General features: G+C 46.0%; 2 long non-coding RNA genes across 3 annotated transcripts; one reads left to right on the forward strand and one right to left on the reverse strand.

The window, feature by feature from the left end:
- Window positions 1–5,707: 5,707 nt before the first annotated feature.
- LOC309660679 lies at window positions 5,708–32,471 on the reverse strand. 2 transcript variants are annotated; one of them, XR_014263535.1, is made up of 3 exons: window positions 32,050–32,471; window positions 16,520–29,744; window positions 5,708–9,997 (listed from the first exon to the last, which is right to left on the reverse strand). It is a non-coding gene; the product is annotated as an uncharacterized lncRNA (long non-coding RNA). The 2 variants fall into 2 exon arrangements; XR_014263536.1 differs by lacking the exon at window positions 32,050–32,471 and adding an exon at window positions 31,515–31,922.
- On the forward strand, window positions 30,337–59,420 carry LOC309660692. The gene is made up of 2 exons (XR_014263549.1): window positions 30,337–31,368; window positions 53,624–59,420. It is a non-coding gene; the product is annotated as an uncharacterized lncRNA (long non-coding RNA).
- Window positions 59,421–72,089: the final 12,669 nt, after the last annotated feature.

Here is a 72,089-nt window from a genome sequence, read left to right on the forward strand (position 1 = left end):
GGTGGCTGGGACCTGGGATGTCCATCCTCTCTGCCTTTCCCAGGCCGTTTCCATCACCTGTGGTTCTTTGCATCCACCACTTCCAAATCTGCACCTTCAAGTCCCAACTCAAATGCTACCCCGTCCTCTGTGCCTTCTCAGGATCCCCAGCTAGAAGGCACTGCTTCCTCTTTGGAATTTGGGAGCTTCATCAGAACTGTCCCTGCCTCTTCCGCACCCCCAAACACTCCCAGCCCTCATATTATTTGTCCGTGTACTGACCATTCCCACCCTTCAGGGTGAAAGGTGATCCAAGCATCTCAGTACCTCTTCCCTCCTGACATCCTCCAAGACCATAACGCAACAATGGTCATATGGTGCTTGCTCAAGAAGTGCATGCTGCTGAGATGGTAGCTTTAAAAAGAAGGCTGCACCCTCCCTGGGCCCCAGGAGCCCTGTGCTGTGGGAGGTGTGGCGTCGTGGGTGAGGCATGGGACAGCCTCTGGAGTGACCCGGAGCTGCACTTATCTGACTCTGCGCCTACTTGGCAGCTGCCTCCAGAGCTGCCCTCCAGAAATGCCTGTGACTTGATGGCAAAGCGCTGATAAGGGAGGGCCGAGGCTGCTTTGTTCACCTGTCCCCTCAGACAATCACGCCCATAATCTCCGCCCTGAGTCACTGGGGCGGGGGCACCCTCCCACCTGTGCTTTTCTGACCTCTCCCCACGTGCATTAAAAGAAGCAGGAGCCAAAATATCTACCTAGCTGCCAGGGAGAACTCAGCGGGGCTGTGGGAACGCGGTTAGCTGCTTCTCTGCAAGATCTGGGGTTATGTGCCTTTCCCCTCCAGGCAGAATCTCCTCCCTCCCAAAGGGGTGACATGAGTCACGTGGACCCGTCTCTCTCTGCTGATTTAGAAAGCCCTCAACTCCTTCACGTCTTGAAACCAGGGCAAGTCATCAAATGACTTTGTGAGGCATTTATTGCCCATCTCTATGTGCCCAGTGGTGTTTCAGAGTTTACTAGCACATCGGCGTGCAAGCCTCAACTCCAAGTGCATCTCAAAGGTCCCCTGCTCTGGGCAGAGCCAGCCCAGCTGGCCATCGCTTCCCTCACTCTGCCTACACTTTCCCACCGCCAGCCAGGTTTGGTCTCAAGCTGTTCCCTCCTCCCGGAATCTCCTTCCACCCACATTGTCTTATTCATTTCTACTTATGCTTGTAAGGCCTCGCCCTAGGTAAGCAGTCAGCAGGAGACTGTAACTGTCCCCGTACCCCACATCAGAATTCCTGCCCCCTCACCTCCTAGATCTCATCGAAAATTTCATTGCCCCTTAGAAAGCATCACCTGGTGTCTGCAGCCAATTCTCCCTCCCTCATGCACAGAAGACGTGTCAGTGCTGTGAAGAGATAGACAAATACCCAGAGGACAAGAGACCTGGGTTCTGGTCCAGGTTGAACCTGGAGAAGGATGGATGACCTTGAGTCTAGAGTCTTCCTCTTCAGCCTCTCATGTGTGAAGAACTTGCCCAGAGCAGGGTTCCCTGTCCTGGCTTTACCTCGCCCTGTCTCCTGGGGCACTTGTCCAAAATACAGATTGCTGGGTTCCCTCCCCAGACTGATGAAATTATACTCTCAGAGGGTACAGCCTAGAGTTTATATTTTTAGAAAGCTTCCCAGGCAACTTGGATGCAGCCCATCTGGTGCCTGCCTCAGGACTGACCTAGAGGACCCCTAACATGCTACAACCCAATGCCTTCTTGAATGATCTTTATTTTTCTTAATTTGATGCTCCCTGGAATAAACTACATCAAAACCACCCCCGTGAGAACAAGTCTCGTGCTTGAATGGGAAAACCCTGGGTCATGACTCTGCTTTCATGTCTCTCTAGGGGCTACTAGTTTTTGTAGAAATTTCAGGTAGTTGAAAACACATAACCACCACCAACCCACCTGTCTTAGCTCAGGCTGCCATAACAAAATACCACAGACTGGCTGGCTTAAACAACACACATTTATTTCTCACAGTTCTGGAGACCGGGAAGTCTGAGATCAAGGTGTCAGCAGATTCAACTCCTGATGTGGAATCTCTTCCTGACTTGCAGACAGCTGCCTTCTTACTGTGTTCTCCCACGGGAGAGGGGGTGGAGGGAGAGCGCTCTGGTGTCTCTTCCTCTTCTTATAAGGTCACCAGCCCTATCAGAGTAGGGACCCACCCATATAACCTCATTTAGCTTTTATCACCTCCTCACAAGCTTATCTCCAAATATTGTCACATTGGGGGTTAAAGCTTTAACATATGAATTTGGGGGTACATAAACACTTATCCATAATACCATCTATGCCTGATGCTCTAGAGAAAGCCAGGCTGACCTAACGAGGCAAATTCGTGTCTAGATAAATTCCGTGACCTATTTTTCCCAGTAAGTTCTTGAGAACTAGCTGCTGCTCCCTCCATTGCATGGGTAATTAGCACCCACAGTTTACAAAGACCATGGTTGCTCTCTCCTTTGTGGTGGTGTGGGTTCCATTTGGCCTGTCCTGTGCCCTCCTGGGATGCTTCTGGGAAAGTTTCAAGGTTTTTGGTTTCTGCCAACTCTGTGAACAACTCCATTTCCTCTTAACAGCAGTGTCTTTTCTATCGAAGTCAGCTAACATGGACTTCTGCTATCTGTCACTGAGAACTTTGATACATTCGTCATGTAAGGAATGACTGAAGGAGTTGTCGGTATTTGGTCTGAAGCAGGGAGGCCTCAGAGAGTTGCTGTTTATCTGCAGATAGCTGAAGGGCTGTCACGTGGAAGAGAAACAGACTGCCCCTATGTGGCTTCGGAAGGCAAGACTGACCAAGGAGGAAAGCTCTGGGGAGAAATATTTCAACTCAACACAAGGCAATATCAGTGAAAGTCCTCAGTCACAAGTGGTAGAAGCCCACGTTCTTTATATTTTCTAGGTACAAGTCACTTATAAGATATATGATTTGCGAAAATTTTCTCCCATTCTTTTGGTTGTCTTTTCACTTCCTTGATGGTGTTTTTTGAAGTACACGATGTTTTTAATGTTGATGAAGTCCAAGTTACCCATTTTTTCTTCTGTTGTATGTGTGTTGTGTCATATTTAAGAAACCATTACCTAAGCCAAGCTCAAGAAGATTGACCCTTATGTTTTCTTCTCAGAGTTTTACAGTTTTAGCTTTACATTCAAGTCTTTGATCCATTTTGAGTTATTTTTGTGTATGATATGAGGAATGGGTTCAACTTTATCCATTCCCATGTGGCTATCTAGTTGTCCTAGCATAATTTGTTGAAAATATTGTTCTTTCCTCATGGAATTGTTTTAGCACATGTGTCAAAAATCAACTGGCCATAAATATGAAGGTTTATTTCTGGACTCTGAATTCTATTCCATTGATCTATATGTCCTTACACCAGTACCACCCTGTCTTGATTACTGCAGTTTCATAGAAAGCTCTGAAATTGGAAATGTGAGTCCTTCAATGCTGTTGTTCTTTTTCAAGATTGTCTTGACTTTTCTGAGTCCCTCAAATTTCCATATGAATTTTAGGATCAGCTTATCAATTTCTGCAAAGAATCCAGCTAGAATTTTGATGGAGTGCATTGACTCTTTAGATCAGTTTGGGTAATATTGTCATCCCCAAAATATTATGTCTTCTGATCCATGAACATGAGATATCTTTCCATTTATTTAGATCTTAATCTCCTTCAACAAGGTTTTTTGTTTTTTAAAATTTTATTTATTTATTTATTTATGGCTGTGTTGGGTCTTCGTTTCTGTGCGAGGGCTTTCTCTAGTTGTGGCAAGTGGGGGCCACTCTTCATCGCGGTGTGCGGGCCTCTCATTATTGCGGCCTCTCTTGTTGAGGAGCACAGGCTCCAGATGCACAGGCTAAATAGTTGTGGCTCACGGGCCTAGTTGCTCCGCGGCATGTGGGATCTTCCCAGACCAGGGCTCGAACCCGTGTCCCCTGCATTGGCAAGCAGATTCTCAACCACTGCGCCACCAGGGAAGCCCAAGGTTTTTTTAAAAAATAATTTTCAAAGTATAAGTTTCGCATTTATTTTGCTAAATTTACTCCTAAGTATCCTATTATTCTTGATGATATTGTAAATTGTTTTTAAAATTTCCTTTTGCTGAACTCAGGCATTAGTTCTAAATGTTTTTAGTGGATTAAAAACATTGTCTTCTTAGGACTTTCCTGGTGGCACAGTAGTTAAGAATCTGCCTGCCAGTGCAAGGGACATGGGTTCGAGCCCTGGTCCGGGAAGATCCCATGTGCCACAGAGCAACTAAGCCCGTGCATCACAACTACTGAGCCTGCGCTCTAGAGCCCGCGAGCCACAACTGCTGAAGCCTGCGTGCCCTAGAGCCCGTGCTCTGCAACAAGAGAAGCCACCACAATGAGAAGACCGTGCACTGCAACGAAGAGTATCCCCCGCTTGCCGCAACTAGAGAAAGCCCACGAGACAACGAAGACCCAACACAGCCAAAAAGATAAATAATTATTAAAAAAAACAAACAAAACATTATTTTCTCTATATAAAATCATGTCATCTGGAAATAGAGATAGTTTTACTTCTTCATCTCCAATCTCAATGTCTTTTATTTTGTTTTCTTGTCTAATTGCCCTGGCTGGAACATGAGCCATCCCGTAAGAGCCATAAGATTTGAAAGCTGAATAGAAGTGGCAAGAGCAGATATCCTTGTCTTCCTGATCTTAGGGGGAAAGTAATTGTTCTTTCCACATCAAGTGTGATATTAGCAGTGGGTTTTTTATAGGTACCTTTTGTGAGGTTTAGGAAGTTCCCTTCTATTCCTAGTTTGTGGAGTGTTTGATCCTGAATGGTGGGTGATGTTTTTGTTAAATGATTTTTCTGCATCTACTGAGATGATCATGCATTTTTTGTTCTTTATTCTATTGATTTGATATATTACATTAATAGTTTTCTGGACTTTAAGCAAACCTTGCATTCCTGGGATAAGTCCCACTTAGTCATGGCATATAATCCTTTATATATGTTGCTGGATTTGATCTGCTAGTATTTTATTGAAGATTTCTGTGTCTACATTCACAACAGATAATGGTCTGTAGGTTTCTTTTCTTGCAGTGTCTTCGTCTGGTTTTGGTATCAGAGTAATACTGTCCTAACAGAATTAGTGGGGATGTATTTTCTTTTTGTGTTAGTTTCCTAAGGATGCCATAATGAATTACCACAAACTGGTGGCTTAAAATGACATAAAGTTATTCCCTCACAATTCTGGAAGCCAGAAGTCTGAAGTCAAGGTGTCAACAGGGTTGGTTCTTTCTGGAGGCTCTGAGGGAAAATCAATTCCATGACTCTCTCCTGGCTTTTGGCAACTCTTGCTGTTCCTTGGTTCCAATCTCTGCCCCTGTCTTTGCATGGCCTTCCCCTCTGTGTGTCTCTGTATATTCCCTTTTTCTATCTCCTATAAGGATTTAGGGACCACCTTAAATCCAGGATGATCTCATCTCAAGATCTTTATCTTAATTGTGTCTGCAAAGACCCTATTTCCAAATAAAGTCACATCTACCAGTACTGGGAATTAGTACTTGGACATGCTTTTGGGGGGCTATTACTCACCAGTCCCATGAACTGCCAATCCTTGCAAGGTCACTTACTCTCTCATCTGCTCATTCCTTCAAGAGTTACCCCAAAGATCACAGGAGGAAATGGGGATATAGTAACCAGAAGAGTGATGGCTTTCAAAGCAGAAGGTAACACTGTCAGCAAAAGCAGGTGTTAAAAAGCAGAGGTGGGTCAGGGATTGCTGCAGCTGTGTTTGGCAGGATTGTGGGGGGAGCGGGTGGGAACAGTGGGAAAGAGGCCCAGAGAAGCAGCCACCCAGAGAACTCAGACTCTGACCATCGTTGGTCGTCTTAAGGCACGTGAGGGTGGGTTTGGGTGATCTCAACATGCAGGACCCCATATTCATGACTTCAACAGCCTCCAAAACTAGCCTGAAGGTCTATGACTTCAGGTAGAGATCATCTTGAGCTGATCCTGCAGCCAGAAGACGTGGGCTGACCATGAACCTCATATACCTTCCTGGGGGAGACCTCTGTAGCTGACTCCTCAGAACCAGTCTAGCTCCCCAATCCAGGCTCGTGCCGAAGCCAATTCTGAACATCCTACTCCTTCATCTGGCAAGAAAATCTCTGTGGCAAACCGGTTCCCAAGCTTCACTTCTTTCATGCAAATTTTGCTGCAAAATCCTATCGTAACAAACAGCCCTGGGACTGCTCCTTGGAGCTCAGTGACTATGGGTGGGGTGCATTGTCTCACTTTCAGAAGTCATCGTGGTGGCGGTGGTGATGGGGGAGTATTATTGCTCCGAAACCCGTGGCCAGGGTCCTGTCAAGGGGTCCACGTGGGGAGTGGAGAGCAGAATGTGGGGAAGGGAATCACAGTGGCTGCACCGCGGGGCCTCTGAGATTCTGAGTGAAAGAGGTGTCACCCCACCCCCACTGGACCTTATCCACGGCCTCTCCCCTCTAGAGAGCAAAGGCTGGGGGCAAAGAGGAAAACAGATTCACATCGTAAAAGCTGCTGGGTCTTCAGCCAAGGAACAGCAAGTCCCAAACAAATTTACACAAGGCTGTTTGCAGGGAAGCATGTCACAGAAGCGTAACAATAAACAGCCGCGTTGGGCCAGCCACGCCGCTTCTGCCACGGAACAGCAGGCCCAGGAGCCGATCTCCCTTTGGTGGAACATTTAGACACACAAGAAGAGCACACACTGGTGGGGCCTTCCTCCCTGCAGCACCATCTGGGTGAAAAGGAGGTTAACATGTGCAGATTTGGAAGCAGATTTGGCTCTCCTAAACCTCAGTTCCCCCAGATTCAAAATGAACAGCATAGTATCCTCTGCCTCCCCACCCTCTTCTTCCTGTGGTGTCCTTTATCTCATTGAATTCAGTCTGGGGCCCTCACTGAAACAGGTAGAGAGCACCGCTTCCCACTCCCCTGCACCCAGCAACATCGGGAGAGCAGTTCCTGGGGTAACTCCCACTTGCCCAAAACAGCTTGTGCTTTGCCCTGGGAAGAATCAAGAGCCACAGTGGACTAGAGCCAAGGGACTTCTAGCTCCAGCTCTGCCACTAACATACTTGGTGGCTTGGGCGATGTCATTTAGCATCTCTGGACCTGAACTTTCTCTCTGTAACATAATCCAGGGTTAAATGATATTTGTTCATTGCAAAGCACAATGAGCTCCTTAGAGATCTAGTTCAGGGCTCCAAAAGCTACAGCCCACTGGCCCATCTTGTTTACAGCCTGTTTTTGTAAATAAAGCTGTACTGGGACCCGACCACACCCATTCATTTGCATATTGTCTATGGCTGCTTTCACACTACATGGCAGAGTTGGGTAATTGAGACAGACACCAACTGTGTGTATGGCCCACAAGCCTAAAATATTTACTATTTGACCCTTTATAGAAAGAGTTTTCCAACCACTGTTTTAGGCCAACACTGTCATTATACCGGCAAGGAAACGGAGGCATGGACAGGGCAAGCAATTTGCTAAAACTCATAGAGCAAGTCAGGGCAGAGGCCAGGAAAGCCCAGCTGTCCTGATTCACATCAGCCAAAAGTTCTTACCGGGCCCAAAGCTCTCTATCCGATTCTAAATATTGGGTGGAAGCTGTGTTGGGGGACAGAGTAGGCGGTTCCAGGGAAGTGAGTTCTGTGTGACTGGTGAGACGTGGGTCAGCGCGGGGCTGCTGAGCCTGAGGGCAGAGTCAGGTGGCCCTCCTAAAAGGCAGCGGCGTTTCAGGTGGGAATCAGATGAGAGCTGGCCTCTGGGGACATTTTAACCACAGGTCACAGATCTTGGTAAACTTTAGTTGGCCATTGAACTACGGGGAGACATTTTTTCTTGCCTCTTTCCTCACTGGCTTCTTCCTCCTTCTAGCATTTATTAATCTGACTGGTTAACCATTGACCCCAAATGCAGCCTCCTCTTGTTTCAAGCCTTGTTCTCCCTGTTGGCTTCAGAAAAGAAGCCAAACAAACCTACTTTTCTTCTCTTTCTTTTCACAGCCAGAGTCAAGTGATAAAGAGGGTGGGGTCAGGGGTGCCATGTTTGCTGTAAAAGACACACCCCCAAAACCTGGGCCCCAGGATGGGAGGGGGCCCTTCTGATGCAGACCAGTCATGCTCAGAAGGAAATTCAGCAGGGGCAACAGGCACAAGGCAAAAGCAACTTAATTTAATTAGTGTGGGGCGCATTTTAGAGAAGAGACTTATAAAGCGTTAATTTATCGTACATTGAACAAAGTATCCTATTTCCTGCTTCTAAACATGATTGTTGTTTTGCTTTAACTCCCCCCAGTTAAAGGGGAATGGTTTAGGGCAGGAGAACCATAACTACAGAAGAAGAAATAGAGACAGTCGCTGCTGCAGGGTCTGTGGCAATAAGGGAAGAGCCTGGGAACAGAAGGGCCTCAGAGCCTGGCATCAGCCCTGTTACCACTTTCCTGAGAAATCTTAGAATCCTCTAGAATGCAAGCTCCATGAAGGCAGGGATTTTATTTTTTCACTGCTGTGCTCCCAGCACCTAGAATAGTGTCTGGCATGAAGCAGGTGCTCAAATACTTGTTGAATGAATGAATGAATGAATGAATGCAAGATTATGGTCTGATCACCGGCCGCAGTCTTTCCCCAGGTGATGGAGGCTCCCCAGTGGTTCATTCAGAAGCTGCTCCACAACTGGGAAAGAAGCCACCAGGGCAAACTTCATGAAGGACAAGAAGACAGACTCTCTCCTGAGCCATTAAGACAAGCTCCAGAGAAACATCACACCCAAGGGTCGTATTTCCACCAAGTACCCAGTGACACCCAGACAGTGACCAACACAGCCTTTTCATTGTGATTCCACCTCTCATTTAAGGGGACTGTATATCTATAGGCAGTTACACTTTATTCTAATAACACCTACTAGTCAGTGAGCACCATTTTGTGTCAGGCATTTTATATATATTTTCTCACTATCTCACAATAAGCCTGCTAGGTAGGTATTATTATCCCCATTTTACAGATAAGAAAACAAGAGGTTAGTGAATTTGCCCAAGGTCACACAGCAGCATTTGGATCAGTCATAGGCTTGTCTGACCCCAGAGACAGTGTTCTTCCCACCGACCACACATTCAGCTCCTACCTAGCTCTGTGACCTTGGATACAAGCACATGGCAAAGCTCTGACCATCTTTCTGGGCCTCAGTGTCTGTTTTCTCAAATCCAAGGAGCCAAGCAATGTTATGTAGGAATGTTTTCCACAAGTGGGTCTGTGAACAGGTGACCTCATTCCTTAGTGGGCCACAACGTAATTTTGCTTTTGGAAGTTGAAATAACAGCACACTTTTTGAGGGTGGCTCAAAATGTTTCCTCCCCACTCAGTCTGGGGACATTTGGGGCCACCCTGCTAAGTCCTGGCCCTGCTTCCTTTTCTAAAGTAAAAACAAGCCCAGTCAGTCTCCCAGGACCAGCCTTGTTCCTCCTTTACAAGGGTCCCATCTTCTTTTCCATTTGTTCTGCGGAAGAGTGAGAATAAGCAGGTCCCTCCCGGGGGGCTGGACACAGGGCAGTGCTCTGACGTGGGGCCCCTGTGTTTGGTGAACACTTGTCTTCAGGCAGCCTCTCTGGCACCTGCACATGTGTTTCCTTCTGCAGCCGAACTGGTGGGGAGGGGGGAGAAGATGGAGGTGGTGGGGGGAGCTTCTGAAGGGTGTAAACCCAGGAGTCCTAATTCACTTGTTGCCCAACTGAGGAGATGGAGGGAATTCAGATCCTTAGATTAGAAGGAACATTAATGATAATCACATACCTGGTCTTCAAGCTTTTACTAGCTGCTGAATCCAGTGTGTAAAACAACTAAAAGACCATCTTTCCAGTTAAATCTAGAGAAGTGGGGCTGACAGCTCTCTTCTCCCATCACCTCAACCTGCCCTGCTTACAGGGGGACTCCAGGGGTCTCCGCAGAGCACTGTTGGAAATGAAAAATAATAAAAATTAAATAATTATAAAATATAAAAATAAAAATAATTTAATCTGACCAGAAGCCCCCAATTTTTCACCCAAAGTCCACTAAGGTGAGCCATTTACCAAGCTTGACCCCCTGGCTGATGGCAACACTGGAGCTCACATTCAGGACTGAGCCACTGTATTGATAAGCCAGTGAGAGGGTCAGGAAAGGGTCAAAGGTTGTTCTGGTAGGACACTACAAACTGGATGTGATTACCTGAGAGCCAGGCATTTCACCTGAGCCACACTGAGAACAGGTCACACTGAGAGCAAGGCCAGGAGTGATGTTCCCGCTTTGCTCTACTCTGGGGCTTTTGAACCTCCAAATCCATGCTCTTATCACAACCTCTTATTCTCCCAGTGCCTCACTCTTTGACCTTTCTTGCACCTGTTATGAAACCTCATCCAGATGTCCAGGTCCTTGGTCCCCCCATTTTCTCTAAGTCTATAGCTCTCTCCCAGTTTATTTCTTGTCCTATCCACCCTAGTGCCTGGATCCATCACTCTAAGCAATCTCTAGCCAGCACCCCAACCCTTCACTCTCAGGAGTACTGATCTGTATGCTCATCGATGACTCAGTGCTCTGCACCTCCAGAATTCAGTGTTCTGTCTCCTCAGTTCCTATCCTGTAACCAGGTGCTGCATGGGACTGGCTGGTGGGTGAAAATAGCAAGCCCAAGTTCCCCACATCTAAAGACAGGGATCAGTAACCAGGCACAGCTTGGTTATTCTCCAGCTTGACCTCACATTAGAGTCACTTGGAGAACTTTGAATCCATTGAGAAGCCTGAGCTCCACCGCAGGCCCAGTGAAATCAGAGTCCATGGGGGTAGGGAGCCCAGTACTGGTATTTTTTTTTTGACTTTTTCTTCAACATTAGCACTGGTATTTTTTAAATAAACTTTTAAATTTAATTATAATATACATCAGAAAAATTATATAAAAATCTTGGCAAATTTTCACAAAGTGAATACCCACACATTACTGCCACCTACCTTGAAGGGAAAAAGCACTGCCAGCAGCCTTAAACTTTCTGTACATTCCTTCAGCCCCGCCTCCCCAGGTGAGTAAGACTCTCCCGATTTCTAACACGGTATATTTGTTCTGACTATTTTTGATATTTGTAGAAGCAGAATTGTAGAGTATGAACTCTTTGTGTCTGACTTCTTTGATTCAATATTTTATTTGTAAGACTCACCTGTTGTTTTGGGTAGTTGCTATTTATTTTCATTGCTGTATAGTATTCCATTGTCTGGCTATCCACACAATATACATAACTATTCTACTCTTGATAAACATGTGCATTGTTTGTAGTGTTTAGCTCTTACAAGTAGTGCTGCTACGAACATTCTTGTGCATGTTTCTTGGCACATATGTGCATGCCTTTCTGCTGAGTCTATATGTAGAAGTGGAATTGCTCAGATACACGCATACATTCAGCTTCTGTGGATAATGGCAAACAGTTTTTAAAATAGTTGTACCACATTGGTGTTTTGCAAAAGCTCCTCATGTGATGCTAATGGGTGGCTGAGGTTGAGAACCCTGCCCGAGCCTTACTAAGGGTAGCCAACCATCACCCTGGAACCCCTCTCTTGTCTAAAGACTGGCAAGGGGAAGGGGGTGGGGAATCAATGGCCTCATTCCAGGAGACAGACTCCTTCTCTGCACTGTGGGGAAAGAAGGGGGCTACATCAAACTCTAAGGCCAAGTGAGACGGGGTCTCCACAAGCATCTCTCTTAGAGATTGGGGTGTCTTCAGGCAAGGGGACAGATATCTCATTGTGAGCCTACAGACAGTGCCCACTTCCTTTCTGGCCTTACCAGACTGGCTGATACCAACAGGGATTAGAAAAGACTGTGGAGTCTAAGCCTGCAAAGAGAAACAGGCACCCTTCCCGCCCACCCCCGTATCCTGCAGCCTTCTGAGTGTGAGTCTATATATTCCTGCTGCTCCCAATGAGCAAACGCAGAACGGGGAAAGGACAATAGTCACGGGGCTGCCCAGCAGTTGCCCAGTGAGGGAGGCCCCCTCACAAAGAGGGAACTGGGGAGGGAGGCTACCAGCAGGGCCCTGGTCCGAGGGTATGCTCTGTACCTGGAGGGACCAACATGGGGCTGAAAATAGCAGTCACTCTTCCCACAGAGACGACCGTATTGGTGGAGGCCACCAGCAGCTCAAAGAACCAGAGCGAGGCCAGGGATACCTCCTTACCATACCTGAGGCCAGAAACACAAAATGACCTTCACCTCCTTGGGCTCTCCTTCCTGCACCAATTCATAAACAGAGAGGCCTGGAATAGGAAGAGGAGGCTGGAAAGAACTGGCCTTGCCCCTTCCCCACATAAATCCTTCCAGGAGAGCCTGCACTGGGGGAAGGTAAACCTCTGAACCAGATGAGGGATTGATAAATGAAAGGAAGTTCAACTGAATTATTATTTTTTTAGATAAAATTCTTGTAACATAAAATTCACCACATTAGCCATTTGAAAGTGTACAATTCAATGGCTTTTAGTATCAATACATTCACTTGACTGAGATTTAATTAACTGAAAATGATGAAGCCTGTCCAAGGTACCATTAAGAGCTAGGATGAAAAGCAGGGATTTTCCCCTCACTGATTAGAGGGGTATGAAGGAAAATTTTGTGAGAATTCTGTAAACTTTAACACTGAGCATCTCCACTCCTCTATCCTACGGGCAAGTCAAAACTCAGCATACGCCCCAGAGTGAATGCATATCTTACCCCTCTACTCACCCCCTGGGGTGGAGGGGAAGATACCAGTTGATGCATTCGATCAGCCAAGCCCAAGTCCTGATCATCTTCCAGATTCCTTCCCCCAGACCTCTTGTCAGTCACAAAGTCTGTACATTCAACTGCTGAAATATCTCCCTGGTTCATCCTCTCTCTTTAGCCGTTGCTGCTGCAGCCTTTGCTGCGAGCGTGGCTGTGCCTCCCTGGACTGTGGCAGTAGCCGCCTCTCTGGCTTTCCTCCCTCCACGGCGCCCTCCAGATCTTCACAGGCTCTGCCCTGAGAGCTTTATACACCTGGCACCCAGGTGTCAGCATCAGGGTCACATTCACAGCAAGGCATTGCCTGACCACCAGCTGCTTGCCAGGCGTGCGCCACCATAGTTTAATGTTTTCGTTCTACTTCTTTCATCTTTTCCACCCTGCTTATCACTATCTGGAGCAATCTTGCTGCTTTAGCTGTTTACTGGTTTATTCTCAGTCTCCATTCTTCAACCCTAGAATATAAACTCTATTTGAGCAGAGACCTCACCTGCCTTGCTCTCCACCTCATCCCCTGCATCTGGAGCTGCCCTGCCCAGTACGATAGCCACGGGCCACGTGTGTGTGTGTTGAGCTTTTGAAATGTAGCTAGTGCAAGTTTGAGATGTGCTATTAAAAGTGTAAAATGTGTACCAATTTTGAAGATTTAGAATAGGATAACCTAAAATATCTCAACATTTTTTATATTGATTGCCTGTTGAAAAGACTTTGGAACTATTGGGTTAAATAAAATATGTTATTATAAAATTAGTTCCACTTGTTACTTTTTCCTGTTTTAAATATGGCTACTAGAAAACTTAAAATGACATACATGGCTTCCATTACATTTCTACTGGACATCACCGCCCTTGACCATTACTGGCTCAATGAAAGGTAGATTCTCAGTGAACACTTGTTGAATGAAGGAAGGTAGCCAAAGTGGTCTAAGAGCAAATCTCATCTTGTAACCACCTGCTAAAAACTCTTTTTTGATTCCCCATTTTCAGCTAGGCCAAATTTCTGTTTCATGACCCAGCATATGAGGCTGTCACAATCAGGTCCTGCATCTCCCACTGGTTTTATTACCTGCTCTTCCCCAACCAGGATAGAGTGTCTCTTTGCACATGGGTCTCCCTCTATTTTGCTGCGCCTCCTTCAGCGTGTCTACCGGTAAGCTCCCAGGCAGTTTTCAAGATGCAGTTCAGTGTCTTCCTTTCAGAAAATCCTTCCCTACTCTACAGGCAGCATCGCCTCATCTTCTGGCAGAGCGACCGGTCCACTATGAGGCTCCTTATTCCTGTGTACCAGATCCATTCAGGTCCCTGTCTCCTGTGCATCCTCACCATAGATCAGAGCTCCCCAAGGGCAAGCAGGGCCATGTCCTCGTCATCATTTATTCTGCAAACCTGGCATAATCTGCAGGGTGACTGGGTTCAGCTGCTGTGTGTGGTTCCCAATGGGGTCTGGAATTACAGTCAGATGGAGGCCAGGACTGGGGTCATCTGAAGACTCGACTGGGCTGGGCACCAAAGAAGGCTTCTTCATTCACACGCTTGGTGCCTCAAATGGAGTGGCTGAAGGAACTGAACCTGCCTAGGTGGCCCCTCCATGTGGTTAATTTAGGAGTCCTCACAGCACGACAGTCTCAGGATAGAGAACTTCTTATGTGTGGTGGCTTTCCTCACAGCAAATGTTCCCAGACACCCAGGGCACAACTGCAAGGCTTCCTATGACCTGCCTCAAGTCAAGCAACATCATTTCTGCTGCGTGTGATTGCCCCAAAGTGAGTCATGGGGAATTCAAGAAGAGGGGACTTCTTAAGGATGTGGATGTGGGAGGGGGAGATTCATTTGGAGGCACCTTTGAGGACCAACCACCACTAGTCTAATCTGAAACTTAAACCAGGAAAGGCAAGTGAAACTCAGATACCTTAAGTATCTCTGGGAACAACACAGGGCAAAAATAAATAATGTAAATACATGTGTTTAAATCAAGTACTTTCAACAGGGCTTTGGGCCTCACCTGTGTTATCATATTCTACACCATTCAAGTCATCAGGGTAAACCTCTAACACTTTGGGACAAATTAATATTTGTGAGTCTTTACAAAAGACAAGGCACAAGAGTTTGAGAGAGTGGCCAAAGTCATCTAGAGAAATCTATAGGAAACATTTGCTTAATGGTGGGGCAGCACTTAACAGTACAGAGTACAAGAATGTTCAACACTGTTATGTACAATAGCAAAAAATTAGGAAAGAACCTTGATATCCGATGTAACCGGCAGCCCATTATGCAAGCATTAAACACTGTCTAACGAATTTTAATGGCAAAGTGCATAACAAACTGTTAGGTGAGAAAAGAATCAATGTGCAAAACTGTGCATAAATATTATTCCGGTTATGTTCAAACATGCAAATGCATAGAAAAAAGACTAGAAAGGTATATATCAAAATTTCAATAATTAAGCAGAATCATGGGAAATGTTTTAAATTTTTCTTCTTTGTGCTTTTTGTATTCTGCAAGTTTCATACAATGAGCACATACTATTTTTATAATCAGAAAATAAAATTAAGAATGAGATGAAACGCCACTGAGAAGCTGGGGCTGCATCATGGCCCCAAGGTCCCCCAAAAGCCTTTTCTCCCAGGGCTTCCAGGGATCAATATAATTATGCCTGGTAATCATATCAATATAATTATCCCTGAGGCCTTATCAGATATTACCTTAGACCAACATTGTCTGGTCTCACATAAGTTTCTTAACCTCTCTAGACTTTGGTTATCTACTCTATAAAATTAAGGGTTTGGACAAGAAGATTAAATCTGTAGAACTGCAGAATTTACAAGCAGTTTCCCTTGTCTTACTCGATTCTCACAATAGCCTGATGTTAGAAGCAAGCTCAGTCTTATCATTGCCATTTGACCCATAAGAAAATAAAGGCTCAGCAAGGTAAGGTCACTAGTCCAGGGTCACATAGATGATAATAAATTAGGGGTCAGGATTCGAAATCAGGTCTTCAGGCTTTATACCTGGGCCCCTAACTACGAAGTCAGGGTTCCTTTCCTATATGAGCTGTAACGTCCCATCCTGTGATAAAATTCCAGCCAAACTTTCCATCTTCTGAGGCCACATGTACTAAGACTAATCTCTCCTTCATTTCCAGATCCAGGGATCGTCCAGGCCGCTCTGATGTCTCCTCTGAGTCACACACATCTCTAATTCCATCTGCTCTTCCTCAAATGGCATCGTTTGGGGGCCATGCAGCATTTCGAAATCTTAGCATTTCAGAACTGGAAAAGATCTCTAAAGGTCATCTGGCCTGAGCGGCTCCTGTCAGCCTTTTACAGACACCTTCTCATCTGAAAGCTATGTCCCTCAGCAATGCTCCCGAGGGGGTGCCCAGGGCCGGGACAGGCTGATAAATGCGCCCTTTCCCCGACTGAGCCGCCCGACATCTGCCAGGTTACCTTGATTCACAGAGGGAATGTGCAGTCTGCAAGGCAGAGTGACTCAGCCTTTTAACAGGGACATGGCACACAATGGAAAGATCTGAGAGTTCCAAAGGGAAAGAAAATCAGAAAGGCCAAGACAACTCCCACACAGACAGAGCCAGTTTAGAACAAATCCCAAGGGCCAAGAAGAAACCCAGGGGGGGAAAAAGAAATCTCTCTCCTGAGAGAGCTCTATTGTACGTGCTCTGGGTCAAAAGAGGCTCACTGTGCGAAAGGGCTCCGCCACCTGCTGGGACTCTCCAGAATGAGTTCTTTTTCTTCTGTCCGGGTTCAGCAAACTTCCGGCCTCCTCCGTCTAGGGCAGTGAGCCTGTGTGGCACCGGTCAGCCAGGGCGCTGGGGCTTGACAGTGTGGTGGCAGCTTGCCGAGCACTGGCACAAAGTTACTTAGTAAATACCACAGCTTTGATAATTTCTTGCTTCGTTAGTCTCTTGGGATTCTTTCCATCTGCATAAGAGAAAGAAGTTGCCCTTCCCTCTGCCCACAGACTCAGATGCTTTTATTTGGTGGACTTAATGGAAACAGATATCTATTTCTAATACCAACCCATTGGATAATATATTTTTAAACAGGTGGCAAGCACAATTTTTATAAAAGGAAAAAGTCCTCCCAACTCCCTCAACCTCATTGAGAGCTTTGTTAATATAGACATTCAAAAAGCTTTCTTCAGGTTGAAACAGAAACTTTTTATGGCTGGAGTCTCTTTTGACCAAAACGGCTTATACATGTGAAAAACTATTCCGCATAAAAATCTTACAATCGTTTTCCCCTCCAAATAACATCCTTTTGTCTGAATAAACATTCCTTCACTATGTCCAGTTTCAGGGAGATCACAGACTCTGAGGTCATATGCCTTTGTTTCTGGGATTCCGTGAAATCATGTCATATAAGGGAAGGGATTCCCATTAGATATCTGTATCAGAGAACCGTAAGGTCAGACCCCAGAAGTCCTTTCTCTCCACCCCACCTGATGTCAGAGTCCCTGTAAGGCTGGCAGGTACCAACTGTGTGTCAGGCTGGTGCATGCTAAGAATTTGGACGGCATTCTCATTTAATTATCACAACAGTCAAATGAAAGATGTGTAATCTCCATTTTCAAATGATGAAACAAAGTTAAGAGAGGTCAAGAAATGTGTCCAAGGTCACAGAGCTAGTTAATAAGAGAGCAGGGCAGAAAGGCTCCTGAGTCCCTCTCCTTCAGACGGTCACCCAACCGCTGCTCAAATCCCCCACTGGTCAGAAACTCATCTCCCTAGACAACCCAGTCCAGTTTGAGGCTGTTTAGATTGTTTCTGAGATTTCTTCCTTGTTCTGAGCTGAGGTCTGTCTCCTTGTAACATCCAACCACAAGGGTGATTTTATACCTCGGGCGCAGCAGGAGCCAGACTTGTCATTGAGGATGTTACCTAGAGGACATTCTAGAAGGTGTAAAATGGTGACTGCTTACTAGGGAGTATTATTTCCAAGCTGCGGGTCAGAAGAAGTTGAGGGTGGTTTCATACCAAGCCCTCACGCTGCCAAGGATATGGAACGCCGGGTTCTGAGACGCTTTTGGGGTGGTTAACACAGGAGAGGGAAGCAGACAGTAGATCACAATCCTCACACCACACTCATTCACAGGAAGACAGTCACCTCAGGAGGGACACACATGCTCTGATTAGACATAAGCTCAGGATCCCGCCTTGATTTGTCTGCAGGCCATTTCCTGGTTTTTGGATGGCGGTGACCTGGAAATACAGGCCACAGAGGCCTGGTTCTTGAAAGGTCACATGGAGGCCTCGCCAAGCTCCCCAGATACTTATACACTCTGCCTGCCCAGCCCTTTGTATATCCTCTTTACCACGTCATCTCATCATGGGCTGTTTGCATTAGTCTCTCCTCTAGACTGTGACCCTGTAGGGCAAGGGTAGCGAACTATGGCTCACAGGCAAAATCTGTCCCACCACCTGTTTTTGTAAACAAAGCTTTGTTGGAACGCAGTCGCTCTCATTCATTTTTGTGTTCTATGGCTGTTTTTCTCCGTAATTGCAGAGTTGAGCAGTTGTAACAGACTGTATGGACCGCAAAGCCTAAAATATTTACTATCTGTCCCTTTACAGGCAAAGTTTGCTGACCTCTGTTCCAGAGAGCAAGGACAGGGTGTCCTTCATCTCTGTATCTCCGAACTTAGAGCCATAGTTTCTTCATACGTAAAATAGCAATGATACCTTTGTCACGGAGATGTAGTGAAATACACAGGAGATGTCATATTTGGGGGCAACATACGTAAAACACCTAGCACAGTGCCTGGCATAGGACGGATACTCAATAAGTATTTAGTGAATAAGTGAATGAAATGGAAGGTCAATACACCCAAAATGAAATGACGGATGTGAAAGCACTTCACAAAACATAAAATGCTCTCCAAGGGCATGGTGGGTCCTTATCATCGCTGTCAATACAGAAATGTCTGGAGCAAAGTTTGCCCTTCCCTCGGGTTTCCCAGATCCTGATTGTATGAGTAAAATCTCACAGACAGTCTTAATTTAGGCTGATTCATATTCCAGTTTTTACGTGGTTCCTCTCCATGCGTCCCTTTGACCTCTCCCTCTAGGTACTGATCCTTAGCTTAGAGCTTGAGCTCCTTAAATAAGAGCTACACAATATGGACTGCTGTGGTGGTTTTGTGCTGGACCAGTCTAGCTGAGCTCAAATGACATTCCCCAGACTTCTCTTCTTTGTATGACCCTCTTTCCAGTTGGCCACAGAGAAACTGACGTGAGGTTTGGAAGGCAGAGGGAGGGAACAATCATTTCAGCTGAAGGTCCGTGCTACTGCAGCTCATGCATGTGCTTGTCACTGAACCTGTTCCCTCCCCTCCTTGGCGTGGAGAAGGACCCCATTCTGTAGCCTCTCCAGTTCCTGCTGAGTCCTGGGTCGGGCATGTGTGCAACTCCATGGCAGACGGCACAGGCTCCTTCCGTAGACCACCCACACTGTCAGGCTTGGATGTGATGAGAGATAGGCATGGGTCCCGGGTTGTCCTTGTTCCCTCCCACTTCAGATCCAGCTGGTCCTCCTGACTGACTAACCCTGCAGCAACTTCGCAACCACCAGGAGACACAGAGGTAAGAGTCTCCCCCAGAATTCTTCACCAGTTGTCCTGGTTAGTAACTTTTCTCTTCTGGACCTTTACTTCCTCAGCTTCTCTTGCAATAGTGTCAAGTCTAATCCCTATAAGAAATCCTTTACTTTGGGTCATCAAGAGTAGCTCTGTTTCTCTGATCAAACCATGAGGAAGAGAATCGCAAGGATGGGTTCTCTGAGTTGGTTCTGGAATTGTCTTATGGAATGGATTCTCTGTTTTCTGGAAAGGGTTCTCTGGTCTGATTATATTTAAAGTATTAATGATCCTGATGCCAGTGATAAAGAGGACACTGGTAGTCCACAGTAGGCAGTGGAAAAATAGCTACTTAAATGATCACCTGTAACACCTATAATTAAGTGTCCAGAGAAGGCAAGGCTTTGGACGACCAAGTAGTTGCTGTCATAGAACATTTTAGTGAAAACCCAGCGGGGAGAAGGATTGCTAGGTAGCTCCAAAGTGTGCTGGAGAACTTACAGGAAGAATATTAGGATCTTAAGGGCTTTTAAGTCTCCAACTCAAGGTCTGGCTAAGGAAAACCAGTAGCTCCTATGGCTAAGGGACCAAGATTTCTCAAAATCAAACCCAAAGTCTAATCTTGGGGTGAATAATGCAAATTGAAATCATGACCTCACAGGGTCTCTTATGTTAAAGTTAGGACATTGGCTGGGGAGAAAGGGACCCTGAGTATTGGGATAGAGACATACGGGCAGATTCATTGTTCGTTTTAGGAATAGACATACACAGCAACTAGTAGACTCTCCACATTGTTTCCCTTATCCATGGAGTAAGGGTCATTAAGGTAAGAAAAGTCAAGTGGAAGCCAATAGAATCACTTCTACTTACAAGAGATTAAAGAAATACCACAATCCTGTAGGTATGGCAGAAATTAGTGCCACCATCATGGACTTGAAAGATGCAGAGATCCCACTACATCCCCATCCAACTAGCTTGTCTGGCCTGATAAATTGATCTTGGAGAATAACAATGGATTATCATAAACTTAATTGGTGTAACTACAACTGAAACTCCTTTGCCAGGTGTGGTTTTTCTGCTGAAGAAAGTCAACACAACCTCTGGCAGCTGTTGATCTGGCAAACGCTTTTTTTCTCTATTCCTCTTGATAAAGACCACCAGGAGCAGTTTGCTTTAAGCAAGCAAGGCTAGCAATACGCCTTCACCGTCCTGCCTAAGGGCTATATTAACTCCCCAGTCTACTGTCATAATCTAAATCCCAGGGACCTTAATATCCTCTCCATTCCATGGGAAATCATACAGGCCTACTATGCTGATTGGTCCTGGAGGGCAGGAAATGGCAGCTACTCTGAATACCTTGGTAAGAAAAATGTAAGCAGATGGAGGAGAATGAATCCCTCAAAAAATCAGGAGCCAGATCTTTCGGTGAAATTTCTAAGAGTCCAGTGATGAGGACATGTTGAGATGTTCTGTCCAAAGTGAAAGAGAAATTGCAACATCTGGCCTCTCTTACCTCCAGGGAAATGTCAGAATGCCCAGTGAACCTCTGGATTTTGGAGGTAGCTGTACTTCATTTGGTCATGCTGCTTCAACTCATTTATTGAGTAACTGAAAGGCTGCTAATTTTGAGTTGGATCCAGAAAATGAGAAGACTTTGCAACAGATCCAGCCTGCCACACAAGGTCCTCTGCCATCTGAATGGAACATAAGAGTCAGTAGATCCATGTGTACTAGAAGTGTCTTGTGGCAGACAGGGAGCTTTACGGAATCTTTAGCAGGTCCCCCATACATAAGTAATAGCATAAACCTTTAGGATTTGAGTGCAAACTTGTACCATGCTCTGCAAGTAATTATTCTCCCTTTAGGGAAGTTTCTATATTGCTATTGCTATTGGGCCTTCTGTGGGCCAGCAAATTACCATGAGACCTGAGCTGGCCGTTATGAATTGAGTTTTGTACTTGTGAGTTCCAGATTGTCCCATGTTCTCTTTCACTTCATGTCCAGTGTTTCTTCCCAACTCCTTTCCTGCTGACCTACAGTAACTTCAGGCCACCATCAAGTGCAGAGTTTTCCGTAGTCATTATCAGCGTGGCTTTGTGGTCCCTGGTGGGTGAATTTTCTCTGATCCTCCAAGTGTCCCCTTTCAGATCATCACTTTTCCAGCTTCCACAACAATTGTGGAGGTCAAATTCCTGTAACAGATTCTTTATTCTATACACTTATAGTGGTTCTGCTTTCCTCATCAAACCCAAATGAGTATAACTGCCTGTTACGTACATGTTTGTGTTTACTTTCAGAACAGCTTTGCCTGGCAGATTTAATCCCCCGAGTTTTACTGATAAAGAGGCTGAGAACCAAACAGTTTGCCAAGGATCTCATTCTACGAACACTGGAATCGGATCCCACCCATGTCCATCTAATTCCAGAGCTGCCATCTTTGGGGCTTGGGAGGAGCCTAAAGTCTTTGTCAAAATGCTACCGGGTCCATCCTTTGGGTGTCTGGTCTAAGTTGTTTCCAAAGGCATCTTGGTCAACCCAGCCAGTAAGACTTTGGAATCTGCTCATTTAAGTGCTCTTCTTTCTCTGTGCCCTGTTTGGGTTAATATTAAATATTAAAACATGTTTAAAGTATGAAATATTTCAAATATGCAGAAAAGTCCAGAAAATAATATAGCAGACATTCTTGTACTCAGCCTCCAAAATTGCCATACTCGCTTCAGCGTGATTTTATTTCCTATCTTAAAAAACAGAAAAACAAAAAAATATGTTGCAGCATTGTTTACCAATAGCCACCAACATAGGAACGGATAAATAAATGTGATGTTCAAGTGCAAATAAATACCACCTAGTAATTAAAATGGATAAACCAGATCAATATTTTAGAGGGAAAGGCAAATTGCAAGTGTAAAAGAACAATACAATAGGACTTACATACATGTTAAAAACCAACGGACCCATAGCAATACATGGCTACAAAATCTTGAATTCTTTTCCAGAACTGTTCCCTCAGGGTTTTTACCTTGCCTCAGTGCATTTTTGATTACTTCCATCATTGCCTCCATTTCCTTCTCAAAGATTTTTCTGAGATATTTTATCTCCTTACAACTCAACCTCTTGGCACCAGCCGCTGCCCACAAGGAGCCAGCTTCTGTAACCCCATTCAGAGATTTGCAACAATCTTCTGCATATTAAAGCATAAATTATGGGCCTTTCCCTGAAAAAGTAACTCATCATACTTATTTCCAATATTATAGCTCTTTAGACCTGGAATTGATCTGGCAGCACACCGACCTCCAGTTATTTGTCTGGGATGCCCTTCAAACCTACTTTAGTCCTAAAACCTAAAAAAGATTGGCAACACCAGGTTTTGGTGAGTATGGAGAAGTGGGAATTCTTGGGCCTTGCTGGAGGAAACGTAGGTAGACTGGTGGAAGCACTCCGTAAGGCTCTTTAGCAGTATATACTAACGATGAAGCTACGACTATTTCTTGTGACCCAGTAACTCCATTCTCAGGATAATCCCAACAGAAATGTATCCACATGGATAAGAACATTCCCAGCAATACCATTCAGAATAGTCCCCATAAAAGAGCAACACAAACGCCCATCAAAAGTCAAATGGGGGGCTTCCCTGGTGGCACAGTGGTTAAGAATCCACCTGCCAATGCAGGGGACATGGGTTCGAGCCCTGGTCCAGGAAGATCCCACATGTCGCTGATCAACTAAGCCTGTGTGCCACAACTACTGAAGCCTGTGTGCCTAGAGCCTGTGCTCCGCAACAAGAGAAGCCACCACGAGGAGAAGCCCGCACACCGCAACGAAGAGTAGCCCCGTCTTGCTGCAACTAGAGAAAGCCCGCACGCAGCAACGAAGACCCAATGCAGCCAAAAATAAATAAATAAGAAAATTTATTTAAAAAAAGTCAAATGGGTAAGTAAATCGTGGTATATCTTTACAGGGCTGTGGTGGAAACGCAAACTGCAGGCTCACACCAGCATGGACGGTCTTGCTCCTAATGTTGAGAAAGGGAAGCCAGACACAGAAAAGTACATGCATGTGAGTCCATTGTATGGAGGTCAAGTATAATCAAAATGAAATCTTGGTGTTCAGGAACCAGGGGTACATACTTAGGTGATGGGAGGAGAGAAAAGCAGCGAGGTGGTTGCCATAAAAGTCAAGACGAAAGTTATTTTTGGATGGAAGGGGTGTGACAGGAAGGGGCATTGGCGTGCTGACAGTGTTCTGTTACTTGACCTGAGTGGTGGTTATGCAAATACTCCTTTTATAATGGTTTGCTTTGCTGGTATGTTTTTCAGACTTTTTCTGCATGTATGTTGTCTAATGGTTTTTTAAACCCCACGTATCACAGCACCCTGATCATTTTACAGTGAGAATGTAGAGGATGATTTGCAGGATTCTTTGGGGAAACCTCAAATTCTCAAATGCCATTCTGGCAGTATTTTTTCCCATCAAGCTTCATTTTCCGACCAAGAAATGACACTTTCTTAAACCTCTTCACTTTCAAAAGAGGCTTTTTTTTTTTTTTTTTTTTTTTTTGCAGAAAAACATTGTAGCACTTAACAGAATTGTCATGTGTTTCCAGACGGAGAGTAAAAGCAGAGAGGATGAGCCCCTCCCACGTGAGCAAAGGGATGCACCAGGCGCCCCCTCTTCACAGTGCAGCCTGTGTAAAGTCTGATTCACAGACCGTCGGGGATGCTGGCGAATGACCGATACCAAAACCAAAAAGCACCAGGCTTGTCAATACAGTGACAGCCGACAGAGTTACTGTGCAATTTGTTCGTTCCCTTTCACAGAAGAGGAAACTGAGGCATGGAGAAGCTGGTCAATTTCCCATCTAGGAAGATGAAAACCCAGGCATTGGCTAGAGGCCTTCTGACTCTGGAGCCTGTGGGAGTAACCACCAAACCATCCTACCATCCGCCTACCATTGTCTAAACTGGGGCTCGGCACGTATTTGAGAATCTTTAAATTCTCCCTCTCCCCATGGTCAAACAATCAATTATTTTTCTTTTCCAAAATATCTTTTGATTCTGTCCTTGATTTTAATTACCTCAGCCTAGCATTGGCCAACCTAATTCCTCATCTGGTTTATTGCAAAAATCTTCTACCTGTTCTCTCTACATCCAACTTCTCTCTCTCCAGCTCTGAGTCCTTTGATGGCTGTCCATTGCCATCTTGTCAAGTCTAGACCCTCACCATGACTTAGGGCGCCCTTCAGGGCCTGGCCCCTGACTTTTCTTCAAGCCTCACCTCCTACTCCTCTCTTTGCATATCTACCCACTAGTGACCCCAGAATATTTACTGTACCCCCATGCACCAGGGATGTTCTAACCACAGTACTTTTTTCTAACAGCCCCTCCCCCTGCCCCCTCCACCACCTCTCTCCCAGTCATCCTTCCAGACTCAGTGCAAATGCCAGCCCGTCTGGGAAGCATTCCCTGATGCCTTCCAGCCAGAACCTATCTCCCCAATTTCTCTGCATCTCTCTTGTCATCTTTATCAGAGCCTGCCCTAGCTGATATTTGCACAGCTGTGACTGCCTCTAGACTGTAAACTCTTGAGAACAAGGACTGTGTCTTATTTACCTTCTGATCTCCAAAGTCTGGCATAGAGCCTGACATATACTAGCAATTCGGGTAGTATAAATGGATCTATATCACCCACTTGAGTCTGTGTCCAGTGGAGAGGACTTACACGGCACTATGGTATTCTCTTGTCCTGACATTCTGGCCTGGCTCCTCCCAGAGCAAACAGCTAAAGCAGAAGTCAGGTGGATGGAGTCTTTTCCCGGCCAAAAGGAGACACCTGATACTGGAACGGCTCAGAACACTATTCATTTGGGGTGCAAATCTGGCTGGATGCCCACCTGAAATAGACTTTTTCTGCCCCAGTCTGGGACTCCAAAGATTCCGCCAAGGTGAATCAGGACAAGAAGTGGAAAATGCCTCATTCACATTTTACTGAGAAACTTGAACGAGAAATCAATGTTTCAGGCCCAGCCCGTCCTGCTTTCCCAGACAGGACTCCTCGATTCTCCAGTCAGCCCTGAAAGGAGCTGTAGCAGGAATAGCACAAAGCTGCAGTGAAGACTTTCGTGTGGCTTTCACTGTTAGAAAAACACCATCCCCCTCTGGATGCCTTCAGAACACAGATTCACTGAGAATCTGGCTTTTCTTCTAGGCAGGGCATGGGGACTATTTTTCAAGAGACAGCACAAGCATAATTGCTGGAGAAATATACATGGTTAATTTCCCTTGAGCCCTTGAAGCTTTCTTCCTTCAATAAATCATCCTGTGTGATTGTGTGACCTGAGACCTGGAAGTGGTTTTGTCCTGGCCCCGAGCTGTGGCCTCCAGAGAGAGGGACTCTGTCCCATTTGGACACCCACACGAACACACACGATGCTGCCTTGTTCTTACACAAATGGGCAGACCAGATGGAGTTGTTAGAGCCTTTTATCCATAGGCCTTTTCAAGAGCTGAGCAGATACCTGACGACCTGCCTGCCTTGTAAATTAAAAGGCACGGGAAATGACTGTGTTGAGAGAGATACTGAGGGCTGCAAGCATGAGCAAAGAGATGGCGTGGAAGCCTTGGAGAAGTCCAGTGTCAGAGTTGGCAGAGACAGTAGGAATTGTCCTTGACAAACCTCTCAATCTACAGAGCAGATCACAGACATCCACAGAGGAAAATCTTGTTGCCAGTGTTTTCTAAGGACTGCCTCTTAAGATCACCTGGGCAACTGGTCGCAAATGCCACTTCTGTCCCATCCCAGACTCAGCCTCTGGGAATTCCCCCAGGAACCAGGGTATTAACCAGCTTCCATGTGATTCTGATGTGCCCCCAAATTTGGGAACCTGTGCTAAGCTCTCTGGTCTTTCTGCTTAGGCACCGGCTGGGTCCAACCTTCTCGTAGGCCTCTTCTGGCTCTGTTTGCCTGTCCCTCCATCTACCATCAGCCCATCCTGGGCTTTCTCGCCTCTAGATCATTTCTCTCCCCTGACAATGCTCTCCCAGCCTCCCTCCCCAGCCCCCCATCTAAGGTCCTGGCATTCTAAACTGCTAACATCCCCCAACCCCGATCTAACTCCAGGAGTGTTCCAGATGGACAGAGCCCCAGAGAGGATCTAAGGCCTCCTCCTCCTCCTGTCCCCCATCCAGACACATTCCTTCCTCTGTTTCCCCTTGTGTACAAAGTGATGACGTTAGTCATGGAAGCAACAACACCTGCTGTTTCCAGAAGCCAGAACCACTGTGTGGTCTCAAGAGGGGTTTGTAAGATGATAAGGGATTTTGAATTTGGGGACTTGCTCAAGGCATCTTATAAATTGCCTCCTGGGATTATTTTAAAAGACATAACCATTTTGCCAAATGTCTCTGTAGACTTCTGGTATATATGGTTTAGAGCTTTGCTGAATTCATGCAATGAAGCTTTGGTTGTTATACTGTTTCCTCCACCCACCCACTTCCAGCCATCAGCCATTCATTTAAGTGAAGGTCATTCTGAAATTCCTTCACGAGTGATATTTACTTGAAGGCAGGACTGTCTAGCCTTAAAGGAAGCACAGAAGGGGGATGGAAACTCACGACTCTGGTAAACCTGGGCCACATTCCTTCTTCACCTCTTGCAGCTCTCAGACCTGGAGAACTTTCCTACTCCTGTCTAGAGCTTCAATTTTTTCATCTGAAAAGGGATTGTCACATCTACCTTGCAGATTAGTGTAATAAAGTCTAAAACACAGTGCCCTTTGCAGCCTGGAATTATAAACGGAAGCCCCCAGAACTCCAATCTGAAGTCTCACCCATGGGGTGGACGCACCGCCCAGGCCCCTTCCCAACTGGGGCTCCAGATTGCTGTCACTTGGGACTTCCCAGCTGCTGTTTGGATCTGGAAGTAGGTGTCGCCCAATTTGGTGAAGTATACCCTGTTATTTTCCTCTAATATTCTTATTCCTTTCCTTCTAATGATTGTATATTAAAATTAAGTTAAATCACCTTTCATGAAAGAGGTGATTAAAGCTGAAAAAAATTAAAAAATAAAAAAAAAATAAAACACAGTGACTGATGCTGACACACAGTGAATATCCCGCTCCTGTTTCTTAACTTCACAGACTGCTATTTCAGACCATGTACTGCAAAATTCTTTGGCCTGGTTCCCTAAGCTCTAAGATCCTTCCTGGTAGTGAGAAGGTCCTTCTGGAAAGAACTAAAAGTTGTTGAAGAGAGAAGAGTTGTTTGAGTCATTACCATGGAAATGACAATATCCCAAATAAGCACTTGGGATGCACTTGGTCTTGGTGGCTTCCTTAAGAGATATAGGGACAAATTACCTGAGTTAGACTTGATGACCACCAAGGTTCTTCCCATTTTTATGATTCTGTGACAACCAGTTTGACATGGCATTCAAGGCCCTCATAATCACAATCAAATCTGTCTTACAGGTTCATCTAATATTATTCCTCTAAACCCCATAATTCTTCCAAGCCATTCAGTTTACCATGTTCCATGAATATCATGCCCCTTCCTGCCACCAGACTTCTGATTCTCATATTTTCCATCCCTCCTTCTTCATCCCAATATTAAATTCCACCCATCCTTGGAGGCCCTCTTCCATCAAGCTCCTCCTGCTTCCCCAGCTGTGGTCCACCCCTCCAGCCTCCCACCTGCATTTCTCTTAGGGTGCTGATGTTAAACCACCTTGTGTTCTGGGTATGAGGGAACACATTTTTCCAGTCTGGGGATTCTTTGAAGATATATAGTGGGTCTCAAGTTTATTCAAAGTGCCCCTAGAACCTCGTGCACGGAAGTTGTCCATGGAATGTTTGCTGAATTGAGCCAAGGAATCCCAAGGATTAATTCACATACAATAAATCTTAGGCTTTATTATTTTTCTTACTTAGGGCATGTTGGTAACAAGGATCAAACAATTTTAAATGACAAGAGTGGTCACTGAAAGGATATAGGGGACGATCACTGACCTCCAAGGACAGGAAGGGAGTAATACTGGGTCACAGGGGAACAGAAAAGTCCCTCTGTCCTTTAAGAACTACAGGATCTCTCATCTCTAACTCTTTCTGCATAACAACTCCATTCTCCTCTTGGCAGACTAGATGGACCACTCTGCAAGACTCTTATTTTTCTCTCTTGCATAATTTAGGCTTGCTGTGACTTCTACTTTGTCATACACAGTACTAGCTACTGTCCTGATATCTCAGGACCTTTCAATTCAAGCATACTCCTAACTTGAGTCTCTATGTCTCTCAGCTCAAATTATTTCAAAAAAGAAGCTGATGGGCTTGCCCAGACAGTAGCCCAATGTCACGTGTCCATTCTTGAGCCAATCAGCTGATGAGGAGCCATGGTACATGATACCAGTATGACTTCCTGGGTCCCACCCTTTCATCAAGAAAAAAGTTTGACGAAATTGAGTTAGTTGTAGTGAGGTGGATGGACCTAGAGTCTGTCATACAGAGTGAAGTAAGTCAGGAAGAGAAAAACAAATACCATATGCTAACACATATATATGGAATCTAAAAAAAGAAAATGGTTCTGAAGAACCTAGGGGCAGGACAGGAATAATGACGCAGATGTAGAGAATGGACTTGAGGACATGGGGAAGGGGAAGGGTAAGCTGGGACGAAGTGAGAAAGTGACATGGACATATATACACTACCAAATGTAAAATGGATAGCTAGTGGGAAGCAGCCGCATAGCACAGGGAGATCTGCTCCGTGCTTTGTGACCACCTAGAGGGGTGGGATAGGGAGGGTGGGAGGGAGAAGCAAGAAGGAGGGGATATGGGGATATATGTATACGTATAGCTGATTCACTTTGTTATAAACCAGAAACTAACACACCATTGTAAAGCAATTATACTCCAATAAAGATGTTAAAAAAAAAAAAAGAAAGAAGTTTGCGGGAGGGTTGCATTGCTTTTCAATGACTGGTCATTGGTTGGATTGTCATCCGTAAATGAATCTAAGACAACAACGTCTACAAAAAGCAGTGAAGGATACAGAGAGATTACAATATAGGTCTTCAATGTGGACCTAAAAGTCAAAGTGTTGGCTGTTTCCCAGTGGTTTCACAGGAGGCCCTTGGATGCTGCCAAATATGGGTCTCTGGAACCTGTGGGAGCTGAGGCCACTTGAAGGTTGGCTCGATCTCCCTTGGAACCTTCCACTTGTATTTGGGTTTCCTTCCCAGGAGACACGTGACTGGAGTGGGGAGGCCCAACTTGATGGATATTTCTGGTCTGATCTCCTAGTAATCAGCAGCGGTGATGCTGGAGTTGACAGGATGAGGACCTGGGAGAAAAGGAAGAGAGTGGGGATGGAGGTGAGGATCCTGGGAGTCAAGTGCATACCCACTAAGTCACGTAGAGCATGCTGGAAGAGGACCCTGAATGTCAGTTAAAGCAGGTTCAGGCCGATGCCACAGGTTGATGCTTGGGCACTGTTTTTGCCATCCTTCTGGATTGTACCCTTCAGCATAAGACATGCTGTAGTATCTCCCACCTTAAAATAATTCTCCATTGACCCCTTTCATCCCTCTCTACTGACTACCCCAGTTTTCTATTCAACTGATGAAGATTCCCAAATTCACACTCCATCTGGAGAGTTGCCCACAGAACAGGAGGATCAGTTCTTTGCCACAGAGATTTGGTGAGGCCCAGAGGATGGTGCTTTGCAGGAACTTCTAAGCCCTTCAAATTTACAAACCACTGCATCTGCTCTTATTACCCTCATTGGCTTAAACATTGAAATACCTTAGTGCCAAAGGGGGGAGCCATGTGGTAGCATGCTTCCTCCACCACGGTCCCCTCTCACTGAGTTCTCCCCCCATCCTCTTCTATCTTCAGGAGACTCTTACTCACCCTTCAATGCCCCATTTAAAAGTCTCTTCTGAGAAGCCTTCCCTGACTTCACAGCCAGAACAAACCTCTCCCTCTTCTAGACTCCATTATCCCCTTGCACTTATCATGAAGGTAGCATTTGTTGTGCTCTACTTGGGTCTCTCTGACAAGCCTGCGTGCTCCCTGGTGGCAAGAAACACATCCCTTTCATTTTTATGGTGCTTGACACCTATAGCCTCTGAGGATTGATTGAAAGAAGACCCGGGTTCTTTTTTCCCCACTTACTCTTTGTGGGATATCCAGCAAGACTCAATTTCCCTAAAGCTGAGTATGTTCATCTCTAAAACAGCGTCAGAAATTAGCTTCACCCCACCTACTCAAATCCTCTTGAGACCAGCAATGGTGAAAGCTTCACAAATCCTAAAGAACTGCTGGAGTGTGTGGGGATTCTTCTAGGTGCCTATTGCACTGTTCTCAGGGACACCTGCTGACCTGGCCCAAGATAGAACGTCATTACAGCCATGCATGTTTTTGTTTCTATGGCTGGATTACAAATCGTGAGTTGCCCTTAACCCTGAATACTGATGCCAGATGCACCTCCCTTGCCTGTGTGGATCCTTCCTTAGTCCAGGGCAACAACCTCACACTAGCACCTGCAGTTTTTCATGAGGTGCCTAAAAACTGTAAAAGGAAGGACAGAATTAGAGCCATTTTCTTAGGCTTGCTGTAGGGTTTGTCTTAGTCCCCATCCACAGGGCACTGGTGGGGGAAGCAATTTCCTTTCTCAAGCTCTCCGTTCATTCACTGACTCATTCACTCACTACTTCAGTGCCCTCCCTCCTGTAAACAAGCAGGGGATGCAGAGAAGGGGGGGGGGTGGGTAAGCGCTTTGACAGGGCTTTGTGATGGTTCTCGGGAGTGCACAGGGGAAGCACTTATAGGGGACTCCAAGGAGAAGCTTCTAGTGGAGGGTGACACCTGAGCTGACGCTTGAAAGACAGGACTCACCAGATGCCTTTCAGGAGGATGGAGAGGGCTTTCCTTTGCGGCAGAAACAGCTTGTGCAAAACTTGGAGGTAAGTGAGAACGTGGTGTGCTCAGGACAGAACAGGTCGTTCAGAGCGGCTGGAGTGTAAAGCTAAGGGGTGCGTGGGCAGAGATAAAGCCAGCGCAGGAGGCAGGAGCCAGACCGGGAACGGTCCGAGGAGCCACGACTTCGGACCTGTTGGGAGAGATGCCTGAAATTCCACCTCTAACACGTGCCGGAGGTCACGCAGTTAGCCTGCGGAGGAACACGTCTCAGGCTCCTGGGCCGAGCTCTCTGGCTTCCTTCACTCTTCCTTAGGTGGCCGCTGTGTCCGGCCACACGCCAGCCCGAGCCCTGAGCCAGGGCGGGGAGGATGCCTGCAGCGCCGGCAGGTCCACGTGCTGCCGTCAGAGCCTCTGGGCTGGGACCAAGGAGCCGCCGGGAGGCCGGCAGTCCACGCGGCTCCCCGAGACACCCATGCCTTCCCTTCCCTGGTCAGTTTTCATAAAGATGTGTTGGTTCAGGAGGCCGGCAGCCAAGGAACGCCGATCGGGACCCCCTCCCTCCGCAGGCTGCGCTTTGCCTCCTGCCGCCCCTCCTGGCAGGGGTGGAGGGTGGGTGTGGCCGCTCGCGCCCCCTGCCCGGCTCCCCGCCCGCCCCGCAGCCTCGCGCCGGCTTCCAGCAAGAAGCCTGCGAGCCGCACAAAGGAAATGGCAAGAGGGTGAGTCACCCCGAGGCTCGCTGCTGTCTGGGCTACAGCCCACAACAGGACCTTTGTGCTGCGCTGCCGGAGGACCAGGGGGACAGCCGCGGGGAGGCGGGCCTTTCAGGGCGCTGACTAACGCCCCGGGAAAAGGGAGGAATCTCCACCGGAACGGGACAGACTTCTGGGCGCTGCCACTCTGCCGAACCACGGCTGGGGGCACTCAGATGCCGCTTATCCTTGTGTGACCCGTGTACCATCTCGCCCAACTGCTTGTCCCCTCCGAGAGTACACTCTGTTGTGCGGAGGTCTGTTTCCTTCACAGGGGTGTGACAGACTGGAGGCCTGGGGCATAGCCGTTCAACTCTCTCTTTCTACCACAGTCCCTAATGCAGCACTGAGAAGATGCTGGAGATGGATGGAGGGATGGATGGATGGATGGATGGATGGATGGATGGATGGATGGATGGGTAGATGGGTGGATGGGTGGATGGATGGATGGGTGGATGGATGGATGGGTGGATGTATGGGTGGATGGATGGGTGGGTGGGTGGATGGATGGGTGGATGGGTGGATGGATGGGTGGATGGGTGGATGGGTGGATGGGTGGGTGGGTGGGTGGATGGGTGGATGGATGGGTGGATGGGTGGGTGGGTGGGTGGGTGGATGTGTGGATGGATGGATAAACAGGTGGATGGAATAATTCATTCACACAAGCACAGCATGTGAGCAGCTAGCCCAACACCCTTATTTCACAAAAGGGGAAATGGAGGCCCAGACACGGGAATGATGAGAGCCAGTTCCAACAGCGAGTAGGTGGCAGCTCTAGAATGTGGGTGCCATGCTGCCAGGCCATGTAACAGCTGTAGTGTGGCTCAGGGAACACCTGGAGGGCATGACTGATGTGTGAGCAGAAGTCAGAGTGATGAGAACCCCCAGTGGGGATAAGACAACCACCAAGGGCAAGGTCAGGTCCTAGGGACTTATTGGAGAGTGAGAGAGAGAAACCAGAGCAATCGGAGGCAGGGTTCCAGGCCTTGAGGTGATTGCACGCAATCTCTTGGTCTAGGCTTGTCATAGGGTTTAATAAGATGAGGAAAGAATCAGCATTTGTTGAGTACCTAGTGTATGCCCGGCATGGATATTTAATCCTTTGCACAACCCTGAGGGTGATATCATTACAGATAAAGAAGGTGATGGGAGACCAGTGCCCTCCGGAACAGTCAGTTGCCAGCTCCGTCAGGGCTTCAGAGTGGCAGTAACGTGGTGGAGCCACCGTGTGACAAGATTGGGTTCTCAGCCTGGCAGGCCCAGAAACTCAGTCCGTATCCTTGGAGGGGTGTCCACATCTCAGGACTAATTCACATCAACTCACACTCAGCGTCGGACATGTTACCAAGAGACTGAGGTGCAGATGATCTGAGCTTTTGTCTTGGAGAAAAGGTGAGCCCGCAAGACAGGCAGGGGGCATGGAAGCAGAATGAGAGGTTTAGAACCCAAGCCAGGGAGCTCGGATCACCTAGGGCCCACGTTTCCACAGTGGGGGAGGGGGGCCTGCCCCGGGCTACACATCTGAACTCCTGAGGCCGGGCACACCCAGGGCAGTGTGCGTAGATGCGGCCTTTCTCTGTGGCCTTTTCTTTCCTAACTCCAGTGCCGATCATACTCACCATGCTCCTTACAACAGTCTTCTTTCAGCTCAAACCAAAACAACAGAAGAGTCGAAAGCTTCAGACCAGCTGATGCAGCCGCACTCTGGAGACCACACCCTGGAAGCCCTGATGAGATTCAGACGGTCCAGAAGTCCTTGGCCTCCTGTTGGCAGAGCATGGCTTAGGAGAGATTCTGTCCCTATGTGGCGAGTGTCATTCCCTCCCTCTGGCATTTCCCGGTTCCTTAACAGAAGCTGATTTGAATTTAAGGATGAGGGCACTGGACTCCCACCTCCCCAAACTTCCTAAATTATCCAGTTTAAAGATGAGGAGTTTAGAAGTTCAGTAACTTGCCCAAAGTCACTAAAAAATAATGGCACCAAGATTCAAACCCACTTTATCGTGGACAACTCCCTTCAAGACCGTTAACAGCTATAATGATGATAAAGGCCACCGAGGGCTGAGGGCTTGCTGGGTGCCAAGTGTATGCGCTTGGCAACTTGCATAGGTTTTTTTCACATAGTTCTCACAACAACACCAGGAGATTGTTCTCGGCTTCATTTCACAGGTGAGGGTTGACATGCGGGGTGGTAAAGAGACTTTCCCCAGTCAGGGTCACAGTTCAAGCGCTGGACTTCAAACCAGTCTGTCTGCCTCTCTACCCACGCTCCTAGCCACCCCGCTCCCTGGCAGAGCCGTGCGGGATTTCTGCAGTAGGTCTCCCCCATCGCCACGCCCCGCCACGTACCTCTCTGCCTGCCCTGGGGAGGAGGTGCCTCCCCCTCTGAGCGGGAGAGGGAGTGACAGCCCTACACAGGGTTCCCAAAGTCCAGAGTCTCGCCCTTGGCGTTGTCGGTTTAGGGATTAGGTCTGTATCAGCTTCCCAGAGAAGAACAGGTTCAGGCTGCCTGACTTACGATGACTAATTCATTGATTCACCTGTGAGGTACTCCAGCCAGAGGTGGTGGTCGTTCAGAGGACTGGCTGGGTCTGAAACTCCATCCGTAGCTTTCTAGGCCGGAGACTTTGGACATGTTACTCACCCTCTTTGAATCCCAGTTGAAACTGGGGGAAATGAAGCCAACCTTGTTACTCACCCTCTTTGAATCCCAGTTGAAACTGGGGGAAATGAAGCCAACCTTGTTACTCACCCTCTTTGAATCCCAGTTGAAACTGGGGGAAATGAAGCCAACCTTGTGTGATGTCTGTGGCTTAAACAGGTATTTGTGTGTAAAATGCCCAGTACAGTGGCTGATGCTTAGTAGGAGCTCAATAAATGGTAATCCCTCTAATTTTCATTATTATTGTTTGAAAACTGGACTTGACCATCTGATAAGGTCCCCTGCCCGGTGGGCAGATCACAAATTCCAGGCCAGAAGGCTGCTTGCTAGGAGAGCCCAGGTAAGAGGGTAGGGCCTGAGCTCTTAGCCCCTGATAGCGGGATGAGGCACCCACCACTGGTCCCTCCTACCCCCAGGGTACTTCTGTTTGAATGCCCAGTGTTGGTTTGGACTCAGCACCCTGTCTTCTCCTGGACGGGCTGCTCATCATGGCAAAAATCTCCTTTCTCAGTACTTCCTTCCCACTGAAAAGCAGGCCCGGTGCCACCTCATCTCTGCAGACCCTGGAGGGTAACCTCTTGTTCCCCCTCCAAGACCCTGATCAAATGCACCTTTATTTGTGAGGCCTTCCCAGCTCCCCCAGGCAGAGGTAGACCAACCACATGCTGGTCATGCAAAGAGCTGTTCCAGTGTCTAGGGCATGACAGTGGAGGCACACAGAAGTGGCTCTTCTCTTTCTGGAGCTTGAAGTCTAGTGGGACAATAAACAAAGGAAAGAAATAAACCAAATCATTACAGTTTCTGGTAATTGCCAAGAAGGAAATAGCCAGTATAATGTGATACACAATAACTCTGGGAGTGATGGGGTAGTCAGGAAAGGCCTTTCTGGGGAGTTGACATTTACCCTGAGGCCGGAAGGGTGAGATGGAGCCAGCTTTGCCAAGAGCTGGGAACAGAGGGTTCCTGGCATAAGGAACAGCTTTTCCCTCCCCAGGAGAGAAAGAATCTGGTGTGTTTCTCATTGATAGAAAATCTGGCTGGAGCAGATGGAGGGGGTGGGAGGAGGCGTGGCAATCAGACACAGGCAGAGGCCTTGCTCCTCTGTGCCCCCAACAGGATGTGTGGTAGTGAGCATAAGACTGGTTATAGTTTATTGAGCATTTACTATGTGCCAGGACTGTGTAGGCACTTTCCATAAACTCTCTCACTTACTCCTCACACCTCTGCCACTTCTACCCACGACACAATGCCCTTCTACGTGTTCTTGTCTTGCTGTATTGTTGGTACTCCTCTGCGAGGTTGTTTCCCTGTCCATTCTACCCCCCTCCACCCAACCCTCATTAGACTGTAAGTGCCTCTGTTTTTGAAAATAGGACATTCTAAACAGCTCTGTTTTGAAAGGGCCATTCTGGGAGGAAGTGAAGAAAACAACTGACAAAGGTCTTGGAATAATAAATGAAAAATGTGTCAAGAAGAAGGCATCTCCGATGGTAGGGGCTTGGAGCAGCTCACTTCATCCTCAGTGTGAGCAAGCCCTGAGGCTGGGAGAGCTGGAGGGATCAGTGTTGGGGAATAGCCTGGGGCAGGGGTTGGGGGTGGCCAGTAGGGACTTTTGCTATGGCGCTGTCAATCAAAGTTTACCCAGAAACCCAGGACAACCATGTCATGGTGAATGGAGAAACACCGGCCTGGAGTTGGAGTCAGGTTCCAATCCAACCTCTGTCACTGATCAACTGTGTAACTTGGAATAAGTCACTTTATTCTCTGAACCACTTTCCTCAACCGAACAATGGGGATTACAACTTCCCAGTCTTGAATTGTAATAGATAAAAAGATGTGCGAAGGCATTCTTTATTGAATCTGAGAATCCAAGACCTTTCTCCAGGTGGTCAGTTAGAATGAATCCCTTCTTTCTCCTTGCATGTTCCCATCTTATGTCATCACATAACCTTGGACTGAACCCTGTGACTCCTTAAGGCCCCTCTGGCTCTAAACTTCTAGGTGTCTATGACAGATTAGGATTTTGTTAGATTAAGTTGACTCAGGTCTACAGAACACCCAAATGAAGCTATTCTCCTAAAAAAAAAAATCATAGTCAGGTCTATAAATAATAGAGCCATGTTGCATATTTACACTTACTTTACCAAATCTCTGCAGACTGTGCAATCTATGCTGGTTTGATTTTCAAATAAAAATGTTATTTATTGCTTAAAGGCAGACAGTAATGAAAAGGCAATTATGATGTCTGGCATTAAAGACAGTCTATATATAGTGTCCCTCCTGTAGGTCGTTGACTGTTCCTAGCTTGAAATTTCCTTCACTGAAATTTACCACAACCAGTGGAGATGGTTTGTTCTGAAAGTGTAACACCGAGAAAAGAGAGAGTGCCACCCAGAAAAGGGGCAGGTCAAGGGAATGGGCAGCCATCAGACAGCTTTTCCAGGACTGTTTGAAAGGCATCGGCAGCCCTCTGAGGGAACTCTGACCAGAGGGTGAAGAAGCAGTGGTGACCTGAAGCCAGGGTTCCGCCCGGTTGGTGCAGCATGTGCATGGAGCAGACCGTGTGTGCTCCCGCCTTCCAGGGAATCGGGAGAGGAGGGGTTGGACTCAGGGGTTCTCTTGTTTCTTGAATCGCCAAATCGGAGTTCAGGGATCTAAAATGGATGCAAGATCACCCCAATGTGAAGGGCGTAGTTAATTTACAGAGCAGATGCTTCTACCTGGAAAATCTATGCTGTGCTTTTCTGTCTGACTTGGGGGCAGTTTTGGAAAAGAATAGCCAGGTTGACGAATGCCATCCTCACATGAATGGGGGAGAAAAGACAGCATAAGGACCTAGAGGATGGAGGTTTCACCCCAGGAAGACTCAGAGAAGGTCCGCAGGGACAATCGTCTTTTCTGGATGCCCAGAAGGACAAGGATACCAGAGCTCCACAGAGATGGTGAGGGATGGTGCCTGGGTTCCCACAGCAAGCAGCTCCACAGCACAAGCCAGTAGTTTATTTGGGGGCGTGATCCCAAGAAACAGGAGAGAGGCGGGGAAAGCAAAGGGGAACGAGGGAGAGCCAACCCGAGGGTCAGTCCAGTAGGAAACCAGAACTTAAACCTGGGGAACCCCATGGAGCTGTGAGGGGAGCATTTATCCACCACTGGCTCTCACTGAGCACAGGTCACCCCATGGGTTGTAAACCCCCTCCTACTTTCAGGTTTCCACCAACGTCAGAATGGAAAAATAGATTTCCATTCCTGGGGGCAGGAAGGGAGAGAAGCGAGGTGCTGGGAGTGGTTGTAGCTGGGGGCCAAGTCCTGGCTGAAGTAACAAGATGGGCCAAGAGGATGAACGCAGGACAGGAGGTGCCCCATTCATCAAGTTAGAAAAGCCAACACTTAGCAGCAAGTGATGATGGATTAGCCTGGTCAAACCTGGACTCCCAACCCAGGGATGGGGAACAGGGTGGCTTTGTGTTTAACAGTTTTAGAAGATTCTGGAAAGACAATTTTATTAGAAAGGGGGAGAGAATGGAAGAAAAGAAGGGAGGAAGGAAAATTGCTAGAATCTGAGGCAGATGCAAATTCACTAGCTTCTTTTTAAAAAACAAAACAAATGTAGAGTTTTCTTTTTGTATAATTGCAAAGCTAATTCATGCCTAAAATATTCAAACACTTAAAATAGAATATACAGTGAATAAGTTTCTCTTCTATCCCAGATCTCAGTCTCTCTGCCCAGAGGTAATTACTGTTAAGAATTTCTTGCGTATTCTTCCCAAAATATTTTACGCATATGAACACACATGTATATTTCCTTTTAAAATCACAACTTAAAACACATTGTTTTCATTTTTTCCTGTTTCAAGAATTGCTTCATATGAACATATGTAATTCTAACTCATTTTTTAAAAAATTCCTTCATAATCCTCCATGAGAAGGGCTTCTGTAATTTGTTGAACTAGTCTGCTTTTGATGGACAGGTAGTGATTTTTTTCTTTTTTTCTCTCATTGGTTACAATGACCTGTTGAATATTCTTGTGTGTCCTCTGTACACATGTGTAAGAAATTTCACACTTCTAGGAGTGAAATGGTCACACACAAAAATGTGTAGATAATCTTTTATCAGAGATCGCGGAGTTGCTCTTGAAGGATTCTTGCAGATTTATGTTCCTACCCCAACGAAAAGAGTGCCTGCTGGCACCCTCAGTTCTCAACACTTGGTGACCTGTATGAAGCTAGTAGGTAAAAAAAATGCATCTCCTTGTTATTTTAATTTGCATCTGTTTAATTGTGGGTGATACTCGACATTTTATCATGTTTTTATAAACCAACTGTTTTCTCTGACACTGCCTGTTGAAGACCTAAAATAATAGATATACACATGTTTTGCGTGTAGGCTTTGCCTGAATGAATCACGACTGATCTATAAACCTGCTTTGCCAGATGTGGGGAGACAACAGGGGGCAAAGGCGATACAGCCCCTGCCTGCAGCACTTGGGTCAAGGAGGGAGGAGTCCAAATACCCAGCGATTGCGATAAGATTGCTTTGGTGTCACAGGAAGACCTAGAAAGTGCCCTGCGCGGTGGAGGCCAGCCCTCAGACCTGCCACACCTTTCCACCCCGGGGAAGGGGGTTTAACAGTTAGAAGACAAAGGGGATGGGGCAGAGTGTTCTCAGTGGGAGGCGGTGAGACTGCAAGTGTGAAGTTCCCGAGGTGACAGACAGCATTAAATGACAGAAATTCAGAAGGGGTGAAAATGGGGGGGCGGGGAGGGGAGATGCGGAAGGAGGAGGAGGAGAGTAGAGCCATGAACCAGCCCAGTTTGCCAGAAACTAAGGAGAACCCAGGACCTCCAGTGTGACATTCAAGGGAGTCCCGGGCTCATCTGGACGAGTGGGTCACCCTAGGGGGCTGAGGCCATGTTAGGGGGCTGCTTATTAACTGTGCTAAGGATTTGGGACTTCATCTTAAGGGTAATAGTGAACAATTAGAGTTTTCAACAGGGAAATGATATGTTAGGGTCACATTTTTCGAGGTTCGGTGTTGTTTGGAGGGGAGTTTGCAGTGCTACGAGTGGGAGGTGATGGTGCCCGGAACCGGGATGTTGGCAATGGAGACAAGAGCCAAGGGCAGATTCTAGAACTACTTAGGAAGTAGAAGCAGCGGGATTAGGGACTGACTGCTGTGGGAATGAGGGAAAGGGGGCAGGCATTGGGTGGCGCTGCTCTTCCCTGAGATGGGGAGGGGCTGTCAGAGGAGCAGCCTGGGGTGGTGTCAGGAGGAGGGAACGGATGGGTCAGAATTCAGTCTGTGGAGGCCAGGGGCCTGAGAGACATCCCCCCGTGGTCACGTGCAAGAGGCAGTTTAATATCTGGATCTGCAGTTTGGGAGAGAAGATCAGGAGAGACATAAAACTGGGGGCAAGCTCACCTTTAAAATGCCACCTGGGGGAATTCCCTGGTGGTCCAGTGGTTAGGACTTCATGCTGCCATTGCAGGGGCACGGGTTCGATCCCGGGTAACTAAGATCCCACATGTTGTGCGACGCAGCCCAAAAAATAGAAATAAAAAATAAATAAACAAAGTACCAGCTGGAGTGCATAAGAACACCCAAGGATGGAGAGAAAAGCCTGACTCAAGGCTGTAAGATAATGACATTAATTAAAAACAAAATGAAAAAACACTTTTACAAAAGTTCAAAATAATTCAGTTTAGAATAACTTAAAAATATTTAGTGAAATTGTCTTGTATGAGCATATGTTTTAACAGGCACATGTAACTCTGCCAGAGCATGTGTGCATATGGAAAGATAGGTCAGTGTTTGATAAGACTCTTCTAGACACCCTTCAGGTCACATGCTGCTTGTCATAAGTTTATCCTCACTGGACACAGTGTCAGGACAGAGATTCTGAGGACTGAGGCCTCAGAACACAGCCAGCACGCCATCCTCGGCTGCCCAGGCCGGGGATGCAACTTGCCCCAGGTCTCCTGCTCCGCACCCAGTACCCTTCCTGGGACACGTGCTCCTGGTAGAGCCACGACACGGTCTGTTAGAACTGGGAGGTGTCCTGGTGCCGGGACACACCGAGGCCCTGTTTTACTGTGAAAGTGCCGTGTTTGTTGTGAGAGGGCAGGGCGGTGCTCGCTCCACTGATCTGCAGGGACCAGCAAGGCCTAATGAGCTGAGGGGGCTCGAGGAGGGGGCTCACAGACACAGAGGTCTGCTCACCAGGGCCACAGGCTTGCCCCCTCTTCGGAGGCGTGTTGCTCTGCGTCCACTGTGGTCTGGTCCCGGCTGACCTTGGGGAGCTCGCACTTGTCACTGCAGAGGAGGCATCGGAGGCCTGACTCACACAAGCAGACTGCTGGGGGGCCTGCTAAGGGAAGCGGGGGAGGATGAGGAAGGCCTGCCCATCAGAGAGTGTCGTGGCCCTCTTTCCTGGTAGGCAGAGCAAGATCGGATCCTCCAAACATGTACAGCACCTTTGCTTCTCAGAGTGGTGCTGTGTTTTTGTTTGGAGTCAGACAGCTTTTCCAGGATATACCTAGAGCAGCCGGCTTGTGCCATCCTCCGCCCTCTGGGTTGGAGACAAATCTGGGCGATAAACATCATGCTGCATGTGCAATTCCCTGCCCTCTTCCAGCTTAGAAGTTGTACCTACCAGATCAAACTTGCAACGTCCTGACTCCTATTCTCTTATGATAAATCTCCCAGGTGTCTGCTGCCCATTGCCACACATTCTAGATATTTCTAAACCCCAGCTGTGGGCACATATTGGGCTGAAACCGGACCCATTCCAATTATCTGGCTGAGATACTTGTCCTTAGGCTGTTTCCCCCTCCCCTCGATGTGCTCCATATACAGCGGGTCCTTGTTCTGTTACCCTGCCACTGGCTAAGACCCCTGTGGCACTGAGAGGTGAGGAGCTGGAGACGCTCAAGGCAGAGACAGACCAGGGCCCGTCGGCTACAATTCAAGTCCCTGGTGCAACCCGGAAGGCCACCTGGAGCGCTTTCCTTCCCACCTGCCGCAGCCTTTAGCCAGCCTGGAGGAAATTAGATTCTGTTTTCTTAATTCATGATGAGTTAAGGAGGAATCAGATAAAACCACCTACAATCAGGCAACTCGTGTATGGAGAGAGATTTATCAGACTATGGCTAGGTCTCCAGGGAGGGCTTAGAAACCTGATTGCTAAAATATACTAAGTCTTGGAGAAGCTTTCATTGGCCTGCATCACCCCACTGTATTGTTCCATTTGCCAGCCTTTTCAATTCCTGAATTCTAACTCAGAGTGGGCTGTTTTTATTTCTTTTTTTAAATTTCTAATTAATTAATTATTAATTTATTTTTTATTTTTGGCTGTGTTGCGTCTTCGTTGTTGCTCACGGGCTTTCTCTAGTTGCGGCAAGTGGGGGCTACTCTTCGTTGCGGTGCGCGGGCTTCTCATTGCGGTACCTTCTCTTGTTGCAGAGCACGGGCTCTAGGCACGCGGGCTTCAGTAGTTGTGGCGCAAGGGCTCAGCAGTTGTGGCTCGCGGGCTTAGTTGCTCCGCAGCAGCATGTGGGATCTTCCCGGATCAGGGCTCAAACCCGTGCCCCCTGCATTGGCAGGTGGATTCTTAACCACTGTGCCACCAGGGAAGTCCCTGGGCTGTTTTTAAAAGAGGAGTGATGACAAAGAGAAGGTGCACACCCAGTTTATGAGCCAGTGGAGGGAAAGCTCCTCCTGCAGAAGGAGCCGGGTGAGGCAATGGCCGACTTTGATGGCAACGGAAAGAGGGTGACTCAACTTAGCACGAGCATGTCAGGCAGCCTCTGTGCCACGGAGGTCCTGCTAGGAGTCCCAGGGAGTGACTCCACCTGCTCTGGGACAACCCTACTCTCAGTCCCACCAGTCCCCCTCTGTCCCAAGGGTGCCACCAGCCCAAGAAATGTAGGAAAGTCGGGAGGCATAGGGGAGCATCTTTTCCCAGGCACCCATCTTTGCAGATCTTGGGCAGCAGTAGCACGTAGGGGGAGGGGCACAAACACATTGCATTGCCCTGTCCCAAGATACCATCACTCCCCATGCCCTTACAGGAGGGCTAGCCAATAGGACTTCCTGTAGTGCTGGACACGTTCTATAGCTGTGCTGTCCAACAGGATGGCCATTTAGCCATCTGTGCCTTTTGAGTGCTTGAAATGTGGCTAGTGTGGTAATGAACTGAATTTTACATTTTCCTTAATTCTAATTTATTTACATTTACATAGCCACGTGTAGCTAACGGCTACCCTATTGGGCAGTGTGACCCTGGCTATGCCCTGCTCTGCCAGGCACTCTCATCTCACTCAGGCATTGCTAGTGATGGCCTGAATCCCTTGGGTCACCAGAAAAGTGGTTTGTGGGTTAGTAGAGATAAACACCTCTCCCTGTATCATACTTTGTTATAGGGGTCCCAGAGAGTGCTGTTTCTGCCTTTTTGGAAAAAAAAAACAACAACTAGCTCTTTCTGTTTAATTACAGCTTCTAACTTTCCACTGGGTATGCAAGACCACAGCAGGGTCTGGGGTTGGGATGCAGTTTTCAGAGACCTGTGACTAAAGCATATTTATTGCAGAGACTCCTCAGCCCTGGGTCCTCTCTGCTCAGTAGGCATCTTTTCCCAGTAGCCCCTCAGCATCCTGCCATTGCTCTCCTCCCAGGCCAGAAAACCAGCTGCCTCCTTCAAGAAGCTCTCAGACTCCTGAGAAGACACGGAAATTGCTTGGCCAAAGTGGAAATAAAACAATGGAATACAACAGGGCAACTGTGGAGAGAGCAACTGTCTCTGGAGCCGTGGTCCTCAAAGTGTTTTTACTGAACCAGCAGCTTCAGCGTTAGCTGGAAACTTGTTGGAAACACATACGCTCAGGGCCCAGACTGTTGAATCAGAAATTCCAGGGGAGGAGCCCAGCAATCTGTGTTTTAATGAGCATTCAGAGGCCCTCGAAGTGTGAGAACTGCAGGGCAGGGATGGGTGGGGCAGAGAGAATAGGGCTGACTTCTCAGAAAAACCCGGAAAGAGCTTGCCCAAGCCATGCAGAGGAGCACAGGAGAGTGGGGAAGGAGGGCATGTCCAGGCACAGGACCTGCACTGCCTCCCGCAGCTGTGTCCAAACTCCCCATACCTTCTTCTTCTTCTTTTTTTTTTTTTTTAACATCTTTATTGGAGTATAATTGCTTTACAATGGTGTGTTAGTTTCTGCTTTACAACAAAGTGAATCAGCTATACATATACATATATCCCCATATCTCCTCCCTCTTGCGTCTCCCTCCCACCCTCCCTATCCCACCCCTCTAGGTGGTCACAAAACACCGAGCTGATCTCCCTGTGCTATGCGGCTGCTTCCCACTAGCTATCTATTTTACATTTGGTAGTGTATATATGTCCATGCCACTCTCCCACTTCGTCCCAGCTTACCCTTCCCCCTCCCCGTGCCCTCAAGTCCATTCTCTACATCTGCGTCATTATTCCTGTCCTGCCCCTAGGTTCTTCAGAACCATTTTCTTTTTGTAGATTCCATATATATGTGTTAGCATACTGTATTTGTTTTTCTCTTTCTGACTTACTTCGCTCTGTATGACTGACTCTAAGTCCATCCACCTCACTAAAAATAACTCAATTTTGTTTCTTTTTATGGCTAATATTCCATTGTATATATGTGCCACATCTCCTTTATCCATTCATCTGTTGCTGGACACTTAGGTTGCTTCCATGTCCTGGCTATTGTAAATAGAGCTGCAATGAACATTGTGGTACATGACTCTTTTTGAATTATGGTTTTCTCAGGGTGTATGCCCAGTAGTGGGATTGGTGGGTCATATGGTAGTTCTATTTTTAGTTTTTTAAGGAACCTCCATACTGTTCTCCATAGTGGCTGTATCAATTTACATTCCCACCAACAGTGCAAGAGGGTTTCCTTTTCTCCACACCTTCTCCAGCATTTATTGTTTGTAGATATTTTTTGATGATGACCATTCTGACCAGTGTGAAGTGATACCTCATTGTAGTTTTTTTTTTTTTTCTGATACATATTTAATAATCTTGGAATCATCATTTTGTGGATGTTACATTGTTTAGAGTAAATGGCAAAGTATTCTTTAGAGTTAAAATTGCTTTTTAAAAGAGTTCTTGGTTGCACTTGATTTTGTGTTCTAAATTTAAGTAAGGATTCTCTTTATGCTAATTGTTGAAAGTTTACAAAATTTACCTGATGAACTCACCCAACCTCTTTCCTCTGACTCCTTTAACGAAAGCATATAGCTTTTAATGCAAAATATCTATTCAAAGAAATCAAAGATGTATAGCTAAGACACTGCTTATTTAATTATTCTCTTCTCTTGGACACTTATTTCTCCATCAACTATATTTCCCCTACAATCCACCTACCCACCCTTCTCCCTCCAACCCCCCACATACTTCCTGGCATTGAGCAAGGAAACCAGGTAACCAACTTGTTAAAACCATGCAAAGGTAAGGATGAATACCTAAGCAAGAGACTTTCTCCCTTAAGTGTGCTTTCGTGCATGGATGCTAAATTTCATGGTTTAGTGAAAAAAGCACAGGTTTACGGTCAAATTCAGGTTGAAGCCTAGCTCCATCTCTTACTAACTAGTCATTAAACTCAAGTCATTCCTTGATTTTTAAAAATTATGTTCTGGTGGGTTTTGATGGTTCACTGGATCTATATCACATGACCGCCATTTCCCTGTCGATTCCATGAGACAATTTGGAGAAAATAGTTTTTAGGGAAAGGGAACCAGGTTGATCAATTGATCAATTCTCCCACTTTGGTTCATAAAAGATTTAGGATGACAAAGCCAAAGAGTGTAATTGTATGCTGATCCTCTATTTTCTTTTTAGATTATTATCTCTAATCCCTCAAAAAACTGTTTGACTAGGTCAAGTCACTAAATTAAATAAACCGAACTTTGGTCGAGTGGTTTTGTGGGTCTAGATACTGTTTTGAATGAAATCCTGCCTTTAGGTTGGGGCATGGGCTATTTTGACAGAGAACTGCAGGGGGTAGAGATAGATTCCTGTTTAGAGAATCTTGGCTTACTTTTCTTAGCACTGAATTGCCTGAGATGGAAATCCAAGAAGTTCTCTGCGAACATGGATATTCTCCACTGATAAGATTTTGCTCAGGAATAAGCAGAAACCCAACCCTTCACCTCGGAATTCTAGGTCCCCTTGCCTCATGTTTCATTACTTAATCCCAACCTTGTTTTTTTTTTCCTTTCTCCGAATCAAGAAATGTGACTTGCTCATTTCTTGCCTCTTTATAGGGTGCAGATAAACACACTCCCAGATCCATCCACTTCTGCAGGACCCTTCCCAAGACAAACCCACCTCCTCAAAGTTACTCTGCCCCATGCATCTGCTCAGTCCTGCCTGACACGGTCTTTGAGTTACTCACCCATAATATCCAAAAAACATCCTACTGATTTCTCAAAATAGAGTTCTTTATGTGTGGTTCCCAACTCTGCCCGCACACTCCAATAACCCGGGAGGCTCTTACTGAATGCAGAGACCAGGCTCCATGACCACACCAATTGAACCAGATTTTGGAAGGGTGGGGCCCAGGCATCAGCATTTTTCAAAGCTCCCAAAGTACAGCTGGAACTGAGACTCACTCCTCCAAACGGATGCAGCCTAAGTGAGCCTTAGTGACCTGCGAGTGGTCCCCTTTGGTGTGTGAGGAGCTCCGTAGGGAGTCATAGAAACAACATGCCACTTGGGCATTGAGGCAATGGTTCCTAAGCACAGCGTGTTAGAAAGAGCCTCTCACTTTGCCTCATACGATCTGAAAATTCCAGACAAGGGTCTAGCTTCTTTAAAAAAACGGTTTATTGTGGTAAAATATACATAACATAAAATTTACCATTTTAACCGTTTTTAAGTGTACAGTTCAGTGACATTAAGTACATTCACACTGTTGTGCAGCCATCACCCCATCCATCTCCAGAACGTTTTCATCTTCCCCCACTGAAACTCTGTACCCGTTAAACACTAACTCCCCATTTCCCCTGCCCCCAGGCCCTGGCAACCACACATTCTATCTTCTGTCTGTATGAATTTGACTACTCTAGGTATCTCATACAACTGGAATTATACAATCTTTGTCCTTTGGTGTCTGTCTTATTTTACTTAGCATAATGTCTTCGAGTTCATCCGTGGTGTAACATGTGTCAGAATTCCATTCCTCCCTTTTTAAGTTTGAATAATATTCCATTGTATCGTATCACATTTTGTTTATCCATTCATCTGTCGATGGATATTTGGGTTGTCTCTATGTTTGGGCTGTTGTGAATAATGTTGCTATGCATGTTGATATACACAAATATATCTAAGTCCCTGCTTTCAATTTGGGGGTGTATATATCAGCCTCTATTAACTCTGTAAAGTTACCCAGGACTTCTCCCCCATGAACTGAAGAAATGAGAGTTCAAGGTCTACCAAGGGGTAAGATATTATTTAGGTAAAATGGTAGATGGGGAGTAGGCAGGATGCAAGGGCATTGGTAGAAATGTTTTCTTGGTAAAGTAGGGGCAAAAAGAATTAGGAAATTGACTTTGGCTGAAAATTGAGATGAGGCCCTTGGCCAAGGACTGTCAGAGCATCCCAGGTGTCAGAGGTCCCAAACTGCCAAACTGGTGGGGCTCGGGCTGGGTCTTGTCTGCGCATGTGTAAGTTCGGGCTGCACAATTTTTGAACTTTTAAAAATTAGTTACCTGCATTTGATAACAGGAAAATTTCATTTTAAAAATCCAGATTTCATGTTTCTCTTAAAAATCTGAAGCATTGGTAACACTGCCCACATTCCATCCAAGCAGCAAATGGCTGGAGGTGATAAGCGGATGCCCCCTCTAGACAGGGGCACACACCCTCCATGCTGCCACAGTCCCCACTCCTCTCCACTGTGAACCTAGCCAATTCATTCATTTGTATTTCCTTGGCCCCTGAGAGTATTTGCATTTATTACCTGTGATCTAAGCCAAAGCTCCCAGAGCATAGCTGAAACCCCCAAGAGCCGTGTGGTTGAGTAACTCAGCCAAGATGACATGGTACCTGGGATCCAGAACTAGGACCCATGTCACCTGACTTTTTGTTTTCAGACTTATTTTTTGTTTGTTTGTTTGTTTTCAGTCTTATTGATGTATAACTGATGTATGATAAATTGAACAAATTTAAAGTATACAATTTGATGAGTTGTGACATATGTATACACCTGTGAAACCTTCACTAAAATAAAGACTATGAACATGTCCATCACTCTCAAAAGTGTCCCTGTGCCCCGTTGTAACCCCTGCCTCCTCTTCTCTGCCCACATCCCTTCTACCCCACCCCAGAGTCTCTAGGCATTTACTGATCTGTTTTCTGTTACCATAGATTAGTTTGCACGTTCTACAATTTTATATAAATATAATCATACAGTATGTGCTCATTTTTTGTCTGGCTTCTTTCCCTTAGCATAATTATTTTGAGATTCATTACACTGTTATGTGTATCAATAGTTCATTCCCTTTTACTTCTATATGGTATTCTGTTGTATAGCTATACCACAGTTTCTATCCAATCATCCATTGATGGACATTTGAGTTATTTCCAGTTCTTGGCTATTATAAATAAAGCTGCTATGAACATTCTTGCACAAGTGTTTGTCTGAACATATGCTTTCACTTCTCTAATGTATACCTAGGAAGGGAATGACTAGATCACATGAGAGGTATGTGTTTAATTTTTTAGAATAAGTTGTCAAACTGTTTTCCAAAGAAACTGTACACTTTGCATTCCCACCAGTAATATCTGAGTGTCCCGGTTGCTCCAAATCCTCACCAACCGCTTGGTTTTGCCAGTCTTTTAAATTCCAGCCATTCTAATGGGGATGTGGTTTTATTTTGCATTTTCCTAACAACTAGTGATGTTGAGCCTTTTCTTCCCCTCTTTGGCTGTGCCTCGCGGCTTGTGTGATCTCATTTCCCAGACCAGGGGTTGAACCCAGGCCACAGCAGTGAAAGCCCAGAATCTTAACCACTAGGCCACCAGGGAACTCTGGAGCTTTTTTTTTTCTTTTTTTTCTTTCATGTGCTTACTTGCCATGCATATATCTTCTTTGGCAAAATGTGTATTCAAATCTTTCGCCCATTTAAAGAATTAGGTTATTTGTCTTCTTCTCAATCAGTTGTAAGAATTCTTTATTATGCTCTAGACGTAAGTTCTTTATCAGATACATATTCTGAAAAAATATTCTTCCAATCTGTGACTTGCATTTTCAATTTTGTAACTATTTTTTTGAACAATAAAAGTCTTTATTTTGATGAAGTCCAGTTTACTTTTTAAAAATTTTACAGTTCATGCTTTTTGTATCAGATTTAAGAAATCTTTGCTAAATCCAAGGTCATTAAGATTTCCTTCTGTGTTTTGTTCTAGAAGTTCTATAATTTTGGCTATTATAAATTTAGGCCTATGATTAGCATAGGTGAAAAATTGAGACGCATGTGTTTGAGTGACTTGGCCAAGGTGACACGGTGACTCAGACCCCAAATGGGCTCCATGTCACATAGCTCCTTGTCCTGAGCACTTACTTTTTATTTATTTTTGGATTTAGTTGCAGAATGAGTTAATCATATTCCTTCACTCATAAGTACACCATCACCAGTAGTCTAAGACAAGGCTCCTATTTTTAATTATATTTTGTTATTTTTACAACATTGATTATTTCTTATATCTCTGAGCCCAAGCCTATAATTTTATATTTTGCTCTGTAATACTGGGGCTTAAACTCTAAATTCATTTCCCAGACTTCTTTGCCAACTGACTTCCTGGCAGTTTCTGCCAATGGGACACACGGGTTAGGGATAGGAAGGCAGGAGGAACAGAAAAGCTGTCTTTCAGTTTTCTGGCTCCTGTCAGCATTCCTATGCAGCAGCAGAAAAGAGCCACAGCTCCAGCCCCAAGCTTCCTTCAGCACTCCCAGCACCAGACATCAGCCCCAGATGAGCCCCTCCACCAAAGGACTGCAAATTATGCCTGCACACCAGCCATGGGGTTCCTTCCTTTGAACTCCTAGGTCTGGTGACACCATTTTTTCCCTTTTGTTCCACCAGCCGTAGATGTGATTGATTTTCACTATCTCAGTGTCCCCTTTCTCATCTCCTGGCCTCCAATACCCTTGTAATCAATTCCCTGTATTAAATCCTCTCTGTTTGAAATATCTAGAGTGGTTTCTGTTTTTCCAATTGGACATTGATTGATATATCCCCATTTCTTGCTGTTGCATGGGTACCTAATCTAGTTTCTGTTTTTCCAATTGGACATTGATTGATATATCCCCATTTCTTGCTGCTGCATGGGCACCTAATCTAGTGTGTTTGGTATATATCCTTGGATATGAATAAATCCTTATAAAATATAGTTTTTGTCTGCTATAGTTTTAATTTATATAAATGCTGTTGTGCTAAATATCTCATTCTGTTTCTTCTTTTTCACTCAAAACCATTTTGCTACTCATGCTGGTGTTCTACTTCTAGTTCACTGTTTCTGATTACTGCATAATATTCCATGGCATGCATCCACCTCATTTCATTTATCCATTACGTAGAGGTGGTCTCTGAGATCATCACCAACTCTCTGCTACTGCAAACAACACAACTCTGACCTGTGTGGGCATTTCTATGACATTTACCCCTGGAGCGAGGGCTGGCCAGACATCACATGCTTTCTTCAGTTAAGGTCATACTGTCCCTGAAGTTTGCTATCTGAAATGTGTATTTGCAATGCTTGTGGGTGCCTATTTCTTCACATGTTTACCAGTATTTGTGATCTGATATTCTAGTGTTTGCAAATTTTGTGAGTATAAATACAATTTTGTAATTTTACTTTGCATTTCTTTGATTATTAGTGAGGTTGGGCAACTTTTTGTATACTTGTTAATCTTAAATTTTCCCCTGTGTAACTTGCTCACACATAGCCTTTGACCATTTTTCCACTAGATTTCCCATCTTTTTCTCTTTGGTCTACAGGAGTTCCTTGCTTATTCTATTGACTCCCATCAGCTTAAGACATTGCAAGCATCTTCACTTCACATGTTGCCCTTCTTAAATCTTTGTCTAATGTGTCCTTTGTTGAACACAAAAATTTAATATTGTTGTAGCCAAATCCATCAATATTTTGCCCTGAGGTTTGTGCTTTTGGATCCTTCTTTAAGAGTCTTTCTCCACCCCAAGGTCACAAATATATTCTCTTATGTTTTGTTCTATAGATCTTTTATAGCTTTATCATTTTACCTTTCCCATGTAGGTCTTTAATCCATCTAAAACTCATCTTTTACACAGTATAAGGTAGGGATTCTAACTTTATTTTTCTTCAAAGAGTGGCCCATATTCCCAACCCCATATGATCTCTTTATAACTTATATGTAGAAAAGCCAGCCCCTCCTCTTTGCGATAGAAATAAACCTCTGTGAGAAAAAACTATGATTATTTAAATCATAAAAAATGATTTATCTAAATGTTTTAAATGAGATTTAACTAAACTGGGACCATAAATAAGATAAGGAGATGATCATGTGCTGCAAGATTCCTCACCAGCTAGTTCCTTCCATCCTACACAGCTCCCCTCACCCCTCACTACCCAACACTGAGGCTCTGGACTCTTGCCAAACATCCTCTGGCCGTCCCCTCAGGGTTCCTCTCTCCTGCTGACCTGCCTTCACACATGCCACCCCCGTGGAATGTCCATATCAGGCCACTTCCTTCTTCTCGGTGCCACACTCATCCCTCTGAAGACGGCTCATGGGAATCTCTCCAGACCCAACCCTTTCAATGTTTTCTGAGCACTGAAGTCTGCACTTGGCCCTAAACATCCTGGGCTCATTAAGCTCAAGGGGTGTGTGTGTGTGTGTGTGTGTGTGTGTGTGTGTGTGTGTGTGTGTTTGTGTGTGGGGGGGGGGGGCTCATCAAGATCTCCTGCTTTTATCAAACCCATTCTCATTCTCACTCACGAATCTTATAAAGCAGATAGAGCAGTAAATGTTTCTCCCACTTACAGATGAGGAAACTGAGGCTTGAAGAGTTCAAATCTCTTAAAACTTAGGCAGTTTGCTCAAAACCATGCTGCAGGAACAAAGAATGGCTGGGACAAGACAGCAGTTCTTCTGGTTCTAAGTCTAGGACTCACTCAACACACCACGCTCTTTCCTAGCATGGGCACAGGGTCTGTCTCTGCAATTAGATGGCCTGTTCCTCAAGGGCAAGGCAGGGTTTGAACCTCCAAAAAGCACTTGTCTCATCTGATCCGAGGGAACTGCTGGCACAGAGGACATTGTACTTGGAGCCTGGTCTTGAACTCCTGCCCTTTGGCTCAGGGCACTTACACTCTTCCTAGCCACAGAGCCTGAGCCCTCTTGTAATACTGTGTTCATCTTTGTCATAGCATTGAGCACAACAGGAAGCAAATCACCCCTGTGCCATTACTATTTAACACCTGTCTCCCCTCCAGGCTCCCTGAGTGCAGGGGCCCTATAGGTCTCGTTCATACCTGTATTCTCCGTGCAAGTTCTGTACTCGATAAATATTTGTTGAGTGCATGCATGCATGAATGAATAAATGAGTGACTATTTCCTGTGCCTTCTCAGCCACTGCCTGGGCTCCTGTGCTGAGTGAACCAAACACCTGTATTAGCAAAACTGGCAGCCACCCACTTCCAGCCCCTCTACCACCCAGGCCCAGCCGCAGTAAACCCCTCCCAGGTGGGCAGCTGTGTTTGCCACGCACTTTTAGGTCCAGCATGAAGCCCAGCCCGGGGACCAGTGCCACCATCAGGGCCCTTCCTCCAGCCCAGGTTCTGCTTACTTTCCCTTGCCGGCCTTGCCTCCCCCAGCTCTGCATCCCAGCACACCCCGAGTTCACGGCCTCCCAAATCAGGGTCCTCTGTGGCTCCTTCCAGAATCCAGCCTCATGGTCTGCACAAAACAGACTTTTAATAGATGACGATGAATAATGAGCTCTTTATTCCTCTTGGAAGTTGGATTTTTAATCTGTCTCACAGATATGAATGGAAAACACAGCTGATTGGTAAGTAGGAAAAAATGCTTCTCACTTCCAGTAATGTGCCTCCCCCTGCCGATGTTCAGAAATGTCAGAGAACACATCAGTGGTAAACAATACCTCTTGAATGATTACTCTGGAAAGAAATGTGGCTCTAAGCACACCATAGGATGTGAGCCTGAAAGAGAACCACTAGAATATTCTCCAAGAGCCCCCAGGTCCTGCCTAGGTGAGCTTTCCACTGGACAGGGAGAGCAAATACTAAGACACATACAGGAAGACACTCATACACACAGAATTGATGTTGAACGGCAGGGTGGTTTGGGACATAGGTTTTGGAGTCTCACAGAACAGGGTTCAAATTCTGCCTCTAATTTTTCCTAAGTAGTTTATTTAAGGCAAATTACTTCTCAGACTGTGTTTCTTCATCTATACACTGGGGTAATAGTACTTACCCCATAAGGTTGTTGCAAGGATTAAATGAGATACAGAAACAAAGCTCCAGGAATGCAATAAGGGGCAAAGCAGGAGGGGCTGTTAGTTGTATCAGAACTGGATTTTAAACTTTTCAAAGCTCAGTATGTAGATGTTGGAATGATGCAGAATAAAGATGGCAGGGAAAGCATCTGGGGAGAGGTAACCTCAGAGCTAGGTATGGGAGAGAGAAGCAAGGTGGGTGCCGAAGGTGGGAATAAGGGCCCATGAGGAGTGGGCTCAGCTCCGGGTCACAGCTTCTAGTTGTGGTCACTGCTGAACAGTCCCAAGGGGCAGTCTTGCATCTCCTCCGATCTTATGCAATTACTTGCCTTTTTTTTTTTTTTTTTTTTAGCTTTTCACTGAAGTAGCCTTGGACATTCTGCCCAGCAGCCTGTGAGGCTCTGGGGGTGCCAGGCGGATTCGTGAAGACATCCTGCCCTTGGACACACCCTCCGATCCAGCCATCATCTCATCCTGCTCAGGGCTCAATGGACAAAGCTTGTTAGTGAGGTCAGCGAGCACAGCCATCTCTAAAGTTCCCATGGAAAGGCCGTTCTCATCTCATCTCTTGTCTTTTAATTTCAACAAGCCAGAGGAGAGCTTCCTGTGTTCCAAAGCCTCTCTTGCTTGGGGAAAAGATAATATTTAAGGACTTGCTGTTCCAAATGTTGTCCTTAGGTCAGCTCCTAGTGTCACCTAGGAGCTTATTTGAAATTCTGATTCCAGGGTCCCACTCTGACCTGCTGAATAAGAATCCCTGGGGGTAGTTCCCAAGAATTGATGTATTTAAGAAGTTATCTAGGTGATTCTTTCTTTGGCTGTGCTGGGTTTTAGTTGTGGCATGCGTGATCTTTGTTGTGGCATGCAGGATTTTTAGTTGCGGCATGCGGGATTTTTTAGTTGTGGCATGCGGGATCTAGTTCCCTGACCAGGGGTGGAACCGGGGCCCCCTGCATTGTGAGCGTGCAGTCTTAACCACTGGACCACCAGGGAAATCCCTCTTTTTTTTTTTAAATGGTTAAGTTTATTGTTCTAGGCCACAGTTACACGGGGACACTAATAAATGTGATTGCTTTTGCCAGAAAGTTCATTAATCCTGTGGTTTAGTGTGCTGATAACGGAACATGCTGTTCCACTGACTTTTTTTTTTATTCTTATGCACAATAATGTTTGGGAAGCACTGGTTTAAGGCAGAGTTTAGATACGTCAGCCTCTCTTGTGTTTGCTTGCATCACCTGTAGCCATGTTTTTTGCCATGTGATTAAGAAACGGTCAATTTTTATTCAAGATAACAGGAAGTTCACTCTAAAACACAGTTGCCAAAGCCTTTGTTTCAAAATAGAAAAGAATTTTAGAAGATTCCACTGTGGGTCAGTCAAGAATAATCATAACATAAACTGAACTTTAGAAATGTAGCTATTTGGACTGACCTATTCTATCAGAATTCTTTGGTTGCAAGGAAGAGAAATGGAATCTTACTATCTTAAACACAAAAGGAATTTAGTAGAAGATACAGGACCACTTACAGAATCAGAATCAGAAGAATCAGTCTCAGAATGGCCAGGAAGCAAGGCAGGCCCTAGGGAGCAGGAACTAATGGGTGGTCTGGGAGGGAGCTACTGATGGGATTAGGCCTTCAGTGGCTTTCCAGAGCTGCACTGTCCATCCAAGATGCAAATTTGCAAGAGAGAATCTGATTGGTCAAGGCACAGACACATGCCAAGACCTGGCCAATGGAAGGCAGGACTCCTTGACTGATGGTCCCAGAGCCCCTCCAACACTGCATGCAGTGGGTGCTGGATGGTTCCCCAGACATGAGTGGATGGAGCCGACAGGCAAAGCAGGGGATTCGCCCTGCCTCCCCAGGCTGGCTGGCTTTGACCAGACATGAGCAAGAGAAATCCAGATGCGTAAACCTTAAGAGAGATGAAAGGAAGTGTGAAAGTTTTCTTAGAGAGGCTAGGGGAGTTCAAAAGCTCGGAAAAACAGAGTGGAGACCACAGTTTGATTAGGTGTAGTTGTAAAGGCCAAAGAGAATGACCTTAGGTAATGACTTCAAGAAGCCCAGCTCTGGGAGGCTGGCAGTGGCAGATGCACTGCGAGCTCCGAAAGGGAGGGAAGCAGAGGTTCAGAGGTGTCTGTGAGTCTGTGAGAGACCGGCAGGGCGAAAGCAGGCGTTCCTGATGCAGGCTCTGCAGGGCGTGCAGGCCTCTCCAACACACACCTGTAATCTGAGCAACCAGTAAGAGAGGGCATCACTCCCTCAGGGCCACGGTATGGTGGTGGCATGGGGGGCTGGGGGCACAGGAGGGGACCTGTTAGCTGCATTTGGGCTGTGGGTGTGTGCAATGTGACAGCGAGGACCCCAAAGAGGCACCCTTACCAGGGAGGCCACCCCTAATACTGCCAGTATGTACGGACTTACGGACCTTGATGCTTTTAAAAAGAAACATTGATCAACTACACCTCAATTAAAATGAATAAATAGATAGATAAATGAAATATAAATAATAAAATATATTTATTAATAAATATATTAATAAAATGTAAATAATTTTATTTATATTTTTATTAATTATTTATATATTAATAAAAATATAAATAATTTTAAAAAGATTTTTAAAAACAAAGAGAAATGTTGAAAACATCAACTTCTATCATAGGATAAAAGTTATTCACAGCTGTTGAAACCCAATGAAAGGCACTAGAAATATATGTAAAAAGTGGAAAAATTGCTAGCACTTAAAAGCACCTACTAGGTGACAGGCATAATGCCAAACACTTAATGTCATCTTATTTAATCCACAAAACAACAACCCCGAGACCTCTGTTTCACAAATAAGAGTTCAAGTGACACACGCCTGGTCAGGCCGATCATGTGTGGCAGGGCCAGTGTGTGAGCCAGGCGCGTTTAACTGTAAAGCCTCTACCAAATACTACAGTAGCAAAGCCTTCGTTAGTATTCAATTTACTAGTAAATTGAGATGTAAAAGTTTCTACAAGGTGCCATCAGAAATAAAGCTTTCATAGCACTGAATGCATCTATAGTATTGTACAAATAAATATAGGAGGAAAAACTTCCGCATTTCTCTGTAGCATTTGTTTTCTTTTTACACAGTAGCTACATAAGGCACAGAGTAAGCATTTTAGACGTCCTTGTTTAATGCCTAAGCTTTCATACAGACATGTATGGTTAGAAATACAAAACATATACGGTCATTTTATATCCTAATATATTTTTTAGCTGGCCAAGTCTAAAGAGAAGCCATCAAAAATTATATGCCTAAAGGGCTTCCCTGGTGGTGCAGTGGTTGAGAACCTGCCTGCTAATGCAGGGGACACGGGTTCGAGCCCTGGTCTGGGAAGATCCCACATGTCGCGGAGCAACTGGGCCCGTGAGCCACAACTGCTGAGCCTGCGTGTCTGGAGCCTGTGCCCCGCGACGGGAGGGGCCGCGATAGTGAGAGGCCCGCGCACCGCGATGAAGAGTGGCCCCCGCACCACGATGAAGAGTGGCCCCCGCTTGCCGCAACTTGAGAAAGCCCTCACACGAAACGAAGACCCAACACAGCTATAAATAAATAAATAAAGTAGCTATAAAAAAAAAAATTATATGCCTAAAATATACTTGACAAGAAGTGGCAAAAGACACCAGGAAAATCTAAAACTTCTCTACGAAAAATCGTGAACTGTTTCCAAACCAAAATACGGCAGGGCCGATGGCTTAGTGTCGATTACACACCAACCCCATGGAGTAAAGTGAGGAGGGGGTCTGTGAGGGCCAACCAACTCCATGACTGCACCAGGCTGATTTAACTAATGAGACCCTCGGGCCCTGCAGTTCACCTACAGCAGCTATTCATTCCGTGAGGCCGCGCCCTGTCACAAAGTCAACGGAACCCAACCCTGCGGTTCTGAAGTCATTCCAGGGGATGTGAGGGCCAGACAGGGTGCAACAGAGAGTAACAACGGACGCAAGGCTCTGGAAAGTCTTTTGGGGATGGGGTGGGGGGTGGGGGGTTATCAATTTTTCCTCTGGGGGGGGCCTTCATTTGACAGGGAATTGATGCTCTCTGGAATCTTCTAGAACATTGTGAACCACATCCCACAGTCTTGCAGCCTAGTTCTATGCAAAAGGTGCTCTCGGGGTGTGAGCTTCCCTCTCGGCCCAGCGAAGGATTCCCCGCAGACAGCATTTTAATAGCATCTCCAGAACGCTGGCATTCCAACTTGTTATTTAGAAGCTGAGGAGCTCCAGCCTCAGGCCAGGCCTCGGGGATCTCCTTTCCCTGAGTGTTCCCCCCACTCCATCCTCCCACACCTACTTGCTTCCTGGTGATACTTCTGCATGTCCCTCCCCAACCTCCAAGCCACTTAGAAAACACAGTCTGTGCATGATTCATCTCCCTGTTCACGCCAGTGCTGAGCATGGTGCTTTATATTTGGCTGGTGCTGAATAAATACATAGGAAAATGCTAAATAAAACAAATTCTGAGAATAGCTGTCTAGGAGGATTCTGCATACCTAATTTAGGAACTCTTGCTGGTTTATGCCTTGAGATGCAGGTGAACATCTGTTTTTTTAACGCCTGCCACAGATTAGATGTGTGTAAGCAAAGTGTCTGGCATGTAGTAGGTTCAATAAATATTGATTAAATGAATGAATACACTAACTGAAGAATGCATGCAAGGAAAGGAAGGTTATAATAAACATTTCAGCAGTCCTCAAATCAAGAGGAAAAATCAATAGTGAGATTGGACGGCCTCCATTTCACACTGCAATGCATTAAAAATCCACAATTCCACATGTTGCATGAACAATTAAAATCCTTATATCTATCACTTGAGTGTCATTTTACCATATTATCAGCATATCAGGGGAAGGTGCCTTTTAAAATTTCTCAAGTTACAAGGACCTACAGTATAACACAAGGAACTATATTCAGTGTCTTGTAATAACCTATAATGGAAAAGAATCTGAAAAACAATATATATATATATTCAGTTTTATATATATATAAAACCGAATCACTTTGCTGCACACCTGAAATATTGTAAATCAAGTACACTTCAATAAAAAAATTATTTTTAATTTTTCAAGTTAAAGATTTGTCAAGTTAAGAAATTTATTTTGTTTAAATGTTTAAAATTTGTATTGGAGTATAGTTGATTTACAATGTTGTGTTAGTTTCAGGTGTACAGCAAAGTGACTCAGTTATACATGTACATATATCCACTCTTTTTTAGATTCTTTTCCCGTATAGGCCTTTACAGAGTACTGAGTAGAGTTCCCTGTGCTATACAGTAGGTCCTTATTAGTTATCTACTTTATATATAGTAGTGCGTATATGGCAATCCCAATCTCCCAATTTATGGCTCCCCCCCTTACCCCCTGGTAACCATAAGTTTGTTTTCTACTTCTGTAATTCTCTTTCTGTTTTATAGATAAGTTCATTTGTATCACTTTTTCAGATTCCACATATAAGTGATATCATATGGTATTTCTTTCTCTGTCTGACTTACTTCACTCAGTATGACAATCTCTAGGTCCATCCATGTTGCTGCAAATAGCATTATTTCATTTTTTAACTTTTAAAATTACCAAATTTTTAAAAAGAAGAGACCCCGTTCATGGGAAACTTCTTCAAAATAGAAGTTAATTATAAACAAATGTACTTCAATTCCCTCCTTCTAGATTACAAAGGTCAGACTACTTTCTAAGGTCTGGGCTTTCTTTAGTGAGGAAGATGTGCAAATTAGGAATTAAACGAAAAAGTCAGACCTCGTCGTCTGCAAGCATGGCCTCTTTACTTTTTAATAGGCCTCTTTTCCATTTGGTTTGAGATAAAGTGGCTCCAATTATTTTAGGCTCCTTTAAAGGAAAAGATATCCATAAATTAAGCTATAGTCCTCCCCTTATTTCCCGGAGAAATTAAATTCTTACCTTAAATGACTTAAATCACCTTGCACAGAACCAGACAAAACTCCCTTCTGTAGTGTTACAAAAGATGGACCCAGCAGCACAGAAGTTTGGAGCTAAAAGGATAAATAGAAATAGATATAAACACACACCCCACTAGCAAAATTCAATAGTAAGATCAAAGCTAGACTTTCTCCTTCACAGAGCTCCTGTTAAGATTTTTTTTTCTCTTCTGCACCATAATCTGAGTCTCGGATACTTTCATTCCTATTCAGTCTCAAGATCAAACAGCTCACACACATCTGCTGGGGTAGTTTTTTTTTTTAAAGCATTCAATAATTGATGGGGGTGAGGGGAGAAGAGGAGTTTGAACATCAACATAACGGCAACAGCAAAATACACCATCGCACTCCATCTGCCCATAGAGTTGAGGGGCCCGGTGGGAAATGTGTGTATATGAGGGTGCAAATGTTTGTAAGAGGTAATACCAACAAGTTCCAAAGAGAGTTTTCTCAGAATGCTTGCCCTGCCACTTAAAATTACCTTTTTTAAAAAAATAGGAAATATTGCTTTATTTCACCTCTTTCCAAATGGAATCCTGCCTCTGGCCTCTTTGGAGAGCAATGAGGTCCAAGGCCTGGGCTTGGAAAGCATGCCGTCACACGCAGGAGCCGGATGTACATACGCAAGCAGAGCAAAACGCAAAACGTGGCCACTAGTCAACAGGGATCTTCTGTGGCAGTGCAGGGTAAGAAATGGTGGATTATGACTAAGGAAGAGAGAAGGCTTCCTGGAGGAGGTGACATTCAGACAGGGCTTTGAAGGATACAGAGGGTTTTGCTAGAGAAGTAGATGGACATGTCTTGGGCAGAGGCATTGGTAGGAGCAAACTGGTACTGGAAAAATACAGGTATGTTTGGTGTCCAGTGTAACTGGGGTGCAGGGACTGGGATTGAGGAGAGACCCCAGAGACCAGTGAAAGTTCTGGAGGTGAGATGGAGGGTCAAGGACACCATATATGATGATATTGTATTTACTCATTCTTCACTTCATCTTTCCTCTAGTCCCAGTTACTCCCTGTCCCCACCCACCCTCAAATAGTATCCTTCTGTTTTCAAAACAATAACATTCAGCAGCATGTAAGGTCCTCTATTATAAATGATGTAGCTTAAGAAGATTCATGTCCAATGATGAAAAATCAAAATAACCTGTGAAGAACCAAGTCTAAATGAACCCCAAGAAGCAAGACTTCATAGTTTCTTCTTATTATCTTCTCTGGGGGTAATACAGTTTCTCCTCCAAAAGTCAAGAGCTCTGCTATTTGAGGGGCACAGTCCTGGTCTCCCTGCCCCCCTCACAGTCCATTGCATTAGTCAGGTTAAGTAATGTTAGCTGCTGTAACAAATAACACCCAAATCTCAGTGGCTAAATACAACAAAAGTTTATTTCCTGTTCAGGTAAAGTCCAATGCAGATCAACAGCTCTCTTGGATGACTCTCTGCATCAGCCTTAGGGACCCAGGCTGCTTCCACCTGCCACTAACCTACGATGGGACCTTGGGCCAATCATTTCCCTTCTATGGACTTCAGATCCTTCATTTACAAGATGGTGCTGATAGTCCTTGCCCACCTACCTTATAGGATTATTAGGACAGTCAAATGCTTAGTAAAAAATAATTATAATTATAAAAGCAGTTAACATTTATTAAATTCTTTTTTAAAAAACTTTTATTTTTCTTATTCTTTTTTTAAAATTTATTTTATTTATTTTTGGCTGTGTTGGGTCTTCATTGCTGCGCTCAGGCTTTCTCTAGTTGTGGAGAGTGGGGGGCTACTCTTCGTTGCGGTGCGGGAGCTTCTCATTGCGGTAGCTTCTCTTGTTGCGAAGCACGGGCTCTAGGCGCACAGGCTTCAGTAGTTGCAGCATGCAGGCTCAGTAGTTGTGGCTCGAGGGCTCTAGAGCACAGACTCAGTAGTTGTGGCACACGGGCTTAGTTGCTCTGCAGCATGTGGGATCTTCCTGGACCAGGGATCGAACCCATGTCCCCTGCATTGACAGGCAGATTCTTAACCACTACGCCACCAGGGAAGTCCCTATTAAATTCTTACTATGCAAAGACACTGTGCTAAGTGTAATAAACATTATTTCATTTAATACTCATAACAAGCCCGTCACAAAAGTCCTACCACTGCTATCATCATTGTTAAATGGGTTTGTTTTTGCATTCATAAGTGAAACAAAATTGTAAAAGAATATTACTTGAACACATTGAGGCCCCACTCCCACCCAGGGCCTTGCACATGTTAAATCCTCTTTCAGGAAGGCCTTGCCCCAGTTATCAAAGTGCTGTGTTCTCCCTTCATTCAGGTTGCTAGCCTCGTGTCATCTTATCAGAGGGGATGTTCTTATCCACTCTATCTATCCAGAGTGTCACCTCCCACCCCATCATACTGCTTTATCCTCTGATCCTGTTTGATTGTTCTTTATAGCATTTTAACCCCCTGACATATGGGGAACTCGTAATTATTTACTGTCAGTCTCTCCCAACTAGGTAAGTTCCATGAAAGCAGGAACTTTCCTTGAAGCGTTCACTGCTATATCCAGGGTCTAAAACAGGGCTTAGCACATAGTAGGTGCTCAGCAAACACTGGTTGAGTCAATAGGACCCAATCCTTATTTTATGTTGCTAATTCATGTGGGAAAATGATTCTTTGTCACTTGACTTTTCTTTTTTTGCAAAGGCGCTCTATCACAAACACAACTGCAGCGTTTCAAGGGCTCTTGAGTCTAAAACACTGACCCCCCTCAAGCTTAGGGGGATGAAATCTACCAGCTGCAACCCATCAGTTCCCTCCTGGTGAAAGATTAGAGGAGAGCACATGCTCTTCCAGCCAGTTCCCAGGCATCTGGATCGCCCGCGCAAGCCTTAATCAAGTTATCATATCTAGCCAGTGTCTCCTGGATCCCGTCACTTCTGAATGAGAAAAAATTTGCAGACAAATTTCTAGCAGCAGGATATTGGAGCTCTCCTGCGAGGCTGCCTAAAAAACACCTGCCGCATCAGCAGCCTCCCTCCTGCTCCTGCTGGGAGACGCTTCCAGCCTCCAGCTTGGGGACCGGGTGAGTCTCTGCTCCTTTGCTTCCGTCCTACCTGCCCCTCGGAAATACTGCTCTGGTACCGGGACTGCCTTGGGCCAGGTCCAGATGAAACATACACCCACATCCACCCTGGTGACATCTCCATAATGGGCTTTTCCTAAGTTGCTCTGGTCAAAGAAGAGGGCTCTATCCAGAATCAAGAAGCCTATCACCACCAGCAGAACCTGCCCTCCTCATTGTCCCATGTTCTGGGGCATTTGATTAAGTGCCAGGAAAGTTCACGTTAACTTCCAAGAAGCCTCATTCAGCTATTCCAGGGAGGAAGGGTTGCTCTGGCTTCTGAGCTTTATCCATATGTGTCCAACCATTTTCGCTTTTTAGGGAAAACTATGAGAGAGAAACAAAAAGCATTTTTCCTCCTTCCTCAGGAAAAAAAAAAAGAAAAAGATTTTTTTTTTTTCCCCCTAAGAGAGAGCGTTTTGCTGGAGAAAAAGAGCCGAGAGGATAAAGATATTGGCAAAGCTTAATGCCATAAATCTGATTAATTTACCTTGTGACACTCGCAACAAAAAAGTTAAGGGTCAGAGTCTTGCCTGCGAAGTGACCTTTCACCTGCAGCCAAGGCGGTCACAATGGGGGCCTGGGCCACCTTTCACAGCTACCTGCTGCTTCCGACAATGAGATTGGACACAGATTTCAGCATGATGGAAAACACCTCTAGAGCAGTGGCTTTGTTCTTTCTGCATGCAGAGTGTGGAGCGCCCAGACCCACATCCTCACCGTTCCGTGTTGAAATAGGACCAGACAGGAGCTTGTGTCTCTGGGATGGAGAGCCAGGAAACTAAAAGAGTGCTCTGGCTATGACTCACCACAGAAACATACATTTAATAACTTACAGAATCTACAAAGATGAATCCATCTTGGTCTTGCCCTAAGGGAACACAGGGGGCCATGTCACTAACTAAAACAGGATACAATCAATGCCTAACCTAAGGGAGATTCGGATGCATGTTCACAGGATGAATGACTGAGTGACGGATGGGGGTTCTTTGTGTACAAAGGAAAACACTATGAGAGACGGAGTCTGGAATCCCCAGATTGAGGAAACTCAGAGAATGATCTTCAAATCCGTCTCTTAAATTATGTCAATACACATAAGGGATGGAAAATCAGGTGACCCTCCCTCTTCTCGCATTTCTATTAAAAGACATCCCAGGCCAGTCACCATCTCACGAGGCACAAACAGCTTACACGGGGCCCCAGTCATGGCGGCTCTTTCTGGAAACGAGTGGTCCCCACAAAGGACACTCTCAGAGATTTCTCTGTTCCTGCATGTTGCCACATCGTGTTGCCAGCAATGCTCACAGCCTTCAAGTTTTGCGTTTCATCTTGGCTTTAGCAGAATGTATTAATTGAGGGGAACATCTGGCAGAATGGCATCACGAAATGGGAACCAGCTGCTAGGTCAAGCGACACCGAGAGCTGTTTATCCGTGGAATTAACCTTTTGTGCAGCGTTTGTTTTGTGGCCTGGCTGTGCTGTGTTTTTAAATTCACGTTTCTCCCAGTCTCTTCTCAAGGCACCCAATTTTTTGCTGATTCAGCACTTCACATGCCTGGCAGAAGGCAGTCTGGAACAGCAGCCATGGAGGCTTGAAAGCCCTCCAGTGGGCAGTTGAACTTGGCTCCTTGTAGACTGACGAAGCCACAGATGGGCCCAGGTGGACTCGTGGGAGAATCCCGGGCAGGCCCAACTCCATCTGCACACTGAAATTGTGTCTAGACAGGAGGCTAGGTGCCCTCACCTCCAAATTCCCTTTGAAACAGCCTAAAGTGTGAAAGGAATTTATTGCCACTGAAAGGTCTGGAGCATGTAGGCCAAACACCAGGAAGTGCTCTGGGAGAGAGAAGGGAAGGGAGGGAAAGAAGAAAGGAAGGGAAGGAAGGAAGGGAGGGAGGGAGGAAGGAAGGAAGGAAGGAAGGAAGGAAGGAAGGAAGGAAAGAGAGAGATAGAGAGAGAGAGAGGGGGAGGGAGGGAAGGAAGGAAGGAGGGAGGGAAGGAAGGAAGCGAAGGAAGAAAGAAAGGGAGGGAGGGAGGGAGGAAGGAGGGAAGGAAGGTGGGGAGGGAAGGGGCACTTACCAGAGAGTGTATATGCCAAATTAGCACAGCTCACACGATTCCTCCGTGCCTGCCTGGTCTCCTGCATGGAGGTGGTGGGCTCCGACCATCAGGCAGGTTATGCCCCATGGCTCAGCTCCAAGAAGGAACAATGAATCTTCCCATATCAGCCTTAGGGCTAGACATGGCCCCAAAGGAGGTTGTCTTGTTGTTGTTATTGTTGTTTTGTCTGGGTTTACATGGAAGCCTAAGATATAAAACAGAACAAAGCGAACTGGCTCTGATCACAGCAGAAGCAGGAGGTGGTCAGGAGCCCACTCCGTAGGACGTTTCTTCCATTCCCCCCACCAACACCCCATCCTTCTCAGCTGGCCCACAAAAGGCATTGAGGTTGAAACTAATGGATCCATTCCAAGGCCCAAATTGGTGGAAGCCATGAGAGGAGGGATCGACCTCCCTGTGAGTGAGCGGCAGCCCTGGGACCCCAAGCGCATCTCTGTCTCTCAGGCAGGTGCTTACCCTTATGCACTGGGCTAGGTGTGTGCCTGGGCTTCCCTATTTCCTGATCCTACAGAGGAACAAGGCAGGTCTCTTCAATGATAGGAGAAGCACAAGGAAGCAAGCTTAGGGCTGTGGGTCCTCCCCACCCCAGGCACGCATTCCCATCTGGGGAACATATACTGCATGTGGCTGAAACATTCTAAAACCACCTCTAGCCCCAGATTCAGACAAGCAGACTTCGTCTGGGTACCATATGTCTGGCATCTTAGAGATTTCATTTTACATTAAAAATATAAACATCGGAATAAGGGAAAAGCTGAATTCATTCCATGCTTATTCCATGAAGGGTTTACTTGCGATTTATTAATTTTTTAAAATAGAGAAGTAAAAGAGAACCAAAAAGAAAAAAATCCCAACAGATCACCTATTCTCCAAGCAACCTGTAGCCTGATGCCAGCTTCAGGCCTGTCTTAAACAGGCCAGCCTTGACATCTTGAAAGATATATTTCAGTGGAGAAATCAGTGCTAGAACATGATACAATTTGAACAGATGAATAATGTGAACAAAAGAAGTTCCCTGGCTCTTAGAAAACATTATTTTGGAAGATTATCCAGACTTGCAATTTAATATGAGATGTTGACATCTGGAGAGACCCTGATTTGACAATCTGGCAGGAAATATGAGGAAAACACAAATGGCAGTTTAAAAAAAAATGTTAAAGAAAAGCATGGCTGCAGTGGCCCAGTGCAGCAGTCCTGGAATGTCAGATAGCCAGAGTTTATCGCCCGTGAAGCTCGAAATGATGGCAAGTCCAGCCTGGGTCCAGGAAGGCTCCAGAAGGGTAGGTGAGAGTGAGGAAAGGGAAGGTTCTTTGGTGAGCGCAGTCAGTGGTAGCGGAAGCAGGCCGGGGTATGGCTGGTCCCTGTGATGTGGCCACAGGGCCGGGAGGAAATGGCCCTCCCAACCTGCTATTACAGCAGCTGTGGTTGGGCCCATCCTGACAGCTCGGTGCTGGCAGGCTACACAGGAAGCTGGCTGGTCCAGCCATCAGCGCAGCGGGAACACACAGCACTTTCCCAAGCTCCGGATTCCAGGGCATACCACTACAGACTCATGCCAGTAGCTTGATAGTCTTCGGCTCACACACCCTCTTCTCAACCAGATCAAGTGTTAATGTTGTACCTTCCTGTCTGTGGCTACAAATTCATTTTTGAAAAATGCTTTGCAGTATAATTTACACTTAGTAAAATCCTCAGATCTTAAGTGTGTGATCAGATTTGACAAACGCATACACTCACGTGTCCCAGACCCCGATCAAGACGCAGAACATTGGGACTTCGCTGGTGGCGCAGTGAATAGGACTCCGGGCTCCCAGTGCAGGGGGCCCGGGTTCGATCCCTGGTCAGGGAACTAGATCCCACATGCATGCCGAGGCTGGGAGTTCTCATGCCACAACTGGGAAACCTGCGTGCTGCAATAAGGAGCTTGTGAGCCACAACTAAAGAGCCTGCCTGCCGCAGCTAAGACCCGGTACAACCAAATAAATGAATATTAAAAAAACAAAAAAGACACGGAACATTTCTATCCCCCAAGAAATGTCCCTCATGCCCCTTCCTTGGCAACGTCCCTGCACACAAATACACACAGCACGAAGCAATCAACCACTGATCTGACTTCCGTCAGCACAGATGGAAGGTGCTATTCTAGAACTTCATACAAATGGAATCCTACCACGTATCCTCTTTTGTGTCTGGCTGCCTTCACTCAGTATGTTTTTGAAATTCATGCATGTTGTTGCATGCAGCAGTCGTTCATTCTTTTTTTTCTTTCACTCTGAGTAGTATTTTATTGAACAGATACACCACAAATACCATAATTTGTTGTTTATCCATTTACCTGTTGTTGGACTTCTCGTATGTATCCGGATTTTAGGTATTATGAATCAAAGCTGTCATGAGCATTCCTCTAGAAGTCATGTAAATTCATTCCTCCAGAGTAAATATCTAGGAGTGGAATTGGTGAGCCATAGGGTAGATGGTCTTTAATCTTTTAAAAAACTGCCAAACAAATTTCCAAGGTGGCTGTTCCGAAGTTCACATTTAAAGTATGCCTATCACGGTGGTCCCCGTGCTCCAGAGTGTGCGAATGACTGCACGGTTGTGGACGCAGCAGAGATGCTGGGCGTCGGGACATCCGAGGCGTGTTTGTACTGAAGTGTCCAGGACTCAGTTTCCTTATCTGTTGAATGAGGTGGTTGAACAGATGATGTGTCCAAGGGTATTTCTTATTCCATTCCGACATAATGAATCTTCTATTTCACCACACTCTAGGAAAACAAAACAAAAAATACGTTAGTTATTATTTTCTTTAAAAGCCAGTATCTGGGGAGTTCCCTGGTGGCCTAGTGGTTAGGATTCTGGGCTTTCACTGCTGTGGCCCAGGTTCAATTCCTGGTCGGGGAACTGAGATCCTACACACCGTAAGGTGCAGCCAAAAAAAAAAAAAAAAAAAGCTAATATCTGATTTGTAACCCACTAATAGAGTGACTAGGTTGGTCATCTAACAATTTCAGGCCCTGGGTCATTTACGATACTACTAACTGCAAGTGTCAGAAAAGCTCATTGAAACTGGCTTAAATAATAAAGAGGAGTTATTGGCTCACGGACCTGAAACAAGCCCAGGATCAGGCTGGAGCAACCGGGGTTCCTGTTCCTCTTCTCCATGGTTCCCTGGGCTTTGCCCTCCTTTCTACCGTGGCTTCATCCTTAGTTTAATAACAAGAGGAAAGCAGTTCCAGGTCTCACCTCCACATACAACACAAAAGAAATTATCCTTTCCGGTAGTTCTTTCTTAAAAATGAGGAAACTTCTTTTTCAGAAGTTCCTAGAAAACTTCCTCTCATATGTGTCATTGGCTGTACTCGATTACAGGCAAGCCTTGTTTATTATATTTCACTTTACGGAGCTTAACAGATACTGTTTTGTTTTTTTGTTTTTTACGAATTGAAGGTTTGTAGCAACCCTATGTTGTCAGAGGATGATTAGCATTTTTTAGCAATAAGGTATTTTTAAATTAAGGTATGTACTACAGTGTTTTTTTGGACACTTAATAGACCACAGTATAGTATAAATATAACTTTTATATGTACTGGGGAACAAAAAAATGTGTGTGACTTGCTTTATTGCAATACTTACTTTATTGCAGTGATCTGGAACTGAACCTGCAGTCTCTCTGAGGTATGCCTGTACATGCCTTTTCCAGACCAACCTCTGAGCAGGATAACGCCGTGAGATTATTGGTGGCCTGGATTCCTGGGCCAGTCAGTGATCCGTTAGACTTATCAGCCCTACTAACAAAGAGGTCAGTTTCCCCTACAGCAAGAGACTGTATGGAGATGGAATAGGCACCCCCCCAAAAAAGAGGGGGGATAGATATTTAGTAGGCAGCCAGTGTCCACATAAAGCCCTTCTTCACAGGTATAGAAATATACCATATGGTCCTTACCAGGGGCTAATGGAATCTTAAGGGATCACACAGAAGACCCAGAAGCAGAGGCAATTCAGGAAGTATGGTAGATTAAATGTGATCACAAATACTTTGTAGCTTCTCCTATCAAATGGTGGAGTCTATTTCCCCATCCCTTGAACCTGGCCTTGTGTGGGTCAATAGCATGTGGCAGAAGCAACACTGTTTGTACTCCATCGCCCAGGTTTGCATCTTCTTCTCCCGTTCTCACGCAAAACTGCCTACACCATATAAGGAAACCCGGGCTAGATGATTGAATGATAGGAGACCACAGAGCGAGGAGGCCCCGAGGACGGCCGGCACCAAGGCTCCGGACACGCGAGTGAGCCATCTTACATCCCTCAGTTCCAGTTCAGCTGTCAGATGGCTGCAGTCACATGAGTGACTCGGGGCAAGAAGAACTGCCCAGCTGAGTTCAGCCAACCAAGAGAATCACAAGAAATAATAAATCGTTGTTTAAGCCTCTATGTTTGGGGCACTTTATTGTATAGCAACAGGTAACTGAGGCAGGAAGGGCCCTTAGAACTCCTCCAATCTCTCCAGCAGCTGATTATCCACAGAGCCTGTCAGGCTGAGGTATGAGGCAGCCCCTTCCATTTTTGGAGAGCTCTACTAGGAAGTTTTCCTACTGTGAGGCCGACACAGCCTTCTGATGCCTCCAGTCTCAGCCCTAGTTCCCCCTACTCGCTGGGATCCTGGAGAACGAGTTCAACCCCTCAACTAACACGAAGCACTTCAGCTATCTGATCACCCCCGTCATCCTTCTCCAGGCTAAACAGTCCTAGTCATCAACGCTTTTTTATTGCTGATGGAACCTAGAGGGCCAGACCAGTAGGAGACTGTCGCAATGGCTAAATGATGCCATGATGGTATCCTGAACCCCTGGGGCCATGGCCAGAGCATCCCCTGAGGAGACGCTGGCCAGACCTGGAGAAGCTCCAGCCAACCAGGTCAGTGTAAAGGTGGGCTTCTGGGGGCCCACCTCCCAGTTTGTTGGGTTACTGGGAGCCAAATGATGCCTGAAGGGGAAGGAGGCAGGGTATCTGAGGGGGAGGGCTATGGGGCTAGGGGCTGGTTCTTTGCGGGTTGTGGTGGAAAGTAGGGTTTGGTGGGGAGAGAATAGAAGAGACTGGGCCAAAAATCAGATCAAAGGTGGTGTATAAAGCAGAAGAAATAGGCAGTCAAAAGGACCCAGATTTTGGTCTTGGTTTAAGAGAACTGAGGCCAGCGAGAAGGCCGGAGCTGGTATTCATAGGCTGTTGCATGAAGGTCCATGGCGGGTTAGCTGGAAGTAAAGGCTTGGGCCCAGCAAACAGACACCACTGAGAATTCTGTGCCCTGGAGGAGCCGGTGAGCAGACAGGGCCGGGGAGGTCACCTGCTTTACAGTATCCTCAGGCTGGCCTCCGCCACCCCTCCCCGCTCCCCACTGCCTTCTCCTGGGCGTCCTGGGCCACTGGCAGTAAGCCTCCAGTCTCCCAGCAGAGAAGGAACCCTGGGGGCTCTAAGCTCTCAGAGTGCTGGGTAAGTCTGCGCGCAGCCCTCAGTTGCCTTAGGACAGAAGCACATTTCTTTCTTCTCTTTGTGGGGTGGAGCCCACGAGCACAGGGCTTTCTGGAGGCCTCACTAAATATTTGTCATGAGCACTTCGCTGCAGTCAAACAGAAACTGCACGTCGCCACTCCTGGATGAGATTACTCCGAGCTACTCGTGCGCTGCTGCAGGCCCTCTGGCAGCCAGCTTTCCGCCCCACGTCTGTGCGCCTCAGCAGGTGAGGGGGACTCAGAGGGGCCCCCCTTGGACTGGCACATGGGCAGTGGCTCTGTTGGGGACACAGCGTGTTGTAGGTGGAGGGCGTGGAAGGTGTGTTCAGGACATGACTCCCCTGCCCACTTCATGGTAAGGATCTGGGAGATGGGATCCTCCAGAAGCCCCCAGGCCAGACCACAGGTTCAGAATCCCTGAGAACAGGGAGCTATGGAGAAGAAAGCTCAGTCCTGCTGTTCTGTGGGGAGACCAGTGCCTTCCTCAGGACATGGCGGGCTCCCCAAGGAGACCTCAGGGGAAACATAACCGTATGAGGAATAATGGTGCCGGAGCTGGCTGTGCAGAAATCAGGCGACAACCAGCCAGACAGGAGCGATCTGAGGGCTCAACTAACTCCCACCCACCTTACCCCCTCCAGACTTTTTTATAAAAATGTTCTGCCTTAACTTTTCTTGGTTAGTCAATCATGATATCACAAACACAAAACTCCTCCCCCAAAACTCTTGGTACGTTTTCCTGAGATTTTACACTTTCCTCCCTCACAAATGATTATCCCCGCATCCCGGAATGGAGAAAATAAATTAGCAAGTGGTTACAGACTTATCCTTTCCACTGCACAGCCCCCATACCTACCTCCACCTTCCCTCAGAAAATATATCAAGACATTATTGTGACTCTTACATGAATATGCTCTGCTTAAAACTTAATGAGGTGGTAAGGCTTATATCAGACACGTCCAGGAACTCTCAGATCCGTGCGTGCTGAGGGGAGAGGGGCTTTTAGTGAAGTCACTGTGACCACCATTTGCCTCAAAATGTAAAGATGATTTTAACAGAGATAAAGTGAATAGAAAAGCAGCTTTGCACCTAGGATGAAACTATTATTTTTTTAAGCTAATCCTAAAAAGGCAGGTCATCCCGCAATATGATGGGGGAAAGAAAGGGCTTTCGTAAACGTTATGCCAACAGAATGCGGAATTATCAAATCTAAAGATAGCAGTCAGGAAAAAAAGTATCCTCCAGGGATACTTTGAGCTAAATATCTTTGAGCTAAAGAAACTGAGGCCTGGAGTGCATAAGTGATTTATCCAAAATCAAAGGCATTTCATTTCTTTGCTTTTCACACCACAGAATCACAAGGCATCCAATCAGGGGGCACTCAAACCCGACTGGTTTGTTTCAGGCAGAAAAAGGGCTGAGCGCTATCCCGGTGCCAGGATGGCAGACGTGAGGTCAGCAGTGTCTAACTGTCTAGCTGCTTCCACGTTGACCCCACCAAATGTTGCAGCGCTATAAGGGTTAAATCAGACAAGTCCCGGAGCTCAGATCTGCGTGTGCAGGGGTGCATGCGAACTGCCAAACCGCAGGGAGGAAAGCCCTTGGGAAGCGTTCCTTCTCTTATCTTGATGGCGGGGGTATTTGGTGCCCTTTGTGTAACCCCAAAAGCCTTGAGTCTGACAGCAAAGTTTGCAAAGACTGTCTCCAGGCTGTAGCCCTTGCAAGTGCTTTTGCAAAGATTAGGCTGTTTGATAAACAGATAAACTTGGAGCTGGAAGGGACTTTAGAGTTTGCCCAACTCAGCCCTCTAGACTTTTTTTTTTTTTTAAACAGAGGAGGAAGTTGCAACTCTGAGAGGAGGCAAGAATCACTCAAGGACACACGGTGACTTACGGGGGCGCGTGTGAGAGAACCAAGCTCTGGCCACTGCCTTGCATAGCTTCTCCTGGGAAGGCTGGCTTCTGGAAAGGCCCCCAGAGCTCTCCTTTAGTCCCAGCCCATACGCTTCCTCCCTCCACCAGCCCTCAGCCCCATTTCCCGCTTTGCCACTGCTGACTGCACGAGGGAAGCTGGAAGCACAAAACCTATTGTTGCTTTTGCAGAGGGGTCCAT

Source organism: Balaenoptera physalus (assembly GCF_965194825.1).
Source record: "Balaenoptera physalus genome assembly, chromosome: 4".
Taxonomy (NCBI): Eukaryota; Metazoa; Chordata; class Mammalia; order Artiodactyla; family Balaenopteridae; genus Balaenoptera; species Balaenoptera physalus.